This window comes from Ursus americanus, chromosome 8 (genome assembly GCF_024610735.1).
Source record: "Ursus americanus isolate L20-20 chromosome 8, mUrsAme1.1.p, whole genome shotgun sequence".
In the NCBI taxonomy this organism is placed as follows: Eukaryota; Metazoa; Chordata; class Mammalia; order Carnivora; family Ursidae; genus Ursus; species Ursus americanus.
The window spans coordinates 18537599-18609687 of record NC_142134.1 but is presented as its reverse complement, the minus strand read 5'-3'; the positions used below and the strand labels follow the sequence as shown (position 1 = coordinate 18609687).

Here is a 72089-nt window from a genome sequence, read left to right as displayed (position 1 = left end):
AGAAGCAATACCAGTAGAGGGTTATAAAGGATGGTAATTTTGTCTGATTCATTCATTCATTCATTCAACTCAACTCATACTAGACGTTGTTGTAGGTGATACACTTGCAAATAAATTTTAGACTACTTAAATTTTTTTCTCTCATTCTAAGATCTACAGGAAGCCTACATGATTTTACTTTGGATATTTTGTTGAGAAGAGAAATTACAAAGCTAAAAATGCTAACCACCTCTAATCACCGGGGTGACAAGATATCCCAGATTGACAGGGGCAAAACCAGGTTATATCATGTTACCACCAGAGGTTGACACTCACTTGTTAGGTTTGTGAATATGCACTAGACCACATAGAAATTTATGCCTTATAGTTTTGGCCAAGTTTGGCTCAAGATATCATTGAAGGTCATTACATTCTTTTTTTTTTTAAATTTTATTTATTTATTTGACAGAGAGAGACAGCCAGCGAGAGAGGGAACACAAGCAGGGGGAGTGGGAGAGGAAGAAGCAGGCTCTTAGCAGAGGAGCCTGATGTGGGGCTCGATCCCAGAATGCTGGGATCACGCCCTGAGCCAAAGGCAGACGCTTAACGACTGCGCCACACAGGCGCCCCGAAGGCCATTACATTCTAATTTAGAAATTTTCCTTGCCATATCGATAACTATTTCTTGGAAACTTAGAACGCCATCTACCTCCCAAGATGAGATGTAGCATGGTGTCAGGGAAAGAGTCTGGTCAGGAATCAGAAGATCTGGCTCCCCAAGAGCAGATTCCATGCTTAATATCTTACATATCTTAATATCACATACCAGGCAAGGGATTCAGCACCTCTACTTTTAAAAATCCTTACAGTAACCCAGCAATGTAGGTTTCGTTTTACCATTTTACTGATGGAGTTTACTAAGTGTGTAGTTTCTGAGTTTGAATCCTAGTTCTGTCATTTATTAACTTTGTGACTGGGAGGAAGTTTCCAATCTCTCTCTTAGTTCCTTAGTTAGACAACAGTATGATCTATCTTACAGGGTTTAGGAGAGGACTAGACAAATTAAGTGTGTGAAATGCCTAGAGTGGTGTCTGACACAGGGTAAGCACTCAGTTAATATGAGCTATTTTTTTTTTTTTAAAGATTTTGTTTATTTATTCATTCGACAGAGATAGAGACAGCCAGCGAGAGAGGGAACACAAGCAGGGGGAGTGGGAGAGGAAGAAGCAGGCTCATACCAGAAGAGCCTGACGTGGGGCTTGATCCCATAACGCCAGGATCACGCCCTGAGCCGAAGGCAGACGCTTAACCGCTGTGCCACCCAGGTGCCCCAATATGAGCTATTTTTATCCATGATCTGCTATTTTCAGGTGGTACTTCTTAGCTCTGTGACCTTGGGCAAATTATTAGCATTTCTGGGTCTATAGCATCATATTTAAAAAGCCTCATAGCACTGTTGGACGAGATTAATCAGTGTGAAATTGGACAGTGATTCATTATATAAATATATAGGATTAATTTTAAATTGTTCATATTACATAGTATATCATTTTTATTAATCCCAGTTTTCTTGAAAATTTTATCCAGACTTACCAGCAAAGGAGACAAGCACTCAAGGACTCACTCAATTATTTCTATTTTAAATCTTCCAAATTTCTTTATGCTAAGGTCTCCAAAAAAGTACTATTTCATTCAGTCTTATTTTTGACCTTTCATACATGTTATAGATTTTGGTCAAGGAGTAGGAAAGGCTTTATGAGTAGACAAGATACACAATAACTATTTTCTATAACAAACTCAAGTTCTGTAGTTCCTTGGGATGTATTATAATAACAATCCACATCTGACTCTGAGCATACTTTTAAAATAGCTCCCATTTCTTTTACAACAATCTCTTAAGGCATGTGGGGCATGGGTTGTCATCCTCATTTTACAGATAAGAAAAATGGGGCTCTTCAAGTTTAGGAACTGCCTAAGGTTTCATCTGGGAAATTAATGTCAGAATTGTTTTCTTATCTCATAATCCGTAACACCATATACATCATTGTTTAGGGTAAGAATGTCGATTTCTGGGCTCAGTGTATTGCTCTGATTTCCTTTTTGTCGTTGGAGAACGCAGTTAAGCAGCTGTACATGGCTGATCGTATGCTAGAACTCTATGCCTGCTGTAGGCCTACAGGATTTTATTTGGCTGTGCTTGGAGCAACCACTACCATGCTCCAAGATGGTTCTTCAGGTTAGTCTTCAGATGGTTAATAGGCTATATGTTGGCCTTTAATATCTCATGAGATAAAATATTCTGAGAGCATATTTGTCTTTTCTACCTAGGAGAGGGTACTTGAAAATAAAAACCTCAGTTCTGGAAATTCCCCTAGAATTCCAATACACCAATTATTCTGCAGGATACACACGTGTGTGCACAGCCCCCCCCCCCCCCCCCCCCCCGCCGAGGAATGCTGGAATTATAGCTTTCAGCCAAATAACGGGTTGTTGGATGAATTTGGAGTGTCTTCCTAGTGCCCCTGCCCCTTATTGTAGCAATAGTGCCATCAGGGAAAAGCATTCTTCTTCCAGAGGGAGGCTTCCTACTTTTTAATATGACTAATTGATAATCAAGATCTATTTCTTGCTTTTTAAAAAAGATTTTATTTATTTATTCGAAAGGAGAGAGGGAGAGCACGTGAGAGCTCGAGTGGGGGGAGGAGCAGAGGGAAAGGGAGAAGAAGACTCCCTGCTGAGCAGAGAGCCTGAAATGGGGCTCCATCCCAGGACCCCAAGATCATGACCTGAACTGAAGGCAGATATTTAACTGACTGAGTCCCAAGGGCTATTTCTATCTTGGGTTTTTACTGGTGATAAATGGAGAGTATCTTAAGTCTTATTTCTCTATAGTATACCTTCGAGTGCTCTTTGGAAACTTCCGTTGGGGTGATAGCTAAAATAATACTTGTAATACTGCAAAGCAGTTCCAATGCTAACCACCTAGACTTAGTGCAGACTCTAGAGGCTAAGGGCACAGTACCCAACAACACTGTACTTACTTCAGGTGGCAGCCGCAAGTTTGGGGGACCCCAGGCAACATGAACTTCTTACCAACTGGCTACAATTTGGGGGTTTCCATGGCCCCTTCAGGTTTGATAATTTACTTGAATGACTCCCGAACTCAGGAGAGTGCTATGCTAATGATTATGGTTTTATTATAAAGGATGCACCTAGGGTTGGGTCTGGGCAGTTTCCAAAGACAGAACTTTCATGTCCTTGACACATAGAATCAGGACACATTACTCTCTTGGCATATTAGTGTGTTCACTAATCAGGAAGTTCACCTAAGCTTTAGTGATCAGGTTTTTTTATTGGAGTGTCACTGATTGAATTATTGGCCATGAGGTTGAACTCAAACTCCAACCCTCCTTTTCTCTGTGGTTGGGCTGATTACCACTTAGCTCAATGCCCCAACTCTCTAGTCTCATACTTGGTCCTTCTGGCATGACCAGACCATGTCCTGAATCATTTCCTTAGCATAATCCTCAGGTGTGGTCCAAGGACCCACCATGAATAACAAAGACACTTGTATCACTTAGGAAATTCCAAGGGTTTAAGAGCTCTCTCCCAGAAATCTGGGACCAAGACAAATTCTTTATTATAACAATACGTCCTACAGGTCGAGAATTAGTAAATGCTTGATAAATGAAAGCATGGAGGAGTGAGTGAGGAAATGAATGAATTTGATGGGATTTCTGAGGGATTTGAACCAGGCCATCTAAGGTCTTTTCTAGGGTAATGAACTTGGGAAACTCTGAAAGTACTCCATTCCTTAAAGTGTTCTGAATCTACCAGTCAAATTCCACATGCCTATAGGGGACATACATCTTGGATTCAGGGTCTTAGTTGGCCCTTCAACTGGGTATGATAGTGATACAGGCTGACTGGGCCTGAGGACCCAGAAGGGGTTTCTACAAGACCAGCAGACAGGGTTCTTGGCTTTGCGTAGGATAGAAAGCAAGTTGAGAGGAAGTGAGAACAGAATTTATTAAAGACATGGGGAGAGTACTGATACAGAGAGCATCTGGGAGACTCGGGGAAAAAAAAAAGAAGAGTGAGGGGGTCTGGGGTTTTTATTGAGGATGGTGTTCTGGGGGTACATGTCCTCTTAGGCATTCAGGAACTGCTCCAAACAGGGACGAGTGCTCAGTTGGCCTCCATAAGTCACTTATGCTGTGGAGCCAGGGGTATTGGTGAGTCAGTGGTCTTGGAAAACGTTAATGAAAACTCCGTCTGGTCACTCCTTAGATGTTACCTGTTGCGCTAGGACACTCCAAGAAATCATCCACTCCTCGGCCTTTACAAGGAGGACATGCATTATCTTTCTATAAGGCTTGGGTAAGGCAGGAGTGTAGGTCTTACTTAGCAGGAATAGAAACAGGAAAAGGAACAACAAAAAGGGAGTTTTTCATGGAGTATCTTTAGTTTCCTTGTCTCAGTGGTGGTGATAGCATTCCTCCAGCATGTGGCATACCTTGCATGTGCCACACCACACCACAGGGTATTAATTAATTTAACAAATATTTAATGAATTCTTGCCATAGTCTAGGCACTGTTCTAGGTGCTGGGGTTGTAGTGGTGAGCAAAATAGACAAAAATCCCTGCCTTTTTGGGGCTTTCATTCTAGGGATGAGGGACAGACAATAAACACATAAAGCTGTGTTAATCAGGTGGTGATAAATGCTTTGGAAAAAAATAAATTGAATGCTCAGAACCTGTCTCTGCTCCTCTGCAGGCTGGGCAGGTGAGGGCTGGACAGGCATCCAACTATGGGGCAAAGTTTGTAATTTGTTGTTGCTGCTGCATGCCCTCTGGGTTAGAAAAAATCTGTCCCTGAATGTTTAGCAAGTCGGCTTGGCCTTTTGATTCTGCAGTGATTAAATGCCAGGCTATTGGGAATTAGTTTTATTCTAATTCAAGGTTAAATGTAGAAAAGACCTCCCTCTTCTCCATCTATCAGAATTCAACTATGGATCTTTTAAGGTTGTCAGCCCCTCTTTGAAGCCTCCTCTGACCTCCCACCACCCGATTGCATTTAATCCCTCCTTTTTCTTCTCGCATGGCACTTAATTTATAGCTCTGTTGTATCACATTTCATTCTGTCTTATATGGAATTACATGCTTATAGGCTCTGTTTTTCCAGTAAAATTTGTAATTTTTCTGAAGGAAAGGAGGTTCTCTTTCCCCTCCATTCTTCACTGTATTCATCTCTTTCCTCCATCTCAAGGAACTTTACAATGCTTGGTACATAGTAGTTGTTCAGTTAACTATTGATGGAAAGGAAGAAACCTTGAAGCATGCTTATCAGTGATCTATGATTTGCAAGTATGTGAGTTTCTTATCTAATTTCCATTGACTTCCTGAATGAATAGAGTTTTCACTAGTTTCCTTCGGACACTAGCTGTCACTGTTTCTCAGGGAAGCTGTTACTATTTTGGCTGTCTAGTTACATGCAACGCAGTGGGGCTATAACAGTAAACAAGATAGGCCAAGTCCTGCTTCCAGAATTCCACAAGAGAGAGAATTAAACAGGTCATTGTAATTTACACAGTTAATTAAAATGAGTTATGATTTTTATAATTCTTACACATGAAAATAGATAATGCTTACATTTTAGTGTATATTTATCGAATCTATTTCCAAAAAAATATATTCATAAAATTAAAATGAGATAATACTACAATACTGTCTTCTGATTTACTCTTTTTTAACCTAATATATTTTTTGAGTATTTCTTTACAGCTTTTAACATTATTTTACAATGTCATTTCAAATAGCCTCTAATTTTTTAAAAAAGATTTTATTTATTTATTTGAGATGGAGGACAGAGAAAGCACGAGGTAGGGGGCAGAGGGAGAGGGAGAAGCAGACTCCCCACTGAGCAGGGAGCCCTGACTCTGGGAGAGGGACGGGGAGAGGGGGGCGAGGCTCGATCCCAAGACCCTGAGATCATCATCTGAGCCAAAGGCCAAAGCTTAACTGACTGAGCCACCCAGGTGCCCCACCCCTAATTTTTTTTTTAAAACAATGCTTCAAACTTTCAAGCTGTGATACGTTGATTATTTACTGAGAAGAAATTACTGGAATTGGAATTTTTCTCTCAAAGCATCAGCCAAAATCTAAAGCTTTTGATGAGCATGACAGTTTTGCTTCCTCGCTCTGCCTGACAACTGCCAGTTTATACTTTTAGTAGCAGTGTATGGGAGGACTGGTATCAGTACTTTTTTCATTTAAAAAGGAATTAACCTTGTCTGTGTGTTTTTGTTTGTGAGTGTGTGATCATTTCTTGTGCATTGATCGCTGAGATTGGCTCCAAAGCAGATAATGAATGAAATTTGTGATCAGTGTTAGGGCAGAGAAGCATTTTGCCAAGATGGATGTCAGGACTATTGGATGGTTTCAGCCCTTAAACCATAAAGCGGGGGAATGACTAATAGGTCCTATTCTTTATATTTATGTTAATTGATTCTTTAGTTTGGCCATCATCTTGCTGTCACATGGAAAAAGAGCAGTTAAGAAATATCCTGGGCTAGAATGTCAGGAACACAAGGAGAAAGCTAGGGCAAACGGTGCCAGTGTCACTAATGAGATTGCAAAAGAGAAGCAGACCTCATACCCATGAGAAGAACTCCAGAGCGCAGCTAGTCAGTCAAGAAAAGCTTTTCCCCCGCCCGGGCAGGAAATCAAAGTGCTCTGGGTGGAGGCAACACTCCCCTGTGAGACACGGAGCGCCATCTTCTGGAGAACAGGAGAGATGCCACGGAGAGGTTTTGGCCCCTCTCTGACAGTATCGTTGTGGCCCTTGGCTTACGAAGTGCTATGAGATTGTTTCTTCATATTACTATTATGGCCTAGGCTCTAAAGAAATTCTACTTTCCTTTCTAACACGTGCCACATTATTTTCAGATACAATAGGAAGTCTCAAATAGGGAAAGACTTGTGAGTTTTCTGTGAAATGGAGGCGAATGCAAGATCAGGTGGGCTTCTGTTGCAGTCTTGCTTCTATTGCCACCGAATTCTGTGAGCTTGGGCAAGTCCCTTAACCTCTGTGGCTTCAGTCTCCTCATTTTAAAAGCACAGGTTTCGAGGAAAATGGCTTCAATGTTTCTTCTGGCTCTAAGTGTTCTCGGATGCTTTGTCCCCTAAACCAAAGCTTGTGCAGACGTGGAGGCTCATCTTATTCCCCCCCCTCAGATGTTTGGGGGGAGGTGTGACGGCAATCGTTTTTAGACTATCATCTCGCCTGTGAGATTTTCTTTGGAGTTATATTAGAAAGAGAGGATTTGGGGATCTGCAGCATCATTTACCACCCACAAATAACAATTTATTTTTTATATTTCTGTCTTAGTCTTTGTAGTTACCATCTAGGTCCGACTTCAGGTTCATAACAATAATGGAAGAGGGATCCTTTCCATCCCTCATTACTTTTTTTCCCCACTCTGCAATTAATTTTCCTAACTTCCTATCTCACCTCATAAAATGATGAACACTTTCCAATTTACTGAAACAGTTGTTCTGTAGAAGACCAACACACTCCAGTGACTCTCAGTATTGTTACATCTTCGTCAGCCCTGAAAGAAGAGTGCGCCTGTATGTGTGCGTGCGTGCATCCGTGCAGAGTTGAGAAACATGAGTTAGGCAGAGGAATGATTAGGTGGTTGGGCTTCAAAGAGAACATTTGTAGATTCTATCTGGAGCACATTTTATTAAAATTGCAACAAACTTTGTAAAATCAGATGTATGGTTCATTAAGGGAACATTACCTTACAATTATGATTAATTAGATTAAACTTATGAAAGTGTGTTATTTGTTCAAATCAAAAGGGTGGGGGAAGATGATGGATGATGAAAGAGTGTGATAAATGAAGAAAGCAGCTGAACTAAATTGAATGTGTATTCATCCGTTTTCACTTCATAACTAATGATAAATTGAGCATGTCACATTTAACAATACATGTCTGGGTTTAAACACACTGTTTCAGCTCCTGTTCGCTAATGCCTTGTGATAGGTAGTTGAGACCAAAGAATTGAAATTTTAACTCCTGGACTTTTGTCTGCTTACATCTTTCTTTGGAAAACACAATGGATACTTGGTAACTGGATGAAAAGAATTTATGGAATTTATTTTTTACATAATAAAAAATTGTACTTCTTCATGTATTTATGGTATTTAAAACTAAGAGATTTTATCTACTTTTCCAAAAATGGGTGTTTCCCGCCATTCACAGGCCTAAAAGGGTGGCAGAGGTGGAAAGCACCCCAAGTTGTAGGAATATCTTTCTCCTTTTGCTCTCCCTCAAATGTAAGCCATGTTTACCTTGGCAATCGATTGGAAGGAACACCCTTTAAAGCTCATTAGACGATCTGGGAAATTTGAAAGTAAGAGGTAAATATTAAACAGTTTACATCAGTTTCCTGAAATCCCAAGTTTTCCAATATTTTAAATCACATTGTAGTCTCTCAAATATCATCTGAGATTTACAAAGCTGGTCTTGGGGTCAGAAAGAAAGTATGTGGAAAATATTTCCAGTCAGACTGAAATTAGACAAGTTTGTCACACAGAGTCAGGAATGGTTTTATAAAAAGAATGTGCTTTTGTAAAAAAAGTTAAAGAGGTTTATGATTTAGGATCTGACACACAGGCAGTATTTAATTCTCACTGAAATCAGATTAAGACAATATGAAGTGAGTGATGGTTTCTGAAAAGGTCACCGAACTTTTTGTTTCATTTTGTTTTCAAAAAGGATTTTGCTAAGATGCGTTTTGAGTTGTGGTGAAGGTTTAAGACGGTTTTTACTTTATCTATTCTTCATCTATAACCCTACCTCAAAATCAACTTAAATATTCCTAGCTTACTATTTTCAGGAATGATTGAGGCTTTTAAGGGACTGAGTCTCTTTTAGATACTGTTCAGATTATCTCATGCCTGGGCTTGCATAGATGAGACTTTTGGACAAGAATTACCCTATTTCTCAGAGCAGGAAAGGTGTTCTGAAAGACATAAAGTGAGACTAACAGTGGCCAGTTAGGAGTTATGAAGGAAATGAATGGTGGTGTTGTCATAAGTGGTTATTCAGTGTTAGTTAGGGCTAGAAACAGGGTCTAGCTAGGACCAAGGTTCTCAAGGGGAAAGGGTAGTCTTGGTGGCAATTTTGCCCCCCTGGGAAACATTTGGTAATGTCTGGAGACACTTTTGGTTGTCACAACTTTAGGAGAGTGGTGAAAATAGCATCTAGTGGGTAAAGACCAGGTATACTGCTAAACAGCCCATCACAACACAGAATGATTCCAGTTATCTAGTTCAACATGTTTCTAGAGATAAGGTTGAACAACTCTGACCCAGGGTGGGGCATGAATTTAAAGAATTGACAAATTAGTGAAATTGGGGAGCCTGTGAAGTTGAGATTCAAGGTGAATTACAAGCTGACGTGTAAGTCAGTCTAAATTATAATCGTAAAGAAAGGCAACAAACACATAGCCAATACTATGCCAAGTAAACCCTAAATTCAATAACTTGACTATAACACTAATGATGTAAGTAGTGTAAATTGAGTTAGTCTTGGATCCCAGTGAAAGTGATTTAGTTCATGAACTACCAAAATAATTTCACTCTGTTTAAATCTTTTTCATAACATATTCCCTTAGGATTTGATTCATTAAATTACAGTGAGGTTTTTAGAAGGTGTTATAATCTCTCCTTTTGCATGGAGAGGAATTGGAAGGTTAGGCTTTGGTCTTATGGTTAAATTAGGAACAGAACCAGAATCAGGATTCAGCTTTCCAGAATGTGTTGCTTGATTTTCCAAGTTAAACCATCCACCTTTCTTTCCTAGGCCAGGACACTGCTCTCTCTCCTGTGAGGGGATGGTCTCTATTAATGGCAAATTGTCTTGGAAAAGAATATATCCTGAAGGCAAGGGAAGGTGGGAAAGCCTTGAGTCATGCTAAACTATTCAAAAGAGGAGCTTAGAGGAAGAAACTGTCACACTTGTCTGAGTTCTGACGTGAAAATACATTTTGGGGCCGAGACAATTCATCTGTCAGGCTTCCTGTTGGAAGAATATTTACTCAGCTGTGAGAAGAGAGCTTCAGTGAACATCCAAGATAATGAAAGTTTGATAATACTCAATATTCTGGAAATAACCTGAATCCAGTAAGTTTTTAGTGTCAGAACAGAAGATGATAAAGAACCTTGAGAAAACTTCCTGGGGAGCAGAAAGCAAGGGGATCCACAGCAGAGTTTTCTGGCTGGTAGGGAAGGGTCCTGTGTTTGTCGGGGGGAACAAAGAACATGCATTTCACGTTTTTTTTTTTTTGTTTGTTTGTTAGTTTCAACTCTTTTTTTAAAAAAAATTGTGATAAAATATATATAACACAAAGTTTACCATGTTAGCCTTTTTTTTTTTTTTTTTTTTTGAGAGAGTGTGCATATGCGCCAGCTTGGAGAGGGGAGGTGGTTGGGGTTGGGTTGGGCAGCTGGGAGGGGTAGGAAGAGGTAGAAGGAGAGAGAGAATCTTAAGCAGGCTCCATGGTCAGTACAGAGCCTGAAGAGGGGCTCTATCTCACCATCCTAAGATCATGACCTGAGCCCAGATCAAGAGTAGGACGATTAACCAACTGAGCCACCCTAGCGCCCCACCACTTAGCCATTTTTAAGTGTACAATTTAGTGGCATTAAGTATATTCGCAACATGTGTAACCATCACCAGTATCCATTTCCAAAACTTTTTGTTACCTGAAACAGAAGCTGTAAGTGTTAAGGAGTAACTCCCCATTTTCGCTCTCTTCTACCCCTGGTGATCTCTATTCTACTTTCAGTTGCTATGAATTTGCCTATTCTAGATGCCTTCTGTAAGTGGAATCATACAATACCTGTCCTTTTGTGTCTGGCTGCAGTTCATGCTTGCATTCTTAGAGCCTAGTAAGTGCCAGGCACAAGAAAGGCACTTGAAAAATAAATATGGAATAAATGGAAGTGTTAGTGGAGGATGGGAGTAGCATGACCCTTCAGGATTTGACACGATTTTTTTTTTTTAAAGATTTTATTAATTTATTTGAGAGAGAGAGAGCGTGAGCTGGGGAAAGGGCGGAGGCAGAGGGGGAGGGAGAAACAGACTCCCCACTCAGCAGGGAGCACGATTTAGGGGCTCGATCCCAGGACCCTGAGATCATGACCCGAGCCAAAGGCAGACACTTAACCGACTGAGCCACTTAGCCCCCCCTCACACAATTTTTTTCCTAGCAATAATAATGACATGGCCCTGTATTTGAATAGTGCTTAATGTTTCTTCAAAGAGCTTTGATATTTTATTTCATTTAACACTTGATGAGTATTGGAAAAAAAATGCCACTCTTTTAAGATTAAAGTAAAACATGTATTTACCATCATGTTAATACTTTGGTTTTTCTAGCCAGCTTGTGTTCAGAAACATTTTGATTTGCTACTCTTGGGAATAACCCATGTGACAGGCTGTTCTGGGGGTGTGAATGAAATGCATGCTTCATAATCATTTATTGATAAGGTTCAGGCCCACCTCTCTGGGAAGGAAATTGAAGCTCTAAGATATGAAGTGCATCCTTTCAAGATCCCATGGGAAATCATCAGTAGAGCCAGAATTAGAATTCACAGCCTTCAGGTCCCCAAGGCTCCATGCACGGAGCTGCCCAGCAAGCCTAGCTTCCCTTTCCCATACGTCTATTCCCAGTGATCTCTAATGGTGCCTACAAAGCATGAAGCAAGAGTAACCGTTCTTGCGTGAATTCTCCCCCCAGTGCAAACAGTGCAAATTGTTTTCTTTTGGGGTCAGAGCTTTGCCACCTGCCATTTCGGACTCGGTGGAAGGCTGAAATACATCATTTGAGGGGTTATACACTTTATCTCACCCGTTACTGACTAGTCCTGACGTCTCCGTGGGCCGAAAGCATCCTCTCCTGCCTGCTGGTGCCTCCGGGGTCCTTGTTCTCCCGCTAAGCACCAGGTGCCTTCAGGAGACTGGAGGGGACATTTTGCTCCACTTACGGATGCAGTCGAAAGGAAAGGTTAAGCAATTAAACTAATGCCCTCTTCATTGCCAACTTTATTTGTCCCTGTTTCTATGATCCTTTATTTTTTTTGTGTGCAGTCTATGTTTTGACATAGCCTCATTGCACTTCCCCTCTGATATTGTCTCATAAAACTCCCTGTCGGTAATATAATTGCCCGAACTAGCTTTCCAGGTTATGTGTTTCCCCCCCCTAAAGCACACCGGTAGAGAAAGCATTTAAGCTTGACACTGTGACTTTCCCCGGCTAAGTTCCGTCCTTTTATCGCAGAAAGGCTTTCAAGTATGCACTACAGTGCACTTACTTTTTTCTTAATATAACTTCCATCCCACCTTCCTCATCTGCTTGCCAAAAGAGGAAGATAGACTTGTCTGCTTCGAATAATCAAATGAGACTGTGATAGGAAAAATAGGTCAGGGAATAGTAAGTAGCTAATTTACTGGGGACAATACATTCATTCCAGCTTGGATCTTTTTAATCAACAGGCTAGAAAAAAAAAGTTTTAACAGCCATGGTGACATTTCAGTGAGAAGATTTGGGTCTTAGTAGGGACACTGATTTGCAATTAGAGCAGAGAGCAGGAGAAAGGATGGAAGTGTGAGTGGAGTAGTAGTGTTAGGGCAGGGCAAAGTTTCTTCTATTATATAGATATAACTCTTTACCATATGCTCTTAGAGTCTGGGTAATAGTGTAGGGATATCATGTTGGTTGACTGGCTTCTCTTACCTTACTTTAGGTCCCAAGAGGCAGCTCCTCTATATCTTCTGGGACTCATATAAGAGCATCCTGCATCAACTACACTCCCACAAAAATCCTGAAAATTCTAATATAGAATTCTATCTTTAATCCAGCCTCTTTTGATCCTCCCTGCTACTATTTTGTTTGGACTCTTACTGGGTCTCTTTATTTTATTTTATTTTTTATTTTTTTTAAAGATTTTATTTATTTATTTGACAGAGAGAGAGAGAGAGAGCACACGCCGGGGGAGTGGCAGAGGGAGAGGGAGAAGCAGACTCCCCACTGAGCAGGGAGCTCCATGCGGGGCTCGATCCCAGGTGGGATCATGACCCGAGTCAAAAACAGACATTTAACCAACTGAGCCATCCAGGTAACCCATTACTGGGTCTCTTTAAAGACCAGTGTTTCCCAAATCTGGCTTACCTTCAGAATCGGTTGGAGAGTAAAACACACACACACACACACACACACACACAGAGACTCGTTCCCCTCTTCCCCCCACCAAATACATATACAAAGTCCCCAAGTTTACCTTTGTTAATTTTGACTCATTTGGGTGGAGCTTAAGAATCCATATTTTAAAAACACTTTTCCGGGTCATTCTAATGGTCAGCCATATTTGGAAATGTCTTTCTTACACCATTTCAGCCATTTATTAATTGGACGTCCTGCCAAAGTATCTCTAGTCCAGCCGATCACCTTCCAGGGTTATTCTAAAAATGATCAAATCACAGTACTCCAATGCAGCTGTTTAAAAACCTGTTTTTCCTCTCTCCTGTTACAAGGATAAAATTCAAACTTCTTAGTTTAGTATGTTGGGACCTCTCCAGTACAATTCCTATCCATCTTTCCAGCTGTCTCTCCTTCATGCACTTTTAATCCGTCCGCACTGAACTTCTCACTGGGCCCCGGTACATCTGCACATTTGAATTTCAAGGCTTTACAAGTGGTGTTTCCTTTGCCTGGAGTATCCTGCGTTGCTCCTTCTACACCTTTCCCTCAAAGGGCACCTCCTGCATGAAGCCTTCCTTGATTGGGCCAGACACCATTAGTTGCTCCGTGATTCTGAAGCACCTTATGCATGCCACTAAAACAACATTTATCAGATTGTATGGTAATCTGTCTTTCCTAGATTGCAGGCTACTGTATGTCAAGGACTATTTTATACATCCTGTAGTTTCCAAACTCAGCACAGGTTTGGAATTATGTATGGAATGAATGAATGAAATGGTGCCTCTTTAATAGTGTGGTAATTAAGAACCTGGACCCTGGTCCCAGATTAATTGGGTTTGGTTCTTTACTATGCCACTTATTAGCTGGTGATGTTGACGCTTTGTGCCTCAATTTCCTCATATAGCACAGTATTAGCTATAATAATAATTATTATTATCATCATTATTGTCATTATTTTTAAATGAAGGAAGATGATTAAAGGGATACTGTTAGAGGCTTCTGGTGGGAAAAAAAGGATACAAGCTTTCCTTTGTGACCTTGGGCAAGGAAGTCACATGACTGCTCTATAAAATGGTGATTAAAAACCCTGTTTGCATCACAGGTATGTAGTAGAATCAGAAATAACAACAGTTACCACTTATTGAGGCTTCTCGTGTGCCTGGCTCTCGTCTCAGCACTTACGCATATTACTTCATTTAATTCTTGTAACACCCATATGAAGCAGATACACAGAGACACACACACACACTCACTTTTTGGGGAAGGTCAGCTTTTATTACATTTTAGGAAGAAATTGAGGAGGATTGTTTTGAACAAAAGTCTATTGGAGAAGAACAAGGGTTTGAGATAGTGGTGGTTTTCCATTGGCTGTGAGCAGTGCTGGGGCAGTGAGGCGTCTTCTTTCTTTTTTCTTAAAAACAGGAGATAAAATTCCTGTCTGAAAATTTCTTCCCTTGCCACAATAATTCTTATTTTCCTTCTTTCTGCTGCTTGTGCAGGCTGTGACAAGAGGAGGCGGATATCCTTATATCCATTGCCCTTTTATTGATGAGGAAATGGAGTCACACGCCCATGGTTGCAAAACTAGCAGGTGATAGGGTGAGGACTTGGACCCAGGACTGTCTAGCTCCAAAATTGTACACAGAGCTATTGTGCAAAACTGCCAATAGGATAGATAGCCGTGCATATGAAATAATGTATTAATTACATATTGCTCTTGCTTAATGCTTGGCTTGGATGTCATACATGGAGAGAGGGAGAGCTTTGATTTGGATGTGCTTTGGAGAGGAAGGAAAAGATGAGAGTATTTCAGGGGAGCATTAGAGGGCGGAGGTTCGGAGTGGAGTTGGGGTGACTGATGTGGTGGGGAGAAGGATGCGTGAAGGGCTAGAGCTAAATGTTGCGGCCGCATTTTGCGGGGGGTGGTGCCAGCACTAACCTTTTGCCTAGAAACTAGATTGGAAATAGAAGCTTTTATTCAAGATGCCTTGTCTTTAGGATGTGTGATGGAGGAGCACCTCTTGGCTCTGTCCTCCTATTGATCTGTCCTGAAAAGTCTGAAATAAAGGGGAAGAAGAGGATGAGCTGTCTTCAGTGACTTAGAACATGGGCATCTCAATGTTGTGTTGTTGCTTCTCGAGGCTTGGGAAGGCAGCCCTGTCTGTGGATCTGAGAACAACTTTTCACCATTTCACTTTCCAGAAATTCTTGCTTGATCTGACTTGAGAATTCCCTTCCCCCTTCTCACTCCTTCTTTATCCAGTGATGCCAACAGCTAGGGTTTGGAGACACAAATGATGTCTGCGCTTTAATCTCTAGGGATTGTGTAGGAGCCACCGATGGCCAGCACTTAGGCTGTGTCTGTGCGACACCAAAACCAACCATCAGTTCAGCACATTCCTTGGGCTGGGCTGGGCAACTGGTTGACTGACTAAATTGAACATCTTACACTGTTGCCTTGGTGTTGGTAGTAGAACAGAAAAGTATCTAATGGAAAGTATCTAATGGAAAAAATAAAAAGTATGGTGTAATAGGGAGCACCCCAGACTGGAAGTCAGGAGGCAATAGGATATGTGGCAGAGGGAACCTCTCTCTGGATCTCAACCCAGAAGTGAGATGCCTTGTATGCCTCGCATTTATAGTTCTGTTAAGTGGTTTTTAAGTCAGATGATTTATCAGCGCTTTCTTTCTTTTAAAAGAAGCAGCAGGATGTATTGAGGTTTTTTTCTGAATTTCTCATTATTTATGCGTTGGTACAGAGCCCTGAAAGTATTTTTGTTTTTTAAAAATATTCTTTTTTTTAAATTTTATTTTTTAAAACACTTTTAAAAATATTTTATTTATTTATTTATTTGAGAGGGAGAGAGAGCGAGAGTGTGAGCTGGAGGAGGGGCAGAGGCAGATGGAGAGAGAGACTCTTAAGCAGACTCTGAGCTGAGCATGGAGCTGATGTGGGGCTCAATCCCTGAGATCATGACCTGAGCCAAAACCAAGAGTCAGAGAATTAACTGACTGAGGCACCCAGGTGGCCCCCCCAAATATTCTTGTTTTAGAGTAGTTTTAGGTTTATAACAAAATTGGGAGGGAGGCACGGAGGTTTCCCATATCCTCCTACGCCCACATATGCACATCCTCTCCCATTAACAACATGCCCCACCTGAGTGGTACATTTGTTACAATTGATGAACCTACTTTGACACATCACAGTCACACAAAGTCCATCCTTTACCTTGGGGTCCACTTTTGGTGTTGCGTATTCTGTGAGTCTGGACATATGTGTAATCCATCACTGTAGTATTATGCTGGGTAATTTTATTGCCCTGAAAATCCTCTACTTGCCACCTATTCATTCCTTCCCCCCAACCCCTGCCAACCACCGATCTTTTCACTATCTCCACAGTTTTGCCTTTTCCAGAACTCATATAGCTGGAATCATACACACAGCCTTTCCAGACTGGCTTCCTGAATGTGTTTTCAAACAACACCTTACTCCAGACGCAGACAGCAACCAAGTTCCCCTTGCTTCTCACAGGGGCACTGGAAAGGAGAAGCCATCTCATTTTGATTATTCATGGTCTCCAACCCCAGTTGTGTTCCCGGCTGCTGAGAAATCCTTGTGGTTCCTCCAGGCTGCTCTCAACCACCCCTCACCCAGGTCCTTTAAACTCTCCCTCCTCTCCCTTCTGGGACAAATCTCTGCATGTTCTCTACATCTTATCTCTACCTCTGCTTTGGGGATACTTAGTTTATTGGTCTTCTCCTTTTTCTTTGAGGTTTTAACCTGTCTTTCTCCATTGGCTCCTTCCTATGAGTGTTTCAGCATGTTCTGATTTTTAAAAAGTGGGAGACTCCCTACTTAACCAATGCTCTAGCTGGGAGACACACTGCTACCCTCAGTTTCAGCGCAGATACCACTGCTGTCAGAAGGCATGCTCGGATCCTACAGACCTAGGTAAGGTGCTTCTCCCATGTGCTTCTTTATCATCCTGCTGTGCCTGTTCGTGAACGGCATCATACAACAGTGTAATTTATGTTGTCTGCTTTCCCCACTAGGCTGTGAGCTATATGAGCACAGGGGGCTTATCTTCACTTATTCTTTGTTATGTTCTCAGCACCCAGAAGAGTGTCTGCCATAGAGAGGAACTTTAAGAAGACTTGTGAATGAATTAACAAATGGACTGAAGGAAGAGGAAGAGATGCAGACTTTCCTTCTAATAATGCTAACGTGTTCTGCCTGGTCATATTCTGCTATCTTATACCCACCTCCACTCCCAAAGGAATTATATTTGCCTGCCCCCCTGATTGCTCTGACTGGGAAAAGGCATGGTGAGTACTTTAATCAAGTGACATCAGGTGGGAGAGGAAGGTACCATTAAGTTTTTTTTCAGAAGGAAAACATCCATTCCAGGTTGCAATTGTCCTTTTATAAAAATCAGTCATTTCTTTTAATACAAAATCCAAAGAGATGAGATTTAGATCCAATAACTATCCAGATGTCTGGTGCCTTATCCAAAGTATAAGTAGAATCAGGCCAGTTTCATAGGGAATTTTCTTTGCTAGAGTTTTCCTGGTGTTTTTCACTTCTGGTTCATTGGGAATCTTGACAGTAATTGTTTACCCCGAGCCATTTTATGCTGCTCGATAGAACCATGTAGAGCAATACTATACAGGAAGTGAGGGATTTTCAGTGTGAAAATCATACGAGAGATTTTATTTATGCCAACAAATTTATGGTGGCCCGTTACTTTGCACTTGTCATGGGATAAAGGATATTGAGAGAGAGCAAATTCTCATTGTGGCAATGTTAATAAGGACATAAGTGATAGAGTTCACTTTCATTTAACACTTGCAGTGTGCCAGGCACCGTTCAAAGCTTTTTACATGCGTTTACCCATCTAATCATACTGCATTTTGAGGTTGAAGTTATTGTTACACTGATTTTACAGATGCAGAATTGAGGCAGAAAAGAACTGAAACTACTCTCTCCATATCGCACAGGGAGTAAGGGGTATAGTCCAGATCTGGACCCTGGTTGTACAGGTCTAGAGCTCTGCTTAAAACCACTATATTCTACCTACTTTCCGTACGAACAGTGGCCAAAGACACATTACAAATTTATTATTAAGATGCCTCTCTCCCAAATAGAAATTAAAAAAAAATTGACCCTGGAGTTAAACTATAAGGAAAACAGTATATTTAAGTCATAAATGGCAAGCATAGCTTTCTAATAAGATGTGTCACATTAGGTTTCTCTTTTTCCAGGTTGGATGCATTTTGAGTTTTTGCTGTATTGCTATATTCTAGACAACTGAGCATCATCTCTGGGCAGTTTATTTCATTTATTATTTTTTATTAAGTTTTAAATTTTAATTCCAGTATGGTGAACATACAGTGTTGTATTAGTTTCAGGTGTACAATAAAGTGATTAAACAATTCTCTATATTTCTCAGTGCTCATCATGATAAGTGCACTCTTAATCCCCTTCACCTATTTCACCCATCCCCCACCCACCTCCCCTCTGGTAACCGTCTGTTCTCTATAGTTAAGAGTCCATTGCTTGGTTTGTTTCTCTCTCTCTTTTTTCCCCCCTTTGCTTGTTTTGTTTCTTAAATGCCACATATGAATGAGAGCATATGGTATTTGTCTTTCTCTGAGTGACTTATTTCACTTAGCATTATACTCTGTAGCTCCACCCATGTTGTTGCAAATGGGTAGATTTCATTCCTTTTTATGGCTGAATAATATTCCATTATATATATGCCACATCTTCTTTATCTATTCATCTATTGATGGACACTTGTGCTTCTTCCATAATTTGGCTATTGTAAATAATGCTACCATAAAGGATGCATAGATCCTTTGAATTAGTGTTTTTGTATTTTGGGGGTAAATACCTAGTTGTGCGATGACTGAATCATAGGGTTGTTCTATTTTTAACTTTAAAAAAAAATTATTTATTTATTTAGTAGTAATCTCTTCACCCAACATGGGGCTTGAACTCATGACTCTGGGATCAAGAATTGCATGCTCTTCTAACTGAGCCAGCCAGGCACCTCAACTATTTTTAACTTTTTGAGGAAACTCCATACTGTTTTCCACAGTGGCTGCACCAGTTTGCATTTCCACAACAGTGTATGAGAGTTCCTTTTTCTCTATATCTTCGTGAACACTTGTTTCTTGTGTTTTTGATTTTAGCCATTCTGACAGGTGTGAGGTGATATCTCATTGTAGTTTTGATTTGCATTTTTCTGGTGATGAGTAATGTTGAGCATCTTTTCATCTGTTTGTTGGCTATCTATATGTCTCCTTTGGAGAAATGTCATTCATGTCTTCTGAGCAGTTTATTTTTTAAATGTTTAATTTGAAATAATTGAAGATCCACAAGAAATTGCAAAGAAATGTACAAGGAAGTCTTGTGCACCCTTCATCAAGCGTCTTAATGTTAACATCTTACATAAGACAACATAGTACGATATCAAAACTAGGAAATTGACATTGGTATAATCCACAAAGCTTATTCCAATTGCACCTCTAGTTTTTACAAGCACTCGTGTGTGTATGTGTGTGTTACTCTATGCAGTGTTATCATAGGTATAACTTCATGTAACCACCACCATAATCATGTAGTTTGCCATCACCATAGGGTCCCTTCTGCTGTTTCTTTATAGCCATCCCCCCATCCCTAACTCCTGGAAATTACTAATTTGTTCTTCATTTTGTAATTATAAGAATGGAATCATACAATATGTAATACTTGCCTTTATTCCTTCTGCACAGTATCCTGGAGTTTCGTCCAAGTTATCGTGTGTACGATAGTCTGTTTCTTTTTATTGTTGAGTGTATTCTCTAGTACGTATATTCCTGTTTGTTTAACCAGTTACCTGCTGAAGGACATCTCTGTGGTTTCCAGCTTTTGGCTATTATGACTAAAGCTGCTGTAAGCATTTGTGTACAGGATTTTGTGTGGACACAAGTTTTCTTTTCTTTGGGATAAATCGTAACAAGTGCAATTGCTGGGTCGTATGGCTATTGCATGTTTAGGTTTTTGAAAAATGGCCAAAGTGTCTTCCAGAGTGGCTGTACCATTTTATAGTCTCACCAGTAACATATGAGTGATCAGTTTCTCTACATTCTTGACAGCATGTGGTGATGTCACTATTTTTAGTTTTAGACATTCTGGCAGTTGCGTGGTGACGTCTTATTGTGGTTTTAATTTGCATTCCCCTGATTGCTTATGATGTTGAACACCTTTTCGTGTGCTTATTTGCCATCTGTATATCTTGTTTATCAAAATGTATCTTCATGTCTTTTGCCCATTTTCTTATTTGAACTGTTAGAATTTTTTACTGTTCAATTTTGTGAGTTCTTTATATATTTTACATACCTGTCCTTTACCAAATATGTGGTTTGCAAACGTTTTCTTCCAGTCTGAGGCTTGACTTTCCATCTTCTTCACATAGACTTTGACAAAGCAAAGTTTTATATTTTGATGAGGTCAAATTCATCCATGTTTCCTTTTATGGATCATGATTTTGGTCTTATATTGTTGGATTTGATTTACTAATATTTTGTTAGGATTTTGGTGTCCAAGTTCATGACAAATATTGGTTTATATATATATTTTTTCTACTGTTTTTATCTAGCTTTGGTGTCAGGGTAATGCTGGTCTCATAAAATGAGTTGGGAAGTATTCTTTTTTTCTTATTTTCCTAAAAGAGATTGTATTAAATTGGTGTTAATTCTTTAAACATTTGTCTAGTCCTAGGTCCCCAAAATTTTCTATGTATTTTTTCTGGGAGTTTTATATTTTATATGTCAGGGTATGACCTATTTAAATTACTTTTTGTTTACGGTGTGAGGTTTAGGTCAAGTTTCTCTTCTTTCTTCCCCCCTCCCTCCCTCCCTCCCTCCTTCCTTCTTTCCTTCCCTCCCTCCTTCCTTCCTCCCTCTTTTCCTCCTTTCTTTCTTTCTTTCTTTCTTTCTTTCTTTCTTTCTTTCTTTCTTTCTTTCTTTCTTTCTTTCTTTCTTTCCTTCCTTCCTTCCTTCCTTCCTTCCTTCCTTCCTTCCTTCCTTTCTCTTTCATGGGTATTCACCTGGTCGAGTACTATTTATTGAAAAGTTCATCTCTCCTTCATTGCACTGCTTTTGCTCCTTTGTTAAAAAAATAATTGGGCGTATTCGCATGGGTTTTTTCTGGGTTCATGATTCTGTTTCGTTGATCTTTGTGTTTATTCCTCCATCAATACTATATAGTCTTGACTATTGTAGTCATATAGTAAGCCGTAATATTGGGAAAAATGATCACTCCCAATTTATTTTCCTTTTTAAAAATTGTCTATTATGGGAGCTTTCTCTTTCCATATAAATTTTAGCATAAGCCCCCTGATGTCAACAAAATGCTTGCTGAGATTTTTGTAGGAATTGCATTACACTTATAGATCAATTGAAAGAGGATTGACATCTTTAGTACATTGAGTCTTCCAATCCGTGAACACAGTTCATCTTTTCAAGTATTTAGATCTTATTTGATTTCTTTCATCAGCAGTTTATGATTTTCATTTTACAGATTCTGTACATGTTTTGTTAAATTTACATGTAAGTATTTCATTTTCTTTGGAGCAATTGTAAATGGTGTCGAGTTTCCACTTATTTGTTGTCAGTATATAGAAATGGAATTAATTTCTCTGTGTTGATCTTGTGTCCTGTGACCTCACCAAACACATTTATTGGTTCTAGGAGTTATTTCTGTAGATTTGTTGGGATTTTCTACATAGGCAATTATGTCATTTGCAAATAGAGACAGTTTTATTTCTTTTTTCCCAATCGTATACCTTTTCTTTCTTTTTCTTGCTTTATTGCAGTGACTAGAACATCCAGCACTACTTTAAATATGAATATTTTAAATTGAATATTTTGGTGAGAGTGGATATCCTTGTCTTGTTCCCAGTCTTTGAGGAAAAGCATTTAGTCTTTTGCTATTAAGTATGATATTGGCTGTGGGTTTTTTGGAGATGCTCTTTCGGAGCAAAGGTCATGGGGTAAGAGTTGGTTCCCTGAACCTAGCTTCAGGTATGGCTTATGTTGGAGGCAAGACACGTGATTCAATCTTTTTCAAATAGAAAAAGTTTCTTTCTATTCCTAGTGTGCCTATTTTAAAAAAATGATGTATGAGTGTTGAATTTTGTTAAATGCTTTTTCTGTCAATAGATATGATCATATGATTTTTCCTCTTTAGCCTGTTGATATGGTAGATTACACGGATTGATTTTTGGATATTGAACCAGACTGCATACCTGGAATAAATGCCACTTGGTCATAGTGTATTATTTCCTTGATATATTATTGGATTTAATTTACTAAGATTTTGTTAGGATTTTGGTGTTCAAGTTCATGACAAATATTGGTTTATATCTTTCTTTTTGGACTTTTTTTTTTAAATCTGGTTTTGGTATCAGGGTAATACTGGTTTCATAAAAGGAGTTGGGAGGTATTCTGTCCTTTTCATGTTCCTAAAGGAGATTTTGTTAAATTGGTGTTGATTCTTTAAACATTTGGCAAAATTCTAAGAGAAAACATTGTGACTTAGAGATTTCCCTTTCAGGAGATTTTAAATTTTGAATCCAAGTTCTTTTTAGTGATTATAGGGCTATTCTGGTTGCCTATTTCATATTGGCTGATTTTTGGTAGTTTGTGCGATTTGAGGCATTGGTCCATTTCTTTCAAGTTGTCAAATTTGTGAGAATAAAGTTGTTCATAGTACTTTAATAATGTTTAGAGTACTTTTAATGGCATCCTTTTAATGGCTATACAATCTGCTATAATACTCTGTTTCACTTCTGTTTGTTCTCTTTTCATTGAATATTCTTGACAGCTGACATCATCTTTGGGCACTTTTTTTTTTTTTTTTAAGATTTTATTTATTTATTTGACAGAGAGAGAGATAGCCAGAGAGAGAGGGAACACAAGTAGGGGGAGCAGGAGAGGAAGAAGCAGGCTCCCAGTGGAGCAGGGAGCCCAATGTGGGGCTCGATCCTAGGACTCTGGGATCACGCCCTGAGCCGCAGGCAGAAGCTTAACGACTGAGCCACCCAAGCGCCCCCCCCCGACTTTCTTTTTTTTTTTCTTGCTTTGTATATGTGTATGTGTGTTTTTTTTTTTTAATTTTTTTCTCTCCACATAGGCCTTAGTTCGAAGTGGAAACTTGTTATTTTAAATGGGGGTAAAAGATAGATGCTGGGATTAAAATAAGAGAGGTAGGTTGGGAATCTTTGTTGCTGACCTCTCTCCTGCTTCCACCTTCCCTTACAGAATCCAATTTGAAAATCATTGCCACAGGTTGTGCATTAAATTGTGTTTGTACCGTACGATTCAGGCTAAGAGACACTGTATTGCTGGAACGAACTATGCTCAGCAAGATTAGAGAACTTTCCATGAAACACTACCAGACTTCAGAATTGTGTTGTATCCCAGAATTATTACTACGAACAGTTATCACTGTGTTTTATAAAGGGAAGAAGAAAGTATAGACGATCCATACTGACTCCATTAGTTACTATATTACCTAGAGACCATCTGCAGCAATCTTGCCCCTTGCAAGTATAATTGGATAAGGGCTCCAGTCAATTCCTTCTTCTGTGAAAGTTCAGAGCTCGTCCCTGATATTTGCTCATATGTAGGCTTCATACTTTTGTGGTTTGTAACTTGCACCAAAAAGTTATGCTTTACCCCCCCTCCCCTAAATTTTCTTGTTAAGAAAAGTTGTTCAAAATTTGGAAACAAGGCCGACTGGGCAGCATGTCCTTTCAATGTCCTATTAGAGTATTTTTTACCGTCCATCTCAGTAATTTATTGGTCATCTAGGCAGACTTTTCCTTAAAGGGTCAGATAGTAAATATTTTAGACTTTAGGGCCATTACAATTTCTATCACAACTATTCAAGTTGGCGGTTGTAGCTTGGAAGCAGCCACAGGAAATATTTAAACTGATGGGTGTAGTAGCTGTGTTCTAAAAACCAGGTGGCTAGCCTCCAGGCCACAGTTTTGTCATCCTCCCTGAAGGGGAATATATCTTTTTTGGCTTACTATTTGCTGTGATTCAGAGCCAGACTATGAAATTAATGTTAGCTTCTGAATTTTTTTTTCTAGTAGAAATATAAATGATTTCTACCCTAGGGTTATGCTTTTTTCACCCTGTAGAACGCTAACTAGTTTTGTACTGAAACTAACAGTCTTATTCTGATATTCTCTTCCATCTGGCTGTAGATACCCAGTTCTTCTGATGCTCCCTGAACTAGCTTTCCATCCTGCTTTGTCCTCTCATTGATAAACTGAATAAGTCATTAATATGTGTTTTACGTGAATTGAAAAAAACTTTTTGAAAATAATACTTTTACAGTCTGAGCACAAAGTTCATTCTATTTTGGTGGTTTTCCCTCCCCTCCCTTAGAAGACGACATTCAACAGAGATCTAGTAAGTTTCGTCAGCATTAACTAAATATTTGAAGAGATGTTATGAGATGGGGAATCACTGCTGTATGCATGGTCTCTTAGCATCTGCCCGGTTTCCCTCCCTCCCTCTTCCTTCTCTCTTTTTCATTTCCTTCTTCCTGGAATACTGACCTTTTCTCTCCAGTCCAGATATAAATTCTTTCTTTTCTACAGAGTAGCTTAGTTGAATGAGGGCCTTTAAACTAACGTGATCTTTCCTCTTTATAGAGCTGTGAGCTCGTAATTTTTTTCTCCTGCTATATAAGGAAATTGCTATTTGAAATAAACTCTTGATTAGTTTATATGTTTTTCATTCAACTCTTTCCTAATAGAGGTGTTTCAATGAACAGGTATTTGGGAGCAGAACATGGGTTTTTTTCCTGCAAATTTAATTATTCTAGCAGTGGTTGAAACAGCTTTTCTCTGTTATTTTTTTCTCTTCTAAAATTTTCTTCAGTTTATTTCTATATCAGTTATACAATGACCCACTCAGCCTCTTTCCTTTTCAGTCATCTCACCTATATGATCTGCATTCAATATGTCATCTAACGAGAAGGAGTAGTTACCATTTCTGGAATTCTACTCACTCTGCACATGCGTGAGTGTTCATAAGCATTGAAACTCTGTGCCAGTGAAGATGTTTCTTCAGATACCAGGTGTGTTTTCCCCCCAAACTTCCAATGACAGTTCTTAAAAAATATATATATATATTATTCCGGGAATAAGTCATTTCTAAAATGGTATTTTTATGCCCTATGATGCTTGAAAATCCTTAGTCATGCCTGCTTGCGTGAATACCCACTGTCTAATGAGAACTTCAATATGGTTATACTCTATATTAAGGAGAAGATCTTAATAAGAACAAGCTCTTAGTCCATACATTTAATTTGGTTCAGCTGTAGTTTCTGGGGTCCCTACTATGTGTGAAGCATAGCGTTAGAAATTGGAGTCAAACCTGAAGCAAGGCGGCAGTGTTGGTAGCCAGAAGATATTTATCAAAGGTTCTGGATGTTGGTTTGCTTCATGAGAGTACTCTAGTTTGATCATTATAGGGTAGCTTTGTTGTCTTCAATTAAGCTTGTGTTTCTCGGATATTCTTTTCAATGCTTTTGATGGTAGAAGGGATAAAAAAAAGACATGGGATCCAGACTGTAGTCACCTCGTCTACATTATATGAAATAGAGACTTCCCAATACTCTGTGAGGAGCTCAGCACTTGCTCACGATTTCAGCAAATTCCTGTAAGTTTACATTGCCAAACTCACTTTTGACTATCTTCCTGGCCTCTCTGAACGTTCAGTTTCATGAACATCACATCTTCTATAGCTTTTTTCTGCCAATAACAAATATGGAACCTGGCCCCTTTTCATGGACTTTTCTTCAGATAACTCTCATGGGGAATTTGTGTTTATAGTAGAATGTATTAAAGGTTCTCAAATGTTGGAGGGGGTTTATAACTCAGAGGCACAAACAGCCTAAAGCTAAGTACTAATATCCTATTTTTTAAAGTCCTTTAGATATCCTGGTTAATCAGCTTCTTAGATAGGCTCCAGCCACCTGCCAGTTTGCCCAGCTTCCTCATCCCTCTCCCTTCCTCCTCCCTTCTCCCCTCCTCTTGCTCTGTAGCCTTCTCAAATCTGCCTAATTTTCTCTGGCCAAGAGGATCATTTCACTTTCCCTAGCCAATCTTTAATTTCAAGGTCTTACTTTTTACATGTTAGTAGGCTCTTAAAATATTTCCTTATACAAAGACAAGTTTTTTTCCTCCCAAAGAAGAACCCTGGTGACAAACATTAAAATAATAGTGTTTCTCTTCGTTTTACATAAATTTTGATAAATTGTAACCTTGTTTTCATTTTTTCCTTCTTCTTGGACCCCTATTTCGTTTTCCTTGGAATTTCCAAGGTTGTACCCTCTGGTACTTAGAATGCCAGGTGTAAGCCAGTAGAGCATGGTGGAAACCATGAGTGAGAACAAGCAGAGCCTATGAATATTTTTAGTACTTCATTGGGAAAACATACACTGCTCTGTATGATTTTTGGTATAGGTTACCATGTAAATCACTGGCAAGCAAAACAATAATTCCAGACCAAAATTTTAATCTAAGGAGGATGATTATTTGAATTTTTATATGTTATTGTAGCTCTGAACAAAAGATTCCAAGATTGTGAATCAAAGCATAGCAATACAAGCTACCCCACCTCACCTTTCCCTTCCAAAAAAGGATTAACTTAAGCTCTTGCCACCCTATATGAAATCCTGCTTCCTTATTTACAAGAACAAGAACATGATGAGATTAATGGCTTTTCACAAAGTAGGATTTATTTTACTACAAGAAGTTAATTTGTAGGAAACGAAAGTTTTAACATATGCAAGAATGTTTATACAGTTATTAATTTTTTAAAAAGATTGATACCAGGATCAGTTTTACCTATTACATTTTAATTTAATCATTATTCCCCCTCTTCAACAGATGTACATAAAAATCTGAAAAAACAGGTAGTGACAAGCCTTAGAATTTAATTTAGGGTGAGTTTGCTGGTGATACATTCCCTCAGTTTTGTTTGTCTGAAAATATCTTTATTATTTATTTATTTATTTTAAAAAACAGCTTTATCGAGAGATAGCTGACATACAATAAACGGGAAATATTTGAATTGTGCAGTTTGATAAATTTTGTCATTTGTATACAGGTGTGAAACTATCACAATAAAAATAGTGGACACATTCAAAGACCCCCCCCAACTTTCCTCCTGCCCCTTAGTGATCCCTCTCTCTCCCTGCACTGCCCCAACCACTGATCATCTTTTTGTTACTATACATTCATTTGCATGAAAATGTCTTTCATTTTTAAAGGTCGTTTTTGCTGTGCGTAGAACTCTAGATTTTGAGTTATTTCCCTTCAGAAGTTTGAAAGTACTCTCCATGGCCTCTGGGTTTCCATTGAGAGGTCATCTCTCAGTCTAGTTATAGCTCTGTAATGTTTTTTTTTCCTTTTTCTTTTCAACTTTATTGAAGTGTAATTGACAAACATTGTGTATATTTAAGGTGTATTACTTGATGTTTATATATATATAGAGATAGATAGATACTATATCTATCTATATATAAAAGATTTTATCTGTTTATTTGAGAGAGACATCACAAGCTGGGGGGAAGGGCAGAGGAAGAAGGAGAAGCAGACTCCCCACTGAGCAGGGAGCCCAAAGTGGGCTCTATCCCAGGACCCTGGGATCATGACCTGAGCCGAAGGCAGATGCTTAACCCACTGAGCCACCCAGCTGCCCCAATATGTATACATTTTTAAATGATCACCACAAACAAATTCATCACTTTATATTGTTGACAATTTTGTGTGTGTGTCATGAGAACACTTAAGATTTACTTACTCTCACCAAATTTCAAGTATACAACATAAAGTTGTTAAATATAGTCACCATGCTGTACATTAGATCTCTAGAACTTATTCATCTTGCATAACTGAAACTTTATAGCCTTTGATTAAAATTTTCCCATAGCCCCCATTCCCCCACCCCCTGGAAACCACCACTTTTCTCTATGCTTCCATGAATTTGACTCTTTTAGATTCTGTATGTAAGTGAGATCAGACAGTGTTTATCTTTCTCTGTCTGGCTTTTACTTAGTGTAGTACCCTCAAGGTCCATCCATATTGTTGCAAATGAAAGCATTTCTTTCTTTTTTTAAGGCTGAATAATACCCCATTGTGTGAAAAAAATATATATAATGTTACAATGAACATGGGAGTGCAGATATCTGCGTAATACTGATTTCATTTTTTTTGGGGGGGGTCTATACCCAGAAGTGGGATTGTTGGATCACAGGGAGTTCTATTTTTAATTTTTTGAGGAACCTCCAAACTCTTTTCCATAATGACTGTATGAATTTATGTTCCTAACAACAATGTACAAGGATTCTTTTTTCTCCATATCCTCACCAACATTTATTGTCATTTGTCTTTATAACAATAGCCATTCTAACAGGTATGAAGTGATAGCTCATAGTTTTGATTTGCATTTCCTTAATGATTCATGATGTTGAGCAACTTTTCATTTATCTGTTGGCCTTTTATATGTCTTCTTTTGAGAAATGTCTCTTTTAGATCTTTTGCCCATTTTTTTAAAAGATTTTATTTATTTTATTTTATTTTTTAAAGATTTTATTTATTTATTTGACAGAGACAGCCAGCGAGAGAGGGAACACAAGCAGGGAGAGTGGGAGAGGAAGAAGCAGGCTCCTAGCGGAGGAGCCTGATGTGGGACTCGATCCCAGAACACTGGGATCACGCCCTAAGCCGAAGGCAGACGCTTAACGACTGTGCCACAGGCGCCCCAAAATATTTTGATTTATTTGAGAGAGAGTGTGAGCACAAGAGCGGGGAGGGGCAGAGAGAGAGAGAGAAGCAGACTCCTCGCGGAGCAGGGAGCCCGATGTGGGACTCGATCCTAGGACCCTGGGATCATGACCTGAGCCAAAAGCAGACGCTTTACTGAGCCACCCAGGTGCCCTGATCTTGTGCCCATTTTAAAATTGAATTATTTATTTGCTGTTGAGTTGGTTGAGTTCCTTATATATTTTGAATATTAATCCCTTATTAGATGTAAGGTTTGCAAAATATTTTCTTTCATTTCATAGGTTGCCTTTTCACTGTTGATTTTTGCCTTTGTTGTGAAGAAGCTTTTTAGTTTGATGCAATCCCATTTGTCTATTTTGCTTTTATGGCTTGCACTTTTGGGGTCATATCCAAAAAGAAAACAAAAACAAAAAAACTAACAACCAAAAAACAAAAAAAAACCTTACCCAGGCCAGTCTCAAGAAGCTTTTTCCTTATGTTATCTTTTAGTAGTTTTACTGTCTCAAGTCTTACATTTGTCTTCAGTGTATTTTAAGTTGATTGTTGTATATATTCTGGGATAAGGATTCAATTTTATACTTCTGTGTGTGGATATTTAGATTTCCCAACGCCATTTATTGAAGAGACTATCCTTTCCTCATTGTGTGTTTTTGGCATTCTTATTGAAGATCAAAGATTTATCTCTGGGCATGGATTTGTTTTTGGACTTTCCATTCCATTCTGTTGGTTTATGCTGTGGTCTGAATGTTTGTGTCCCTCCCCCAGCCCTACCCTCCCAATTTATATGTTGAAATACTGACCCCCAAAGATAATATTAGGAAGTAGCTGTTTTGGAAGGTGCTAAAGTCATGATGGTGGAGCTTCCTGAACAAATTAGTGCTTTATGAAAGAGGTTCCAAAAATAGATTCCTATCTTGTCAACCATGTGGAGACACAGTGATAAGGCACTGGCTGTGAACAAGGAAGAGGGCCTCCTCCAAAAAGTGACCATGCTAGTGCCTTGATCTTGGACTTCCCAACCTTCAGAATTGTGGGCAGTAAATTTCTGTTGTTTATAAGCCACCCAGTCTGTGGTACTTTGGTGTAGCAGCCTGAATGAATTAAGACACTTACAGGTCTGTTTTTATGCTAAAACCATACTGTTTGGACTGCTGTAGTTTCGTAATATTTTGAAATTAGGAAGTGTGATGCCTCTAGTTTTGTTCTTCTTGCTCAAGATTGCTTTGGTTATTTGGAATCATTTGCATTTGGGATTTTAAAAAATTCTGTAAAGAATGCCATTGAGTTTGAATTGCATTTAATCTGTAGATCACTTTGGGTAGTATGGACATCTTAACAACATTAATTCTTCCAAATCAAGAACATGGGTGTCTTTCCATTTATCTGTCTCTTCTTTAATTTCCTTCATCAATGTTTTACTATTTTCAGTGTATAAGTTTTTCTACTTTTTATAATATATTTATATTTTTTAAATATCTTAGTGAACAAGGCAAATACTCCTGTAACTAAGAACAAGTTCAAGAAATAGAACTTTATCAGCCACCTCAGAGACAAGGCTGTTGTGTGCTCACTTCAGCAGCACATATACTAAAATTGGAATGACACAGAGAAGATTAGCATGGCCCCTGCACAAGGATGGCAAACAAATTTGTGAAGTGTTCCATTAAAAAAAAAAAAAAGAAAAAGAAAAAGAAAGAAAGAAAAGAAAAAGGAAAAAAAAAAAAAAAAAAGAAACAAGCTGACATATTCATTAGGTCCAGTAGGCAAAGTGCCTGGACCCACAATTGTTGTAGAGGCCAAGAAAATATTTTAATTTTTTAAAAAATAATTTGATTTATTTTAGGGGCTCATGAGAATGCTTTAATTTTTTTTAAGAAAAAAAGAAATGTTTTAATACACAGTATTAATATATGAATGTATTTACCTTTATACCAACACAGTCATAAATCATAACTTATTAAAGTTTTTATGGTGATAGAAAACTAGGAAGGCAAAGTACCTCAGGCCTGATAACATCATATTGTGGTCCTGGTTACAAACATCCTAATCACAACTATCTCCTTACCCTCAAAATTAATCAGTATCCTAATTTTTATTATAATCACGCATTTATTTATTTATTTATTTGTTTGTTTGTTTGTTTGTTTATTTATTTATTTATTTGGAGAGAGAGGGAGAGAGAGAGGCAGAGGGAGAATCCCAAGCAGGCTACAAGTCCCCAGCACAGAACCTGACTCAGGGCTTGATCTCATGATCCTGAGATCATGACCTGAGTGGAAATCAAGAGTTGGACGTTCAGCCACCCAGTCACCCCTCATTGAATTTCTTTACAGTTTTATCACCCCAGTGTGCATCCCTCAATATCTTGCATATAAAGATCTTTTACGAATTTAATTTCTTTCCTCTATAGGTTATTCTTTCATCTCTTCTTTATTTGTTGAAAAATTGAGTCTTGCAACCTGCAATTTTCCACTTGCTGGCTCTTTCTAATTGCATACTTAAGGGGCAGTTCAGTTTTCTTCTGTGCTCTGTGTTTTCTGTAAATGGTCAGCTGGATCCAGAGGTTTGATCATATTCCAGTTTAATCCCTCAGGCAATATTACATAGGTAGTGTGGTGTTCCTTTAGGAAGCACCTCATGTCAGGTTGTCTTTCTTTTTGTAATGTTAGAAGCTATTAGTACTCAATTCTACCAATTCTTATGTTAATATTTCTCTGGTTATTTTGATTTTCTGAAGCTCACTTTCCATAGATTCCTCCGGAAGGATTCATGGGCGTACTATTCTCTGAGTTCCTAATGTTAACATTTTGTCTGTGCCATTCATACTTGAAAATCAATTTTTTTTTGTTATAAAATTCTTAGTTCACATTTTCTTTCCATAGGTGTTGTGATGGTTAATTTTGTGTGTCAACTTGGCTGGGCCATGATGCCCAGATATATTGTCAAACATTATTCTGGATGTTTCTGTGTGGGTGTTTTTTGATTAAATTAACATTCATATCAGTGGACTTAGAATAAAGCAGATTGCTCTCTATAATGTAGATGGACCTCACCCAATCAGCTGAGGACCTGAATAAGACAAAAGACTGATCTTTTCCAAGCAAGAGGAAATTCTGCAGCATTTGAACTGCAATGTTGGGTCTTCTCTAGTCTGTAGCCTGCTGGTCTACCCTGCAGAGTTTGGCCTTGCCAACCTCCATAGTTGCACGAACCAATTCCTTAAAAGAAATTCTTTCTCTCTATATATACACATCTAGAGAACTCTGACTAATACAAGTGTCTTAAATATGTTACTCACATTTATTTTTGGAATGAAGCTTGATGTTGAAATGTCTGATGAAAATGTTATTTTTTCTCCCCCGGGTGTCATTTTCAACTTTTTTTGGATCCCCAAAAGGAATTTCTTTTCTTTAATAAGTTTAGAGCTTAAGTTTGTACATGTTTTGATAGATTTATACCTAAGTATTTAATTTTTTTGGATCTATTGTAAGTGGTATTCAGTTTTAGTTTTATTTTCCATTTGTAAATTGCTAATATATAGAAATATGATTAATTTTTGTTTGTTGACCTTGTATGCTATAACTTTACTAAACTTTTTAGTTGCAGGGGGTGTTCTGGGGGGCAGACAATCATGGTGTTTGTGAATAAGGACAGTTTTATTTCTTCTTTTTAAATCTAAATTTTTAAAATTTTTCCCTTTTTCACTAGCTAAAACTTCTCTAGTATTATGTTGAATAGAAGTGATGAGATTGGACATTATTACCTTGCTCCCAATCTTAGGGGAAAGCATTCAGTCTTTCAACATTAAATATGATGTTAACTGTAGTTTTTTGTGTTTTTATTTTGTTCTTTTTTGGGTAGATGCTCCTTTTCAAGTTGAGGATCAGGTTTTTCTATATCCTAATTTGCTGTAATTTTTATCATAAATGGATGTTGAGATTTGTCAAATGCTTTTTATGCATTAATTGATATGATCATACATCTTTCTTTAGAGTGTTAATATGGTGAATTACAATGATTGATTTTCAAATATTGAACCATCTGTGCATCCCTTTGATAAACTCCAAAGGGTTTTGGAGGAATCTTGTTCTGTTTTCTTTTGTACCTTCTTTGTTTTGTTTAGTTTTGGTATTAAGGGTTTTAATTTACTTTTATTTTATTAGAAAATATAGCATAGTAATTGTGTCAGTTACTCATTAAAAAATCTACAATGGATTTCCATTGCCTAGTAGAGTAAGTCTATAATAACTTTGATAGTATTCTATTTTACATCAAGTTTTTTAATGTATATGCCTTATTTTGTAAACTCTCCTGTTCCTATCTCTTGCTGTACCCTTTCGCCTGCTCCAATTTCCAGGCTGATGGTGTCATTGATATGCTGCTTGCAGTTCTCCAAGCATGCCAGACTGTGACAGTCTTTTAGTTTCTTCACTAACCATTCTCTTAATACCAGGAATATCCTATTCCAAGTCTGTATGTCTAATAACTTCTAATTTTATCTCGGTGGAGCTTTCTTAAAACTCCAAATATTGTTGCCTACCTCTCCTTCATGCCTCTATTCTACTAGATATCAGTGCCTATTGTAGCGCTTATTTATTTATAGCTCCCTCCCCCACTGGTTAGTGAGTACTCTGAAGGCAGGGATTTGTCTTTAATTTCCAAGTACTTAACAAAGTCTGGTGCACAGTGGTGTCCAATATGAATTTGCTGATTGGATGAATGAATAAATGTCTTATAACTACCAGTGTCCTCCAAGCTCACTGAGAGAATATATTATGCTTTTATATTCCTCACTGAGAAACTTTGCAAATAACATATATATTTTTGTTACTAACAGTTTTAATCTTTGGTGATTCCAATATTACATTATGGTCTCTATCTTGAACATTTTCAATATATAATTTTTCAATATATATGTATATTTTAGCATATACTTATGAATGTAAGTTTAAGAGAGTAAATTTAATTTATGATGATTTTAGAACTCTGGTTTCTAGACTGAGATCCTTGAACTCTAATGGGTTCAAATGTAATAATGGGTATCAGTGAATTATTTTCCCTATTTAAACAAATGTAATAGACCTTTTTATTAACATTAACGAGGTTGTCGAAATTAATTAAAATAGTAGATTCTTTGCTTTTGACCATAATTTTGTTATATGATAAATCAGAAACTCAGAATAACAGCTATGATCACTGACTAAATAAATAATATTTAATAATTACAACTTGGAACACAGAATTTTTCAAAATATGGTATGCATGGGAAGTCCATATAAGAGGTTATTATTAGTGGAAAAATTATTTTTATGGAGAAATTTTTGTTACATTTTATATTCCTATGATTGTTTTTTCCTTCTTTGTTTTGAAAGTTTAGTATTGGAAAATGTCTCAATAATTGAGGGTGATGCTGAGTTGGGTTTCCAGTGAATTGCTTGAGATTATATGCTTAAATTGCCCAGGAGAATAGACCAAGTTTACCAATTAAGTTTCTTGAAAACATACAACTTTTCCTGTAACTTTATGGTGAGTTGATATGTTTTCTGTGAATTGCTTTGACTTTCTGGTGAGCTCTAATGCATGCATTTCATCCTTCAGCAGCTCAAATTACAAAGATGAGTCAATGGTATTTCCTCCCAAGAAATTTCTGCCTTGACTCTGAAAAAGACCAAAGGGATGCATATTCTGGTTGTTTCTCAGAAGCTTATTTAAATTAGTACTCTAGTTTTGTTTTAGGCAGATCTGAAAAAAATCATGTGTGCCGTTTTATGTAAATCTGAATTAGCAAATAATTTTTAAAAAGATCATTTCGATACAGCTAACCAGAGTATGCAGACTATAAATACTAGAAATTTTAAAAATATAGGCTTTAAAAAAAGTAATGATTTTTATGCAAAAGGCTTATGACTAAAGACCAAGCAATCTCTGCCACTAAAAGCCAATTTCCTTCCCTGAACATTCCATTGACTGCACTGTCACATAGGGTCATCATGAATGGTGCATCCTAGAAGTTGAATATTGCAGAACCTGCAAAATTGTATGTGACAACCCTGCTCTACTCTCTTTGGACGTCTAGTCTCCTGAAGACTTCTTGCCCATTTTCTAGGTTATTTTTCATTTCTTTAATATTTGTGAAAACTTTGAGTTATTTAAATTTTGTAATTGTTTATAATCTCAATAAATAAAATTCTACTTTATATGAACATGTTGAGCACAAATAAAGGAAGGACTCTTTTCCTTTAGGAAATATTCTCTCCCATCTGCCTTCAAGGTTACAGCCATTGCTGCCATATATTAGTACAATATAATTCTACCCCCTGACTCAGGAGATTAGTATAGAAGCTGGAATCTGGCCCAAATGGGCCAATGAAAACATTCTCTTTGGGTGGCTGACAATTCTAGTAGCCTTGTTTTCTACTATATTGACAAGAAAAGTAGAAAAAAATGAGTCTAGAGAGAGGGCAAGTGATACATACAGAAAATACAAATCAAATCACAGGTTAGAGATGGAAAAACACAAGTGAGAGTGTTCTGAATCTCTGGTTCGAGGTGCTTCTTGACGCTTGGTGCATTTCTCATCTTTGGAGTTCTGTGGGACATTTCAGAAAGCTTATAGTAAATTACCATTTCTACTTATTTGAGAGGATTTCTGCAGTACTGTGCTTCGATTCAGGCATGAGGGGCCACTTCCAAAGGTGTCATGCTTTAGAAGGCTTTCCTCCATCAATATCCCCCACAATGGGGCAAAGAGTCTGCAGAGTCAATGAATGGGGTATGCCCATGAAGAGCCATGTTTTGCCTTCTATACCAGGGACGAGGGATCAAGGGATTTCTGCCCAAAAAGTCCCAAACCTACTGCCAGGACCTCTGTTGACTTTTTCCCGATCCATTGTACCTCTCCTTCCCAGGGGTAGCTACGCATAGCTCTTTATGGTGGAATGTGAACTGAATTTGGACTTGTAATTTGGGGTACTTCACTTGTGTGTGTAACAAGTTCCTTAAGGTGTAGAATAGAGCCTGAGGCAAGAAAAAAGGGGGGCATGCCACTAGCCTGTGTCCAGGGTCTGGGCCTACTGTATCCATGTACTGAATTCCTAAAAATCTGGGAATCTGGTCTTCCGGGACCTTATAAAGGTATGTTTATCAATATAGAAGGATAGGACACATTTTATTTAGCAATTAGTTAGCTTGGTCAGAAGTTTTAAATACTTAGATATGTTGTATGTGGGCTTTCATTTGTACTTACCCCAAGCTCTGCAGTTGTTAGAGGTGGGCCTCACCAAACAAGCCAATATAATGAAAATCTAGTCTTACGGTAGTTAAATTAAGGTTAATGATTTACAGTACAAAAGAATTTCTAATAAGATTCTTTTAATAGCACAGGCTAGTGAAAAGATCACTGATTGGTATTAGTTATCTATTGCTGCATAACAAATTACCCTAAATTGGCAGCTTAAAATAGCAAACATTTATTATTTCACAGTTTCTGTGAGTCAGGAACCCAGGAGTAGCTTAACTTAATACTCCTAGTTGAGAGACTTTTTTTTTTTTTTTAAGATTTATTTATTTATTTATTTGAGAGGGAGAGGGAGCGTGTGAGCAGGGGGAGGGACAGAGGAAGAGGGAGAGAATCTGAAACAGACTCCCCACTGTGCATGTAGTCCTTCATGGGACTCGATCCCAGGTCCCTGAGATCATGACCTGAGCCAATATCAAAAGTCAGACACTTAACCTCCTTAGCCACCCAGAGGATCCTAGTTGAGAGACTCCTAAGATTGCAGTCAAGATGTTGGCTGGGGCTACAGTTTTGTTGGGGTCCATTGGGGTTGGAAGATCTACTTCCAAGCTTACTTATGTGTTGTTGAAAGGCCTTGCCATTGGTTCCTTGCCACATAAGCTTCTCAATAGGTTGTCTGGGTGACCTCATGAGATGACACCTGGTTTCCCCCAGAGTGGATGGTGAGAGAGAGAGAGAGGTGCAATTTTTTTCATAACCTAATCTCAGAAGTGATATACCATCATATCTGCTATATTTTATTGGAAATGCAGACCAACTCTGGTACAACGTAAGAGGACTACAAAAGGGTATGAATGCCAGAGATGGAGATCCTTTGGAATCATGCTGAGGGCCAGTTTCTCCAGAACTCCTTGCTCGATCTCTCCAGCCCACTAGCCTTTTGGTTCTTGAACCTAGCCAATTCTGTCTCACCTTTGTATTCATGGCCTCTCCATGGTAGGCTTTTCTGATTGATCTTCCTTGGCTGAACTTCTGTCTTAGATTTCAGCTTAAATTCCATTACTCTAGAGAAGACTTCACTTGATCACTCAATATTTAATAGTCACTTAGTCATTCTCTGTTCTATCACATTGTTTTAATTCTAGGTGCCTGACACATAAATATATGTTGAATGAAGGTGTCTTGGTAATTCTATGACCTTGGGGAAAAGATAAGCTTTCTAAACCCCAGTAGCTTTGTCTGTGATTAATGATCTTCTACACCCACCTACTACATAGGCTTTTGTGAGAACCAAATAAGCAAGAATTTTCTATAACAATTGATGACATTATTATTGTTGGTTAACTCCCCCAACCCCTTTTCCCCTGGAACAGAGGGATTGCCCAGGAATGTATTTTCCCATTTTACTTTTCAGGTTGTCTTTATCTACCTGCATTGTAGAACTGCATTGTTCATTTTTTCATTTATACATTCACTAGCCTCATTTACTGCCCTGTAAATGTCTCAGGACTTATTTTGAATTAAAGTTATGATTTCACGTGTGAAAAGTATTCAGTTGGGAGCAAGTTTAGTAAGGTTTATTCAAATGTAAAACGACATTGTGCTTTTGGATCATAACTAATCGTAGCATCCCATTGAACATGGGAGGTAGTATGTGCTTTTTAGAAGCTAGTTATGCACAAAAGGACAAATACCCAAGAATCAAAGCAAACTTTTAATAATGCCCAATTGGAGTTCTGGTCATGTTTGAGCCATTCAGAGTCTAATCAGTAAAACCCCCTTGAGTCAATAATTGCCTTCTCCTCGAATCATTGCAGGTATCTATTATGCTGCACATTATCCACATAGAAATGAACATATGGTTATTGAACACATAACAAAACAGACTGTGTTGGAGAATGTTTCCTTTAGGATGCCTTAAAACATTCTTGAGCAGAATATTATGGAGGCTGCTTACTATCCCTTCTGTTCCTGGGGTTATAGGAGGGAAGTTGTGAGTCCTTTGTATTAAGAACAGTAGATGAGCACACTGTAAGCAGTTGAAAATCTCAGAATGTATTGATTTATTTGGAGAACACCGTAATTATCTTCCATGATGAAAACACAACAATAGATGGAGTTTCTTAAAAGTTGGGAAAATATTTATTCTCTCTATTGTTGCATTTCACGGCACTCAGATGTTGGGGAGAGGCTTTCTTCAGAGTGGACCAAACCCTGACCTGCGGTTTGTTGCTATCTTTATGTAACAACAACAGAAAAGACATTTGATACATTCAGAAAAAGGAAGGGGAAAAAAGAGTTTGAAAAAGAGAAGCAGAACAAAACCTGTATTAACTTGAACCTGGCTAATTTCTGCTCTGAATTAACCGATTTTAGATTCAACTTGCGAAGAAACAGAGAAATCAAAAGCATATATAAGAAGTCACCTTATTTGAATCAAATAATTTAAATAATTATAACATCGTATATTTTAACAATTGCGTTCAAAGAGACAAGAATTTTTAGGTTAGCCACAATGCCCATTTTTAAAACATTCTGTAAAACTGGGGTATAAATATAACAAATAATCGTATTTATATGTATTTTTTTTAAAGATTTTATTTATTCATTTGACAGAGAGACAGCCAGTGAGAGAGGGAACACAAGCAGGGGGAGCGGGAGAGGAAGAAGCAGGCTCCCAGTGGAGGAGCCTGATACAGGGCTCGATCCCAGAACACTGGGATCATGCCCTGAGCCGAAGGCAGATGCTTAACGACTGAGCCACCCAGGTGCCCCAATATAAACACATTCATGAGTGCACATACATCTCTGTGTACATGTATAAAATGATATTAAATAGGAGTTTCAACCAAGACAGATAGATATCAGATATTAAAGTGACTAGTGAAAACAAACCACTTAATTGGAAACTATTAAAGAACTTTATTTAAAAAAATAAAGTGAGTGGTGAGACCTATAGGACTTAGAAAATAGGCTGAAAATCAGATGGATGATTCTAAAACCCCTCATACCTTGAGGACATAAAAAATCCAGGGGAGTAGAGATTGAAAGTAGGTTTATGAATATGACATTTGGGTAGAATTGTAGATGTGCTGTGTTCCCCTCCCCTTCCCGTAGAATGGGGTATGTGGGGTACCTGCCCGGCACCTTGAACTTGGTGAGAAAGGTTTCAGTGGGGCCACTTGGAAAGTATGATATGTGTACCCTGTAATTGTTCATGGTAGACTGGTGTCTGAACTCCAACTGAGAAATGGAAAGAGTAGGAGATAACTGGGAGTAGACCCAAAGGGAAAGGGGCTGCTTTGGCTGCTCTCAGTTCTGGAGTGGGTGGGTAGAAGGTCTAGGTGTGCTTCTGGTGAACTACAGGTGGGCTGTGCATGAGAGGGACAGAGAAACACACACACACAGATCAAACCCTGGTGTGGTTTGTTCTTAGACCCTGCCCAAGAGCAACACTTGTGGAATCATCAGAGCAGCAGAGAGAAACCGCAGGTACAGCTGGATTCCTGGGGCTGAGAAAGAAGTCATGACCGGCAGGAAGAGAGATGAATTCACCAACATAAGGCAACTGTAGATGAGACCATCGCAACAGTGTAGGTGGAAGGGGGACCAGCTTCAGGTTTCTGAAGGTCTGAGAAGCCCAAAGTCAGCTTATGACAATAAGTAATTAAGAGAGATTCTCCCTTCTTCTAACACAATGACCTTGAGGGATGAGAAAGTGCAGTTTCTGAGTAGGAGTAGAAATGCTAGGTGGTGAAAGAGAGAAGAAATCAGTTACACCCTCTTCCCCAAATACAGGTGTCCTGTCTGGCTCTCGTCTGAGCAGCATCCACGTATCTGCATGAGAGAAGCTTGAACTTGAGGTGGAGGAGAAGTTTTGATGATTACCATGCTTCGACACATGAAATATGGATTTGAGCCTTTTTTGTAAAGCCTAAAAATGACCATGGGAGTGGCTGCTACCTAAGAGAGACTGGAAAATTCATAGGGCGGGCCTGAGTTTTCATTTAGGGGTTGAGGAAGATACACTGGTTGCATATATCTGTAAAGGTGTAGAAAAACAGCTGGAAGGATAAGCGTTTGTTTGTGGGAGTTACCTCTTGAAGGTAGAATTGGAGATACACGGAATGAGGTAGCTTCATTTTTACTATGGGTGTTTCCTCTCCAAAATGGCAGAGTTTGAATTAATCTTATTTTTTTATATTTGCATTTTCAAAACCGAACACATTTTAAGTTCTTATGCATGTATATTTATTCAAATCAACGAACATTGTACACACATCAAATAAATAAGTGTGTGTGACTTCAGAACTAAAGGGGTTGTATTCCCAGTATGTGTATGTGACTACTGAAAGCCTCATTTGTTAAAAAATAATAGTAATAATTGGTGTGAGCAGTGCTGCTGTTTCCAAAATCGTGTCTCGTATTAGTGACCTCTGTTCAGGCTCTCCTCCTGCCTTGTGTGTTGGCATCTCTGGTTTGTACCAGAAGGAAACACTGTGTCTGGTTTCACTATGAAATTCATGGAGCTCTCTGCTTGAAATAATATAAAAGACCTTTATTATTCAACCTGTGCGTTCATCTGTGCAACCACATCTCCTTAGGGAAATGCTTGAAAATGGGATTTTCGTGGCCTTCTCTCCCATTTGACTTTTCTTCCCCCCACCCTCCCTTTTCCCATCCCTGTCCAGGTATCTGTTAGTTATCTCTTTCAATAACACTGTTCTGGCTGCATTGAAAGTGCCTTTTAATGTAGGAGATGGACTTCAGGCCGAACACCAGGTCACTTTCTGAGTAACATTTTATGGGATTGATTAAACTTTAGCACCATAACTGTTGACTTTACAGGGCAGAAAAGACACTCCGAGTGTTCCACTCTAGACAATTTGTGCCTCACAAGTTTGAAAAATCAAATAGAGATAAGGGTTTAATGTGTTTGAAAAAAGAGGTTGTCCTCTACTTTTGAGTCTTCTATATTTAAAAGACCTCAATATTAAAAATGAAATAATATCTTTTACACTAATGAAGTTAAGTTACAGTAAATAACAGTATATAAAAGAAGGTGGACTTTTTAGCCGTAGGGATGACACTGAAGATTTAAGTTGGCCTCTTCATTGCTCCAAACCCAGCTGCTTAATTTTACCTCTTTTGCTGCTGGACAATGAAGGTATGTTTGATTCACTGTTGGTGGAGTTTTCAAGGATATGAGATGAGGCATGGCTATTTTTTTTTATTAGAGAAACATATTTTTGGGGGCTAAAATGCAGTGGAATCAGGAACGTAAAGCATAAAGAAATTTTTTTTTCATCTGTTTGGAATTTGGAAATCCAAATCCTTGACTATCTGCACACAAAGGTATATTGCTAGGGGCGCAGTGATGTGGTTCATAACAAGCAGAAACATTTTACAGAAACAAACAAACAAAAGAAACCAGATAGGAAAAAAAAAGAATTCTTACGAATTCATTGGGTTGGCTTTGTACTGGGTCAGCTTAGCTAGGTTGGAACTATGTCTCCTAGAATTCCCCTCCCTCTATGGTTCTGGGTTAGAGTTGACCAGGAGAAAGATATGGGAGGGAGAGTTGGCAGGCCCAAGTGGGGCAGCAGCCACTGCACTTGGAAAGTCACCTACACTGCTACTGATCTTCTGGAAGGGGCTGTAAAGACCGCTTGTCTGTAGGCCGTGTTCCTCCGTGCGGGCCATGGAGCTCTACCAGCTCTGACTGCATCAGCAACTTCAGCTTCTCTGAACCAAGGCCAGGCATGTGCACGACTGAAAGGTTGGAGGCACCAGCTTTTTCTGCAAGTCACCTTCACTGTTGGCGTTTCACATGGTGGGAATCAGGTATAGGTTCCAGTTTGTTCTTGTTTTCCCCCAGTTTGCATCTAGCTTTTCTTCTTGACTGCCTACTGACCTATAGTGACTTCAGACTCCTGACCAGATACAGAGCTTACAGCCTTCCAGAAGATTCTTTGTCTTATAGAATGAATGTTGTTCATCTTGAATCATGTCTTGTCTGAAAAAAATGTTGCCGTCTCAATTAATTTAATTTTCAGCTCCTATTTTTTATTTTTTTGAATTTCACCTTTCCCAGTAGACTTTAAGAGACTATAGCATAAAAAACCTGGTGAATGATTTTTTTCTGATATATACTATCTGATTAAACTTTGCAATAAGAGTAGAACAATCTGAACGAGGTATATTAAATGATTTGCAAATTGCAATGTGCTGCACTTTTCAGTTACACGCCTAAGTAAAATAAATCAACTTCTGTCTTATCAGCACTGGGGAATTTTTCATGTGTGACCATTGTATTTTAAAGTCAGCAATATACACACTGTCTTTTTAAATAAAGATGATATTACTAACTTCAGTAAGGCTTATGCCTGAATTGCTGGGATAGAGCTATTGTGTTTTTTGGTTTTGTTTTGTTTTGTTTTTGCTTAAAGCATAGTTCCCAGCATAGAAGGAAACATTTACTAACTGATAGCTATTATGATTGCAATGATATAACTTAAAAACTCTAAAATTTGTTTCAATTGATTACACAATAAAAAAAACCTCCTTATTATATTTTTGTGTTTGGGAGTATAACCTACCCGGCAAAGGAAGATAGAGTAGTGAGATTGTTATTGGGCAGATAATTTTTGTAGCAAGTACTGCATTCATTTATATGAAGGAATGAGGGATGTGTGTATGTTTGTGCATATGCACACACACGTAAATACTCATCTGTTCCTTTAATTTGTAGATTCAGTCATTGTACAGTTTACTTTGTATTTTGTGTCTTTCAAATGCAAGTTGAAGTTCTAACCTTCTCAGGTTGCTTTCACACACATACTAGTGATAGGAAAATATGTGGTAGTCTCAAGGCATAATGTGAAAGTAGATGTCCTACCAACAGTAAGCTGCTGATATTTTTGTTTGTTTAGCAAACTTTATGTACACTTGTGTATATACACAAATGCACAAATACACACACACATGCATGCAATTGCATAAAGTGTGAAAAAAGGTATATATTTAGTATATATGGTCTGCAGTTCACAGATCAGTATCAACCAGAGTATCTTATAGCCTTATCCCATCCTGTGATCTTCCTATGAAGCTTACTATGGTTTCCATAAGAGAGTGGCATAGATCTAGCAATGCCAAGTCCTCTCCTTTCTGTGCTTGTCTGTGATTCTACATACTCAAGGACTCAATGACTGCATCCCTTATTCTTCCTTTCCATTTCTTTACATTCTAGTCCCCCTTCCCTTGTTTCAGGATTTCTATCAAGCTACTACAGCCGTAGATGAGTGAAAAATTAGTTGTCTCTTCCCAAATGGCTGGAGACCCCTGGTATAAATTCATACAGATGTAAATATATATGCTGATTTTCTGAAGCGAACCCCTCTTACTCCACGGCACTTGCAAATTTCCCAAATACTGTTATGATAATACTAGGTGATTTATTTTACATAAGGATGCATCTGAAGGGTGCAGCACATTGTGATTTGCAAACCATTTAACTTGCTAAGATCAGATTGTTCTGCTTTATCTGCAAAGTTCACCCACAAGAATTTAATATAAAGGCTTTTATTCTTGTTGTTTCATGTATTGTACTTTCCTGAGATCTGGTGGATGAGTTTGAAATGGGTGCGTGGGGGAGGAGAGAAAGAAATTAGCCACTCTGCATCGTCTCTGGAAAAGCAACCCCTAACCCTCCATTTCCCACAAGACTGTTGAGAGTGTTCAAGGACTCCTAGGAGAATGACAGCACAGACTTGTAGGGATACATTATTACTCAGATATAAGGTGAATGGGCATGGGCCCAGGAAACAATGAATCAGAGTATTATCTGTCTAGCTCATATTATTACCTTGAAACTCATACAGAGAATAAGTAAGTGACTGAGTGCCAGCACCCTTGTTAAGGGTAAAGAAGAGATTCCACTAGTTCACCTCTCTCCTTCTGCAGACAGTCATTGCCTGATGGTATTGTACCAGGGAGTCGTGGAACCAAGACTGATGTCCTGCTAAGTTACTAACTTGTGTGATTTGGGGCAAATTACTTTAACTTTTTGGATCCCTCATGTGTAAAATGAGTAGAGGAATCAACATGATTTCTAAGGTCCATGCACCTCTCAGATTTTATGACTGTCTTATGTATCTCCCTTTACTTTCCTTCGCCTCCCTCCTGAACTATGATTTCCCTTCCCTTACATCCTTTCGTGATAGCCTTTGATTTATTTGTTTTTATATGTGCACACCTTACTCTGTGCACTCATTTTCTTCTACTTATGTATTTTCTTTCTACCTCTACATTTAATTAAATATTTACTGAACTCCTACAATGTACCAAGGACTGGGATGAAAATACTGAAGAAGACAGTGAAGGACGAATCTCATCAAGGAAGATGTAATAAAGACAAAAAAAAAAGATTAAAATATTTTATTATGTAGTATGATATTCTAGGAATGGGGAATTCCATGGTATCACGGAATCAAATAGTTGAAGGGACCGGGCATTTGCTCTTGGAGATTAGGAAAGAGATCTGGAGATGTAGCATTTAAGTGGAAGCTTGAAAGTTAAGTAGGAGATAATTAAACAGATGGGAGATAGAAGGTGAATAGATAAGGTGTGGTGGTTGATAAGATACAGGGGGTGGTAAGAAAGAAAGTAAAGAAAATATTCCAGTTGTTCACTAGATTGTGGCTAGTGGCTGAGTTTGGGAAAGAGAGGAGAGGAAAAGGCAGTGAGTAGGTTGAAAGTCTTGGTAGATGCTGATTCAGTTAGAAAGCCCCTGAAAATGATAACAATATTTTATATTTGGGTGATGCTTTTCAGAGCAGAACACTTCCATACACATCTTCTCATTTAAGCCTCATAACAAACTAGAAGGTAGACATTATTATTCCTATTATTTAGATGTTAAGAAAAATTTTCAAAATTTGAAAGTAGGCAAAAAGATGGTCACCTGTCCTTTCCGTGTCACAGTGCCTATAGGATTATCTAATTCTCCCAGGGTTAGGTATCTTTGCTTGACTTAGTTTACTGTGACTAGGATGTTTTTAAACACTTGAAGGGTAGATGTTAACTGGTAGAAAACCAATAGACATGCAATGATTCTTAGCTGCAAGAGTAAGAATTTGTCTGATATAAAGGTTTTATTGTTCTGTAAGACACTAACTATTTGTGTATCTTATTCCATTTTGGTATCTAATTTAGCAATTTTATACCAGCAAACTTAACAAGTGTCTCTTTTATCACCCTTTGAAATAACTTTACCATACTGCTGGTTTCGTCATTAATGAGTTAAATAAATTTTTGACAGGTATTCATTATATATTTGTATGAGAGTAATATTTCTAGCTTTTTGAAAGTGTTCCTTTGAAAGAGATGAAGCAAAAAAAAAAAAGGTCTTGAGAGATTAAGTGATTTGCTCAAAGTCATGTTGTTAGACATGGAGCAGGAACTTGAACTTAGATTTTATGGTCCTAAATCTGGCATATTTTGTGATACATATGACACCAAAGGGAAGTTCTGAACAGTTCCCCATTGCTGCTATGCTTTTGTTGTTATTTATTTATTTATTTATTTTAATTTTATCTTTTTTGGCGGGAGAAGGTACAGAGGGAGAGAGAGAATCTTTTTTTTTTTTTTAAAGATTTTATTTATTTATTCATTTGACAGAGATAGAGACAGCCAGCGAGAGAGGGAACACAAGCAGGGGGAGTGGGAGAGGAAGAAGCAGGCTCATAGCCGAAGAGCCTGATGTGGGGCTCGATCCCATAACGCCGGGATCACGCCCTGAGGCGAAGGCAGATGCTTAACCGCTGTGCCACCCAGGTGCCCCGAGAGAGAGAGAGAGAGAGAGAGAGAGAGAGAGAGAGAATCTTAAGCAGGCTCCACACCAGTGCAGAGCCTGAGTCGGGGCTTGATCTCATGACCCTGAGATCATGACCTGAGCCAAAATCAAGAGTCGGATGCTTAACCAACTGAGCCACCCAGGTGCCCCTGCTATGTTTTTGTTTTAATTTAGAATAGGTATACTTACAGAAAAGCAGCAAGCAGAAAAGCAGATTTCAATTCTTTAGATTTTTAAGTTCACTGACATTTTTTAAGTTCTCTGTGACTGCATCCTTTTATTAGTTTCTCAAGCATCATAGATATCATGATTTTAGATATCAACACACCAAAATGAGTTATTAGCCTCGATTTTCCTGGAAACAGAGGCACTTTAGGGATGAGGAAAAAAATCCTGACAGTGTTTGTAGTCCTGGTATCCTTGGTTTCATTGCAAAAGGATTGTGTAGGTTATCAGTCCAAACTTCTACCCCACTTTGGAGTATTCCTGTGATGGTTAATTTTGTTTCAACTTGCCTGGGCTGCAAGATGACTAGACATTTGGTCAAACATTCTTCCAGGTGTTTCTGTAAGGGCTTTGGGAGATGAAATTAATATTTAAATCAGTTGACTGTGTAAAGCAGATTGCCTTCCCAATGTGGGTGGGTCTTGTCCATTCACTTGAGGCCTGAATAGAACAAAAAGGCTGACTCTGTCCCAGGTAAGAGAGAATTCCATCTACCTGTCTTTTACCTGGGATAACAGCTCTTTGTGCCTTTGGACACAAACTGCAAGCTTGGCTCTTCCTAACTCTTGGGCCTGCTGGCCTTAAACTAGAACTCTACCATCAACTCTCTTGGGGTTCCAGCTTGCCAACTCACCCTGTAAGTCTTGGGACTTGTCAGCCTCCATAATCGCATGAGTCACTTCTTTAAAATAAATCTGTCTCTCTCTTTCTCTCTCCTATTATTCCTATTTCTCTGGAGAACCCTGAATAATATACCTTCTTGCAAAATTTCCAAAGATGTTAATCTCAGTGTCACATATCTGGAGTGCTCCAACTGTAAATTGGTTCTTCTTGATATTGAACCATGGTCTCCCTATAACTTTTATCACTGGTTCTAGATCTGTATAATTTCATATGTGAAGATGGCTTGTGCATGCACCAAAGTCTCCATTGTAGGCAGAATATTTGCAGGTTCTTAATGTGATTTTGACCCCTCTTATTATTACCTATTGCCTGCTGTCAATGTTTTCCTTAATATGTGGCACCCAGAAATAAGTACCATGTTCAGGAGGTTGTCCATCCACTCTAGAATAACAGCCTTAAAAATTGTAATAATAATGTGCAGCATGTATTGAGAGGTTACTGCATATCAAGTTCTGCCTATCCACTCATTTAATTTTTATACAACCCAGAGGATTATAGTTTCTTTTTCATGTACAAGGAAACTCAGATCAGAAGGATTATATTACTTATTTATTAGAGTATAAAAAATAAAACTTGAAATACGGTCTAGCGTTAAAATCTGTTCTTTTAAGAGTAGTACTAGTATTTCCTTGCTTGGATATCACACTTTTGATTAAAACTTAAAATGAACGTTGGACTGCTGGTTCAAGATGGAAGATTGCACACACTCATTTATTCTCTCTCCTTCTATAGCTCCCATTAAAACAAGAGAATAAGAAGGGTATAAACTCTACAATAACAGAGAGGGTAGGACGTGCAATGAAGAATAGAATGGAGTAGGATAGGCAACTTTTAATCATAAGTTCTTATGTTCTATTTAATATAACCATGTGCTTTTATTCCTTTGATAAAAATACCACAAATAAAGTAAGCTTTTTCATAATTAGGTCAAAGGGTTGACTCATATTGAGTTTTAGTCAACTCTAATCCTTATGCTTTTTATTTATTTATTTTAATTTTTAATTATGATAAAGAATACATAACATTAAATTTACCATCTTTTTAAAAAAGGATTTTATTTATTTATTTGACACAGAGAGAGAATGAGAGAGTACAGGCAGGGGGAGTGGCAGAGGGAGAGGGAGAAGCAGGCTGCACGGAGCCCAACATGGGGCTCCATCCCGGGGCCCTGGGATCATGACCTGAGCTGAAGGCAGATGCTTAACTAACTGAGCCACCCAGGCACTCCTTAAATTTACCATCTTAGCCATTTTTTTTTCTAATAATAATTTTTTATTATATTAGTCACCATACAGTACATCCCTAGTTTTTGATGTAAAGTTCCATGATTCATTACTTGCATATAACACCCAGTACATCATGCAATATGTGCCCTCCTTAATACCCATCACCAGCCTATCCCATCCCCCCCGCAAGCCCTCAGTTTGTTTTCCAGAGTCCATAGTCTCTCATGGTTCATTCCCCCTTCTGTTTACCCCCCCTTTCTTCTTCCCTTTCTTCTCCTACCAATCTTCCTCCTTCTTATGTTCCATAAATGAGTGAAACCATATGATAATTGTCTTTCTCTGCTTGACTTATTTTGCTTAGCATTATCTCCTCCAGTCCCATCCATGTTGCAGCAAATGTTGAGAAATTGTTCTTTTTGATGGCTGAGTAATATTCCAGTGTATATATGGACCACATCTTCTTAATCCAGTCATCTGTTGAAGGGCATCTCGGCTCCTTCCACGATTTAGCTATTGTGGACAATGTTGCTATGAACAAACGTGTGGAGGTCCCTTAAAAAGTTAAAAATTGAGCTACCCTATGATCCAGCAATTGCACTACTGGGTATTTACCACTAAGGTACAGACGTAGTGAAGAGAAGGGCCATATGCACCCATTTTAGCCATTTTTTAGCTCAATTCAGTTGTGTTAAGTACATTCACAGTTTTGTACAACAGAGCTCTAGAACATTTTCATCTTGCAGAACTCAAACTCCATAGCCATTGAACACCATCTCCCCATTTCTCCCTCCCCCTGTCCCTGGTAACCACCATTCTACTTCCTATTTCTAGGAGTTTGACTACTTTAGATAACTCATATGAATGAAATCATACAGTGTTTATCTTTTTGTGACTGGCTTATTTCCTTTAACAGAGTGTCCTCAAGATGCATTAATTCTTATATTTTTTGTGTAAAATTTTTCTATTGGGTCAGAATTTCCCTAGGTTTTGGTTATTTATACAGATAAATTTCATTAGAAAAATATTTTCCCTCTGATGTCAGAAGCAATCTAGGTTCTTTGTAGAACATTTGAAAATTAGGGAAAGTATAAAGAAGAATAAAAATATTGATTCATAATTCTACCACTCAGAGGCAATAACCATTGTCATTATGGTACATATTTCCTTTTATTGTTAAACAATTTTTTTGAACATAGTGAGATCTTACTGTATAGGCAAATGTATATTCTTTTCCCTTCTAATGTTGTAGTATATTGTGTTAGTTTGCTAAGGCTGCCATGACAAAATATCAGACTGGGTGACTTAAATAATAGAAATTTATTTTTTCACAGTCTGGAGGCTGGAAGTCCCAGATCAAGCAGCAGAATTATTTCCTACTGAGGCCTCTCTCCATGGCTCTTTAGGACTGCCCTCTTGCTGCCTCTTTACGTGGTCATTCCCCTGTCCACCAGGACACATTGCTGGTGTCCCTTTTTCGTGTATCTTTTTTTTTTTTTTTTAAAGATTTTATTTATTTATTTGACAGAGAGAGAGACAGCCAGAGAGAGAGGGAACACAAGGAGGGGGAGTGGGAGAGGAAGAAGCAGTCTCCCAGCAGAGGAGCCTGATGTGGGGCTCGAACCCAGGACTCCGGGATCACGCCCTGAGCCAAAGGCAGACGCTTAAGGACTGAGCCACCCAGGCGCCCCACCTTTTTTGTGTGTCTTAATTGCTCCTTTAAAAAAACCACACCAGCCAGATTGGATTAGGGTCCAATCTAATGGCCTTATTTTAACTTAATTCTGTCTTTATATGCCCATCTCCAAATACAATCACATTCTGAGGTGTTGGGGGTGACAGCTTCAACATATAAATTTTGGAAAAGACATTTTTCATCTGTATCACATATTTACCTATATATTTAGAATCTCATTGTAATTACCATTCTATTGTGTGTTGATATTCTTCTTTTATTAAATATTTGTTATATTAAATTATTAGATAATAAATATTTTCATGCTTTCAAACTTTAAAAAATTAGTCCCCTTAATTTGGATTGTTTTTTTAGGATTTACTCCTAAAGTAGAATTATAGGATCAGGGACGCCTGGATGGCTCAGTTGGTTAATCGTCTGCCTTTGGCTCAGGTCATGATCCCTGGGTCCTGGGATCAAGTCCTGCATTGGGCTCCTTGCTCAGCTGGGAGCCTGCTTCTCCCTCTGTCTGTTGCTTCCCCTACTTGTGCTCTCTCTCTCTCTGACAAATAAATAAAATCTTAAAAAAAAAAAAAGAATTACAGGATCAAAGAGCAAAAACATAGTCCAGGCTCCTCATTTATATTACCAACTTTCTTTTCAGAAATGCTGCACCAATTTGTACTTTCACCTTTAAAAGTACCCATTTCACTGTGCTTTCATAAATATTAGATTTTCTTGTTTTAAAAATAATTACTACATTATCAGGCAAAAGTGGTATGGCATTTTTATTTTATTTTTTGATTGTTAGTGAAGTTTCTTTTTCAAATATTTGTTCTTCAATAATGTTTTTTCTTTTTTCTTATAAATTGCCTATTAGTATCATTTGCTCATTTACTATGATCTTAAATTTTCTTTCTCAGTTTGTTGGTGAAATTTTTATGTTTCAAGGACTTTGACCTATTTTCTGTAATATTTGCTACAAATATTTTTCTTAGTTTTTTGTTTGCTTTTTTTCCCATTTAGATTCTAATTTATTTTAAAAAGACATAAAACATGTTTAATGGTATTTTCAATTTCAACTATTCTTTTCCTTTATGCTTTTTTCTATTTCTTTTATTTTTAGAAAGTCTTTCTTCATAAAGAAATTAGAAAAATAACTACATTTCTCTACTTCTTATGATCTGATCTGCTGAACTATTGAATCTTCCTGGAATTTCTTTATGGGCATAATGTGAATTGCTCTAGACTTATTTTCTGAAACAATTGACAAACTCTCAGCAGCACCATATTTTTAAGAAGCTGGTTTTTGTTCCTGATTAATGAAGTAGTCTTCATCACATATCATAGCTTTATTGTTTTCAGTTGATCTAATAATTCTCAAGTCTGTACCATATGGTTTATTTATTATAGCTTTAATATTTGTTTTAATACTTGATGAGACTACTACCCTTCATGGTGCTCATTTTTTGAATGGGCTTTTCCTCCTTCATTCTTCCAAATTAATTTGTTTTTTTTTTAAGTCCAGAAAATCTGATTAAGTTAATTAGAATGTTATTAATTTCAGGAATGTCTTACATCTTTTTACTTATTCAAGCACTTAAAAAACTCTTGGTCAAATTTTACTAGAGTTTTCGTATGAGTCTTGCCATTTCTTTTTATTTCTTTTGTAGGTATTTTATTTTTATATCCCTTATGATTATGCATGAAATTTAAAAATATTTATATTTTAAAGTGATTTTTCTAGACATAGAGAAAAACATTCAATTTTTGTAACTTCATCTTGTTTTACCACTTTTATTAATTTTCAGAACAAATTCTCATAGTTTGACTCTGTTGGACTTTTGGAGGGATCTAATCCTATAGCACGGATGACAATTTTTTCTTTCTCTTTGTACTTTTCTGCTCCTTAATAATGCATTGTTAAATTGGCTAGAACTAAGTAGAACTTTGTTGAATATTAAATGACAATTGTGTCACTCCTGCATTTAATGGGACCTCTTTTATTAGTTCACTGTTTGGCTTAAGGATGGATTGTGGGCTGCAACCGATTGAACGTGGATGTCAGGCTTTACATTTATTTTTAATACATTGTATCTTATTATTTCTGACCCATGAGCTAGTTCTCAACTTACTTATAGGTGGTGAGGCAGGCAGCCTAGTGCAGTGTTAGCTTGTAGCTCTGGGCTACTTGTAGCTCAAGAGATAGGTCTTTTAAGAAGATACTATTTTTTAAAAAACATTTTATTGATTTATTTGTGAGAGAGAGAGAGGGCAAGAGAGTGTGCACTAGTTGGGGACGGAGGAGAGAGCATCTCAAGCAGACTCCCTGCTGAGTGCCAAAGTAGAAGTGGGGCTCAAGGGGCGCCTGGGTGGCTCAGTCGTCAAGCGTCTGCCTTCGGCTTGGGTCATGATCCCAGCGTTTTGGGATGGCACCCCGCATCGGGCTCCCTGCTCAGCGGGAAGCCTCTCCCTCTCCCATTCCTCCTGCTTGTGTTCCCTCTCTCGCTGCCTCTCTCTGTCAAATAAATAAATAAAATCTTAAAAAAAAAAAAAAAGAAGTGGGGCTCAACCTCAGGACCCTGGGATCGTGCCCTGAGCTGAAAGCAAGAGTTGGAGGCTCAGTTGACTGAGCCACCCAGGCACCCGTCACGAAAATACTGTTAAGCACACAGATTCCAGTACCTGCACTCTGGCGTACTAGCTTCCTTCCCATACTCAACCAACACTGCTCCACAGCTATGAAATCTGCTCATTCTGCTTCATTCAGCTCACATTTCTCTTTTGAATGCAAAGATCTGAGACGTTTTAGTAAATGCTCTGATGAAATCAAGATAGAATAAACCTCTGGCACCCTCATGACTACCAGTCTAGTAATCCCAGAGGAAAAGAGGCTAGTCCAGTTTATCCACATGAACCCAATTTTCATTTTCCAGTGCTCACAAACCACCTAAAATTATCCTGAGGTTCAATGCAGAATGTTTTGTGAATCCACTTTCCATTTCTTTTGAAAATATAGACATTTGCTACCATTGGGTCTTTGGGAATCTTTCTTTTTTTCAGGATTTTGACTGTGATGGTGGGACCACTGCTGTGATCTGTTCAATACTCTGAAATGTTATTATTTTGGGTCCTGAAACTTGAATTTGCTTAAAACTGCTAGCCATGCCCTTGGTGTCCTCTACCTTTCTTGGGCTTTCATTTCTCTTAAACCACATTGGCGCTTTTCTTTCCAGAGTGAAGGTCATGCTCCAAATAGAGACGATGGAAACAAAATAGGCATTGACTAATTCTGACTCCACACAGCAAGTTGGCCATGATGCTTTCTTTGTTCTTGTGATAATAAGCACAGCTTAAAAGAGTATTTTGCTTACAGAATTTTTCTCTGTCTTTAATCCATCCTGGATTTTAGCTTTCAAAACAATATTCCTATAGCTTTATGTGTTTAGAAAACATCCTTCTAGATTATGTGTCCTCTTTTTATTTTCCTTTTTTGTACATGAAGTTATAAACCTGTGTTTATTAGTGTATACTCCTTATTTAGCTAACTTTTCTTTTTCACCAGAATAATTTTGTATTGTATGGTCAGCTTTTGATTGAAAGCCCTGCATCCTTCCAGACCATTTTCCCTCGTCAAGTTTCTGTTTAAATATATTCAGGAAGGGCTGAAGAGACACTTTACAGAAAAATCATGTGATCAGAACTGAACATAAATAGTCAGATATCTATCTAGTTATATAAAGTTGTTTATGTATATGTTTATATATACAGTTGTATATAATGTATTTTAAATTTATACATACATATAAATTTATGTTATATATAAATGTATGTCAATTCAAATATTTGCATATAAAACTTAAAGCTTATATTAAACAAGTTTTTCTCTCTGTCTCTCAACCTTAAGCTTAACTAAGCATAAGTTTATTGAAAAGATTTAAAGTTTCTTTTATTGAAGGGCACTAAGTGCTTCCAAAATTTCCAAAAATATTAGTATTTTTAAATTAGAAAACAAACAAAAAAGGATTAGCTTTAAAATATTGGAAAGCCTTGCTATACCGTGAACATACGCTGGGGATCTGTGTTCTGAACACTACCTGTCAGGCAAGGAGTCACTCCTTTGTTGAAGGTATTCTGCTGTGACCATCAGCACATCTCATCGTGTGGTTTGAGACTCACTGACACAGCAACTTGAACTTTTCCTTTGACCTTTGTGAAATTCAACTTTTGGCTTGCAGTGAAATCTGTGTTTCATTGACTGTGAAATTAGGAGAATCTCCAATGAGTAAAAAATGATTAGCTTTCACTTTTGGATGAAAACATGCCAAGGACAAACATTGATTTTAAGAGATCCTTTATAGAGCATTGCACCTTATAAAACCTCACGAAGGGGCAGCACCATTGATATTTCAGTGCTGTAGCACTGGAGCCAGAATCTCACCTTCCAGTTCATTACCTCTCAGCTGCTTTCTTTCTGTCCTTTTTTAGCTGGCTTTCCAAGTCAATTTGTTTATGACCTTGAAGAGTAGTGTTCTTAGGTATGATGACACAATTGCCAGATGATATTTACTAATGCTTTAAATAGTGGGTATTTGAATAGCCTCTATTTCTCCGAACTGCATTTAAATTGACACCTTCATTCTCCCCAACTGAACAATTATATTTTCTGTAAAGACGGAGCACTTTGTTTATTGTTTTATGATATCACTCATCACCTGTATTTCAGTGGTTTCCATGTTTCCCTCTGGATGGTAAGCTGTTGAATGGCAGGATGTCTCCTTTACAAGTCTGTGCGCTTCTAGCTGTATAGCACAGGACCTGCAACACAGTCCCGAACTAAATACCGACTGCAAAGACTCATTATTTGAAATTCTTAAGGCATAAGTATTAAAGGGTGGTTCAGTGGAATGCAGTGGGTGTGAGTGTGGATATAACATATTATTTATTTATTTTTAAAGATTTTATTTATTTATGTGACAGAGAGACAGCCAGCGAGAGAGGGAACACAGCAGGGGAGTGGGAGAGGAAGAAGCAGGCTCCCAGCGGAGGAGCCCGATGTGGGACTCGATCCTGGAACGCCAGGATCACGCCCTGAGCCGAAGGCAGACGCTCAACGACTATATTTTATTTGCAAATTGGTGGATTCGGAGACATGCACTGTGTATGAAGACTGTGTAAACCAGGTGATCCCGGGCACTCCTTCCTTCTCTTGCTCTATTTTCTTATATTCAAATAGCCACATACCCAGGTCTAAAACCCGTAATTTCCTATAGATAGAGCTCCAAAGTACCAGGAAGCCCTTCCACTTTTGAGAGCAAGCCCTGAGCTTGGTGTAAGGCTGAGGGAGGTTCAAAAGCAAATACCCAGTTTTCTCCCTAGGTAAAATTTTACTTCTTCAGACAAAGTGAAACAACTGTTTCAAAGACACGAATGCCCGCCACATTGGAAGAGGCAACTATTGCTTCGGTATCCTTTCCTTTGAAGCCAGGGAATTAGGTTGCTTCTGTGAAATAACATTCCCTCTTTGGTTGTTCCATTTGATTCAGGGATTTTTGATTAAGCATTCAGGGGTTACAAATAAATAAGAACCAGCCGTCCCGTAATCGGGATGTCATGACTATCTAGTAGCACATTTAATACTCGGCTTCTCTGTGTCACATAACCTTTCCCTGCTATCTTCCTCTGTGATATTACTCCCCCTGTCCCCCTCCAGAAGAAGGCAGTAATGTCATTGCAAGCTTCAGAAGTTAGCATTAAAATGAATACTTTTTAATTTCTTTAGATGAGATGGGGCTCAGGGCTCTGGGACAATGCTGATGGATGATGTTTTAATGCAGCTGAAATGTTATTTTTACTGAACCAGGGAAAACTATAAATTTTGCTTCATTGCCACTGATGGCTCTATGCATAAAACTATGGTGGGCGCCCCTCGGCCGTGAATAATCACTTCGGCACGGCAGATGTTACTTTGCGGGGAAGGCAATTCTTATGCCGAAGAATTGTGGAAAGATTAATTGTCTACAGCTGTTTCATGGCCCACAGCAATCTTGATACATTTATGATAAGTTTAAGAGCTCACTAGAGGCAGCTCCTATTCCCTGTTGTGGGAAGGGGGGCAGGGGAAGAAGCCAGAGGCTTTATTTTGACACCTGGATTCATAGAATCTGTCAGCTCCATTACAGCCTTCATAGAAATCAGGCCGCTAGCAGTTCTGAAATGATTGTGAGTGAGGTAAGATGCAGGAATTATCCATACGTAGATAAAGAAAAGGAGACTGAGAAGAATTATTCAAATTTGTGCAAATGAATTGCTTCCATTTTTCCTCCCTCTGCCAAGTGGAAATTGAACGTGACCCGCTCTGACCTTTCTCTATTAAGTGCTGCAAATTGCAGTAAATGCACAGTTCTGAGTGCCCTAATGAGACAGAGCCCCGGCAATGCCTCATTAATAAGGGGAGTTTGACCTTGCTGGTCAGCCCTTCATTCGATATTGAAAAGAAATAAGAAAAAAGAAGAGATGACCCACTGTAAATTTTGAACAATACATTTGATTTAGTTTGCATACACTCCCAGCCAGACAGTTGTTCTCAACATTTTTCCCTTTCCCGTTTCCCTTCAGCCACAAGCTAGAAAGAGTGGTACTTACGTTTTAGGTGCCAGGGGAATGTGGCAACAGAGATGTCCCAGCAGCACGCTTCACTCCGGGTAGAAAGGACATTCATCTCCTCCCCATCTTGTTGCTTGCAAATTAGGTCCATAAGTTTTTGTCTTACTTTTTTTTTTCTCTTCTGCTCTTTTTTCTCCCTCCCTTCCTTCCTTTTTCCTTTGAAATGAAGGGATTTTTCCATTTTGAAGTGTGCATGTGTGTTCAAAAGAGGGATTGGCCCTCTGATTTTTATTGTAGTTTTATGCAGACCCAGGTGGAGATACTTTCTCCTTTTCTGATGTAAGGGAATCTAGGGCAAGAGGTGGAGTCGTGATGCTTGTTTTTGGAGAATTACTAAACCTTATCAAGCACAGAGGGTAGTGGATAGATGTGGAACTGGGCCTCGGGACTTTTTTTTTTTTTTTTTTTAAACATTTTATTTCTTTATTTGACAGAGACAGCCAGCGAGAGAGGGAACACAAGCAGGGGGAGTGGGAGAGGAAGAACCAGGCTTCCAGTGGAAGAGCCTGACATGGGGCTCGATCCCAGAACTCTGGGATCACGCCCTGAGCCGAAGGCAGACGCTTAACGACTGCGCCACCCAGGCGCCCCTGGGCCTCGGGACTTCTTAAACTGGGACTTCTTAAATGTCTCACTAGTTACGGACTTAACTTTTGGCTTCCTTTAAATTACTGCTAATAACACCTCTTAAGTCTATTCAGAAAATTTCCTACAAAGCATCCCAATGAGCAAGGCAGGCAGTAATTCATAAATTTATTTAAGTAGTAACTCCTAATGCATAGAGATGTGTTGAAACTTTAAAGAGGTAATTTCAAGATGCATGGATGTACCACCTTGTGGAATCTTAACATTTGAGGGGATCCTAGAAGTTATCTTCTCCAAACTTCTTGCAAGGAAAGAATCTGTTCTTGTAATATCCTGATATTGAAGGTAAGGTAATTACTGTAGATCCCCCCACCTTATCCACGGTTTTGCTTTCCACGATTTCAGTTACCCGTGGTCAGCTGTGATCTGGAAGCAGGTGATTCTCCTGACAAATTGTCAGAAGGCCAAGAGTTGCTTAACGCCACGTCACAATGCCTATGTCATTCCCCTCACTTCATCTCATCACGTGGGTATTTACCATCTCACGTCAGCACAAGACGGAAAAGAAGGGTGAGTACTGTATGATAAGGTATTTTGAGAGAGACCACACTGACATAATATTATTACAGTATATTGTTATAATTGTTCTATTTTATTATTGTTGTTAATCTCTTGCTGTGCCTAATTTATCAATTAAATTTTGTCATAGGTGTGTATGTAAAGGAAAAAACATACCATATATAGGGTTTGGTACTTTCCATAGGTTCAGGCATCCCCTGGGGGTCTTGGAACAGAAGTCCTGTGGATAAAGAGGGGACTACCATACCTCAGAATCAGACAATTTCATTACTGGCAGGTCTGACTTGTGCGAAGTTCTTTCATATATATTACTAAAGGAAAATATTGTTATTGTGTACCGATCATATTACAAGGTCCAGTCTGAATGGAGCATTGGAAACCATCAAAATGAGATGGTTAGTCTGTGGGAGAACTGTTTTACCAAACTGTTTTGGGGTTATGCTTTCGACTTGTCTGGGAGATCTGCAGCCTGAGAGTCACTGTTTAAATTATTTGGAAATATTGTTGAAGATCTCCCCTACAAAATGTTCTTTTCCTAAGGACCCACAGGAAACTTCTTTTCTGATTTTTAGAACCAGGAAAATCTGGGCTTGTTCTCAGGAGCTGCTTTGTCCACAATAGCTAAATCGTGGAAGGAGCCGAGATGCCCTGCAACAGATGACTGGATTAAGAAGTTGTGGTCCATATATACAATGGAATATTACTCAGCAATCAGAAAGAATGAGTTCTCAACATTTGCTACAACATGGACGGCACTGGAGGAGATAATGCTTAGTGAAATAAGTCATGCTTTGATTTTATCTTAATGAATGAGTGACTTAAACTTGTTCATGTTGTCCCGTGTTTCTTTGGCTCTTGGGATACTCAGAACCAAATTTGTAGCAAATTTACTGCAAATATGCAGAATCTTATGGCATACATTAAAAAAATATTCTTTGCATAGGTGCTCTTTTACCAAATTAAAAAATATAAAGAGTATAGAATGAAAAGTTAGTCTGTTTTGTCCCATTCCCCAGTCAACAAGTTCTTCTTTTAGAAGCAACCACCATCGAAGTTTCTGAATGTTCTCTTCTTTTATAACATAAGCCAAGATGGTATAGGTTATGCTCTGTGCTAAAGATGATGAAGAACCATTGAATGGTTTAAAGAAGGAAGTCAAATAGATCAGTTCCACATTGGGTAGAGCTTATTGCCATTGATGAAATTGTGGGTTGTAGTAGTTATCTCACCACGGCTTAAATTTACATTTTCTGGATGATGAATGAGGTTGAGGGTCTTCTCACGTTTTTGATTATTTGGATATCCTTTTTTTTTTTTTTTTAAAGTGTCCCTTAAGACTTTTTTCCATTGGGCTATTGGCACTTTTATTATGTAGTGTGTCTCTAAGTATTTTATATACAAGACCTTGGTCAGTCATGTATTGCAATTTACAAATAACTATCAGCAGTAGAATATTTACTTAAATGGCAGTATATTCATGCCATGGAATAGTATATAGTAAGGAAAATAAACTTTAACCTGTGTGGCAACATGGGTCAATCCAGACATGAAAGAGTATGTATTGCATGGCTCCATTTATATGAAGTCCCCAAATAAGTAAAACTTATCCCTAGCATTAGAAGTTAAGGCAGTGATTACTTTTAGAGATAGGGTGGTCAAAAATTAGGAGGAGGCACAAGAAGGATTCTGAAATGCTGCTTATTTTTAATTTCTTTTTTTTTTTTTAAGATTTTATTTATTCATTTGACAGAGAGAGAGACAGCCAGCCTGAGAGGGAACACAAGCAGGGGGAGTGGGAGAGGAAGAAGCAGGCTCCCAGCAGAGGAGCCTGACGTGGGGCTCGATCCCAGAACGCCAGGATCATGCCCTGAGCTGAAGGCAGATGCTTAACGACCGAGCCACCCAGGTGCCCCTTATTTTTAATTTCTTGACCTGGTTAGAGGCTACACAGATATATTCATTTTTGATAATTAGCTGAGCTCCAAACTTTTGTGCACTTCCTGTATGAAATAATATTTCTGTAAAAAGTAAAAAAAAAAATGGTATTTGGCTGTAAATTTGACAGAAGATATTCAGTGATGAATTTACCAACACTGGATTATAATCTGTTTCTAATGAACAATACAAGTTAATAGAATATACAAATTTCCCTGTTTAAAAACAAAATGGTATTTAGAATGAGAGTTGAGGGTGCTGAGAAATTGGATGTGAATACAATCTAGCATTTTCTAAGAGAAGTAGCCTTCCATCCTGAATGGAAAGTCTTCCCTGAAACAATATACTGTATGCCCCCTCAGAGTTAACATAAGGCTTGGATACAGTCAGAATGTAGTGAATGGTAAGACCTAGCTGGGGCTGAATGCCAGCTGGCTGTCTCTGGTCCGACTGGGCATAAATCCCTATAGATAAACCCAGAAAAACAAGCAGCTTTGAAAAGGCAAAATATTCAGTATTTCAAGATGCAAAGATATTGTGTGTGTGTGTGCCTTTTTTTTTTTCCCCCTCATGGGATGAATCAGAAAACAGTTCCTTAAATAGGTTTTGCATAATTAAAGAAATCTCTCTGCCTAAAGGAAACCAACCAAATCAGAGAGTAGAGTCTGGAGCAAATTCCCTGATTTTTGATTCACTCTAAGGATTATATTGTCATTTGATTCTAATTACACAAATTCTTTCTTTCTTTCTTTCTTTCTTTCTTTCTTTCTTTCTTTCTTTCTTTCTTTCTTTCTTTCTTCCTTCCTTCCTTCCTTCCTTCCTTCCTTCCTTCCTTCCTTCCTTCCTTCCTTCCTTCCTTCTTTGTTAATAGTGTGGCCTCTGCACTCAGACTGCGTGGGTTTACATTTGGATTCAGCTTCTCATAAACTGTATGAGTGGGCACATTATTTAATCTCTCTGCAAAGTGGGTATAGAAATGTATGCATCCCATAGGGCTAATTTGAGGATTGAATGAGAACATGTGTGCTGGATGCTTGTAACAGTGGATGCCACGTAGTAATACCTTGATTAGTATTAGCTATTGTTATTAATAGTATTAATATTGATCACGGTGTGATCCCTCTGACTGGATCTAGGAGAGGGTCTCAGACTGCAGCACTTCTTTAATGTGTAAACAGGGCTTGTCAGTTGACCCTTGTGTCAGGGCTCCAGGTTTCTCCAGGCTCTGGAAACACTTTTCCCTCCTCTTGCCTATTAGACTTGAGAGATGTAATGGAGTTGATTGTCATTATCTGGGAGCCTTCACCATCCTTTGTGAATTCTTTTAGCTCTCTTCACAACTTCAAAAACTCTCTTTAAGCCAAATCTTAGGAACATGCCACCTGTTTTGTACCAAGACCCTTACTAATACATTTAAAATACTCGAAAAACTAATAGGAAAGAGGCATAGTTTAGTTTTATTTTTTAACTGAATTAAATTAAAATTAAAAAATTTTCAGGGCAGCCATAGAATATTCTCATGTACAAGCATGAAACTATTATAGATTAAAATGTACCATCTGGTTAATCCCAATTTTACATTCTGTGGTAATGTTACAGTTACTATCAAGAAGAAACATTTCTCCTCCAAGTAAATTGGTAAATATTGCCTAACAAGATCCTCCATTTATAGAAAATGGTTTGGCCAAAATTCTAACTAGATATTGAGATTCTTGCTTACACCTGCACTGGACCAGGATCAGTCATTTATTTGTTATTGCCTGCCTGTGGTAACTTTTAGGGACCTAATGACTTTATGTTAGCTATATGGGAGCTGGTAGTCAGTGTTTTTTCACACTCAGACCATTGATTATTTTTTCAAGAAAGAGTGTTGGTATCACAGGATGAGAAAGTGAGGAGATAGACCCTTTGCCTTTCCTGTGGTTGTATATTTTTAAAAACAATCTTTTTAAAAAAGATTTTATTTATTTATTTGAGAGAGACAGAGAAAGAGAGAGAGAGTGTGAGCGCATGAGTAGGGGGTAGGGTGGGGAGGGGCAGAGAGAGAAGCAGACTCCCTACTGAACCAGGGAGCCGGATGTGGGACTCAATCCCAGGACCCTGGGATCATGACCTGAGCTGAAGGCAGGTGCTTAACCGACTGAACCACCCAGGCACCTCTGTGGATATTTTTTTTAGCTTAGTATTTTGAGCAGGTCTTTGCCCAAACTTGCATCTTGTTGCTCTCAGCTCTTGTGACATTCTCTTCCATCTCTCTGACTGCTTCTTCCCTCTAGGTTAGGTCCAGGGCCAGGATACACTTGGCAATACTGTGAGCTCCTCTGTGGAAGATGTGGGGACAAAATCTAACTAGAAATTAGATTCTCACACTTCCCGCATCTCTCTGTGCCAACTCCCAGCCCCAGCAGCCCTCTTTGGATTCTCTTCTATCTGCCCAGTCCTACTGGCTGCCCCTGGCAGCCCTCCTTGGTTTCTATTCTATCTGCCCAGTCCTACTGGCTCTGAGCTCCCAGTGCTAGAAGTCCTGAAAACAGAGTACCACTGCCTAGTGGGCTGGCTTTTTAAAATTTTAATTTCTTTATTTTTTGTTTTATTTATAAGGGTCACATTTATTTATTTATTTTTTCAGGAGGTTTCCTTTTTTAAATTTAAATTCAATTAATTAACATATAGTGTATTATTAGTTTCAGAGGTAGAGTTCAGTTGTTCATCAGTTGCATATAACACCCAGTGCTTATTACATCACATGCCCTCCTTAATGTCCATCACCCAGCTACCCAATCTCCCCACCCCCTTCCCTCCAGCAACCCTCAGTTTGTTTCCTATGCTTAAAAGTCTCTTATGGTTTGTCCCCCTCTCTGATTTCATTTTGGTTTTTTTCTCCCAGGTTTGTTTCTTTTACTAACCAGAATCATGATGTATGTATTGTTCTTTGATGTGCTTGTTGGAGATATTCTCAGCCTAGCACACTCCTTTCATCCATTATATATTCCACATAGATAGTGTCACTGTTTGGGTTGCTTCATTCTGCTGTTATAATTATGCCCACTTTTATGTACAAACTGAGCACAGGGGCTGGAATTTGAGGGGAAGAGTGTCAGTTTGAGTCCTTGTCAATCTGAGGTGAAGGCATGTAGACTTGGCGTTGAGCAGGAGGCAGGCTGTGCATGCTGACTTGGGCAGGAGGGCGGCTGCACTGTGAATTCGGGACCCACAGGCCGATGGCATCGTGTGTGATAGGGACATGGCTGGTTTTGCTTTTAACTTTTGTTTTTCTGGGAAACTCTATCTCTCCTTCTATTCTAAATGAAAGCCTTGCTGGATAGAGTATTCTTGGCTGTAGATTTTTTCCTTTTAGCAGTTGGAATTTATCATGCCACTTTCTTCTGGCCTGCAAAGTTTCTACTTAAAAACCTACTGATAGCCATATGGGGTTTCCCTTGTATGTTACTGCATTCCTTTCTCTTGCTGCTTTTAAGATTCTCTCTTTCTCGCTACTTTTGGCCATCTTATTTACTTTGTGTCCTGGTGCAGACCTCTTTGGGTTGGTTTTGTTGGGGGCTCTCTGTGCCTCCTGGATCTGGATTTCTCTTCCCTTCCCCAGACTCAGGAAGTTTTTGGCTATTATTTCTTCAGACAAATCTGCCCCCTTTTCTCCTTCTCCTTCTGGGATCCCTATCATACAACTGTTATGCTTGACAGTGTCACTGAGTTCCCTGGGTCTATTCTCATTTGCATATTTTTCCCCCTCTCATCTGCTCAGCTTGATTACTTTCCATTACTCTGTGCCTAGGTGGCTGATCCATTCTTCTACTTCCTCTTGTTTATTATTTATTCCAGGTAGTCTATTTTTATTTCCATTTAGTGAGTCCAGTAGCTCTAATTGGTTCTTTTTCACATCTCCTATCTCTTGGTGGAGGGTATCATGGAGGTCCTGCATTGCTTTCTTAATTTTAGTGAGTATCTTTATGAGCATTACTTTAAATTCTCTATTAGGCATATTACTTATCTCCATTTTGTTTAGGTTTCTTGCTCTAATTTTGTTCTGTGCTTTCATTTGGGACATATTCCTCTGTCTCCTCATTTTTTCTATTATTGTGTCTGTTTCTATGTGTTAGGAAAATCAGCTATGTCTCTCACACTTGAAAGTAGTGGCTTTAATGAAGAGGTCCTGCAGTGCAATGTCTCCTTTTCACCAGAAAATGGTGCTTCAGGGGTGTCTTCTATGTGTGTGGCTACAGGGGTGTCCTACCATTGTGGCAGAGCTGTGTTGGCCTTCAGTCCAGCCTGTGATGGCTCTCTGCCTGTTGTGGGCAGAGTCTGGTCTCTGTGTTGTTAGTGGGCCCATCTGGGGCTGCCTTGGGCTTGAATTGAGTCAGACCAGGTGTTTGCCAGAGATGAAGTAGCACTGAACTGCACGGCACTCTCCCTGTGTTGTCCCCTGAAAAGCTTTTGTTTGTGGGTGGGGCCTGCAGTCAGACCAGCTGCCTGCCCCCAGCCCACTGCTGGGGTCACAGTCAGACTGGTGTGTGTTTATACTTCCCCTCTCCCTGGGGCAGGATTCACTTTGGAGTGATGCTGACCCTTGTCTGGGCTGCATGCACACTGCCAGGCTTGTGGCACTGCTTTGATGGGATCTTGCCAAGAGCAATTGGGGGGGTGGATCTGCTTCTCTGTGGCCTCTTGTCTACATCGGGCTGCAAAGAGTCTGTTCTGCCAGCTTTCTGGTTGCTTTCTGGGTTATTTATGCCAATGTGGGTGTTCTGTAGGTGGCCACGTGGCAAGAGGTTAGCCCAGGGTCCTCCTTCTCCGCCATCTTCCCAGCAGCCTTTCTAAGGGTCACATTTTAAAAAATTACAGACTTGGCATATTTTTATTAACTAGCCCAGATGGTGCTTTAATTAGCCCAGGAAATTAAATCTTATTAGAAGCAAGGTGATCACACAGGGTAGAAGTAGATGAGGCATGTCTTGCAATAGTTTCTCCCAGAAACCATGTCTCTTATAGAAGGAAGATTGCTGCCTGAGATACTGCTTGCTCAGATCTCATTTGATATGAAAAATTCAATTCTTGCTATGCTACTGATCTTTTATCACAGAAGAACTTCATAAGTTATCTATATTAAACTTAAAGAATATTTATGAACATACTGGTCTCTCCTAGTTGTTGACCCATCCGGAATCAACAAAGCTGCTTCCTCATTTGACATCAGGGTAGGGAGAAAGCAGTGTCAAATTCCCTAAATAGCATCTGTGTTTCCACTTCTGGTGTCTTGGAGAGCTATTTCCTCCAAGAGCTCTAGTTCAGTGGGATGTTACTAGGCATTTACCTGTAAAAAGGGGTCTTTGGGGAAGTATGTAAAGCTGCTTGAGCCATAATATGCTAAGTTGCCTTGTGAAGTAGTTACATTAGACAGGTAGAAATAAATTTTCTAATTTATTGGCTCCTTTTGTGTGTGTGTGTGTGTGTGTGTGTGTGTGTGTGGTCCCAGTATGACTTCAGGAATTCTGACTTAAAGACCCTGGATATGGATGTTTCACCTCATGTTTTGTGATGTGGTTTGAAGTTGTTGGGTTCAGAGCCGATGGCCAAGAAAGAATTCTTGAGACATCTTTAGTGCAAAAAGGTAGTTTTATTAAAGAACAGGGACAGGACCTGTGAGCAGAAAGAGCTGCATTGGGGTCATGAGGAGTGGCTGTTGATATACTTTCAAGTTGGGTGGGGGTTAGATATAGCCTGTCTCTAAGGAATTTTGGAAGCAAAGTTTCCAGGACCTAAAGGGGGCCAGCTGTTGTTAGGAAAATGTCATTTATTACTATCTTGTAAAAACTCAGTCATGAGACCCTTCAGATGTATATGGGTGGGTCATATGTTTGGAGGATGACTGCTAATGATATTTTGAGGGGTAGAGATAAATGAAGTTTCCAAAGGAATTTTTATGTTAAAGTAGACTTATAGGATCCTGGGGGGTCGGGATAATGTTGAGCTAAGATTGCCTTTTGCCCTTAGCAAAGCATTAACACCAAGGCAGCTGAGTTCCTAGAGGAATGTCACTCTGCCTGTTTCAAGGACTTGTTAGTGGGTTGTAAGTAGTAAGGAAATTTAATTTTTCTTTTTGCCTTTGTTTCCCACATCATTTTGGAAGTCCCTTTATAATGCAGTGATGCTGTGTTGGAAGAAGTTATTGTACCATACCTGGGATTCACTTTGTCACTGTCTTGGGCAACAGATTCTTGGCATATTCCTTTTCACATGAGTTCCTGAAGCTACAGATATGATCACCTAATGGAGGATGTTATCAGAGACTAGGCCAATGTACACCCACCATTCCTCTCTCATCCCACTCTCTCTTATCTTCTAAAGTTTCCCCTCATTGCCACTGGTCATCCAATAGTTCAGCGGCTTTCACACTTGAGTGGGCATCAAAATCACTTGCTGAGCTCCACTTCCAAAATTTCTGATTCAATAGGTTTGGAAAGGAGCCAAGTTTTTGCATCTCTAATGAGTTTCTAGATGGTGCTGCTGCTGCTGCTCTCAGGGTCACACTTTGGGGACCACTGCACACTGAAACATGTTGCCAAGTAAGTAGCAGAAGGTAAAGAATATGGACTTTGGAGACATATGGAACTAGATCTGAATCTTGACTTCTCTATTTAAGCTGCATGATATATAGCAAGTTTTATAAAAAATCTGTAACTCTGTTTCCTCACCTGAGATAGTATTACTCTACAAAATGTTGTTGGAAGGACTAAAGCAGACAAGACAGATGAATGCCTGTCTCAAAGTTGGGCACATGGTAAGCACTCAACTCATGTTTGGAGTGTACAGGGAGTCACTTGTAGTCCACATGGCATAGATGGATATTGTTGTAAATCAACATGTAAACTTACAGTTCTCACTTTTCCCCAAACTGTAATTTGGGAATATTAAGGTGAAGAGACTACTTGATATGTAGCTGCTTCAGATAAAGTTTGACAGTAATGTCAATAGGCCAGTTTATTGTTAAGCCAAAGACTAACACATGTTGTTTTTTCTAGTGTAAAATTTAAATTATAAATAAGGAAAAAAACCACTCTTGATATGTGGAGCCTATATGCTAATAGTGTTAAGGATACAGAAATTTGCCACCCCAAAATACGCTGAGGCATATGGACTATTTTGAGTGAAAAGATATTGAGAACTAGAGGATACAGTGAAAGCTCTAAAAACAGGACATCTGGGGCACCTGGGTGGCTCAGTCATTAAGCATCTGCCTTTGGCTCGGGGCGTGATCCCAGGGTCCTGTGATCGAGCCCCACATCAGGCTCCTATGCTGGGTGCCTGCTTCTTCCTCTCCCACTCCCCCTGCTTGTGTTCCCTCTCTTACTGGCTGTCTCTCTCTGTCAAATAAATAAATAAAATCTTAAAAAAAAATAAATAAAAAATAAAAACAGGACACCTGTTTTCTTTTTGTAAAGGAAATGTCCATTTGTAGAGTTGTCTCCCTCTTCAGTACCAGGAAGAGGACTCATATAAACTCTTATGATGGAGAAGGCACAGACTTGAATCTGCATAGCAAACTTTATCAAATGACCCTTGTTATCATAATTTTCCTGGTCATCTTGCACTATCTACAAGCCCAAAACCTGTTTTCCTTTGGTTAGCCTAAGATGGCATATAAGCTCTAATTCTTTTTAAATTTAATTAATTAGTAATTAATAATAATAATTATTATTATTTTAATATAGAGCTCAATGCAGGACTTGAACTCATGACCCTGAGGTCAAGACCTGAGCTGAGATCAAGAGTCAGACACTTAACTGACTGAGCCAGCCAGGTACCCCATAAGCTCCAATTCTAATCACTCCTTTGAGTTACTCATTGCTGGTGCTCCCATGTGTACATGCATAATGCACATGTTAATAAACCTCTGTTTGTTGTTCTCTTGTTAACCTGTCACTGGCCAGTCTAATTTATAGGGCCTCAGCTGGGAAACCTCAGATGAGTAGAGGAAAAGATTTTTTTTTCTCTATACCTAATTAATTCTATGTATTTAAAAAATCTTCTCAGCTTTGATGATTTTATGTATTTGTTTAAAAATTTTAATTGTGGTAAAATACACATAACATAAAATTTGCTATCTTAACCATTTTTAAGTATACATTTCAGTGGCATTAAGTATATTCACATTGTTGTATTACTATCGCCACCATCCATCCACAGAATACTTTAAGTCTTGCAAAACTGAAGCTGTACCAACTAAACAGTAATTCCTCATCCCACTCCTACACCACCCCCAGCACTGAAAACCATCATTCTACTTTGTCTCTGTGAGTTCTTTTTTATTTCTTACATCATTTCCTTTCTTCTGGGTTGAGTGAATTGCCTTCTCCTGAGACTTCTCCTCATCTAAACTGGCACAGCTTGGTCTTCCCATCTCAATAGATTTGTTCATTGATTCCTGCATTCATTTATTCATTCAGAAGGGATTCATTGTTTCCCTACTATGTGCCACGCCCTGTAGGTTCCTAGAGGACTGGGACAAAGCACTGTATGTTACTGTGGGCTAACCGTGTGTCAGACTTATAGTAACTGTCTCATACGGAATTGTCTGTTAATCTGTTGGTGTGCAGAAATATGCATATATTTGAATCTGGCATGTGTCATTTGTAAAGGCTTGGGAAACATTAAAAATATTGTGTAAATTTTTCTTCAATAATCAAATGATAAACTGCATGCTGGTAATGAATGTGGGATGTCTAAAGCAAGACATTTTAATGTTTCAGTTCAGATCTTTTACATGCATCATTGCTTTTAGTCTTCTATAGTTTCTTTTGCATTTTGGACTTGTACTTATTTTGGCTTCTGTGCATAGTATATGTAAATAGTGTTTTAAATTTTATTTAGTTAACAAAAAGATATACTAAAAATGAATGACAAAGATGGAGGAATTTGTCTCTAAAAGAAGTAAAGAACTGAGATATTGTTAGGAAAATTCAGATAAAAATTCTGGGTATTTTGAGTTTCTTTTTTGGCCATAGTGGAGATTGAATTTACCTTCTTAACTGAAATAACCAAAAACTAATATAAAAAGATATGAAACAAAATGGTTCTGAAGACATTGGATATTAAGCAATGAAACAACTTATTTCTAAAAAAGTAAACAAATAAGGTGAATCTTACCGTTGTTTCAACTTTTTGCCTGGAGCATTTTCCCAGGGAGGCAGATCCAGACATAGTGTACCACTCACAACGGGTTGAGGAAAAGGATCTCGGAGTCTGGGGAGATAGAATTTCAGAAAACTACTAGAGAGGAGAGAGCTGCACAGAGAGAACCCCTGGGAAACTGCAGGGGGTCCCAATTGAGTATGCAGCTGATTACCGATTATTGCATAGCATAAAAAACTTCCCAAGGGTGAGGAAAGAACCACCCCAAAGAGTTAGAGGGAATAAATCTTAGAACTCACACAGGACTGGAATAGTACCTGGTCTCAAGAGCCAAAGCAGAAAACCTCATAATTCATTGGTCCGTGGGTATAGTACTAAGAAGGGTTTTGCCTCAGTGGTGGGAAAAAATTAGACCTAGAGCAAATGTTATTCTGATCCAGTAATAAGAAAAATTATTAATCAAGTAAAACTGAACCAGAAATGTCTAGATGATAGAATTAGTAGAAAAGGGTTTTAAAGCAGTTATTGTGATGGTATTCTCTGTGTTTAAGAAGCTAATGAGAAGATTGAGCCTATTAGGTAGACACAAGGAAAATAAAGAAAAAATCCAAGTCAAAGGAAACAAATGCCTAAGATGAAACAGACACTGGATGGGATTGATACCAGATTGGATACTATAAAAGAAAAGAGTAGTGAATTTGGATACAGAGTAATATAAACTTTCCAAATGAAACACAGAAAGAAAAAAAGACAAAAAAAATTAAAAGAACACCAGTGAGATCTACAACAATTTCATGCAGTTAAATATACATGAAATGGGAGTCCCCAAAGGAGAGGGGAACAGGACAAATACTTGAAAAAAAAATTGTCAAAAATTTTCTAAATGTGATGAAAATCATTAGCTCACAAATCCAACAAACTCAGTAAACTTCAAGCACAAAAAAACATGAAGAAAATGACATCAGAGGCTATCATAAGCAAATTCTGTAAAACCAGTGAAAAAGAACAAATCTTAAAAGCAGCCAGAGAAACATAGTGCACACAGAAACAAAGATAAGCATGACAGATTTCTTGTTAGACACAATGCAAGCTAGAAGATAGTGAAACAACATTTTCAAAGTAATGAAAGAAAAAAAAAAAAGCCGAACTGTCAACCTAGAATTTTATACTTGGTGAAAATATATAGGTAATCCTTGCTTTGCACAGTAGGGTGAGACTGTAAAAAAAGACCATGCAAAATGAAATTGTGCAAAGCAATCTTAATCAATGGGAAAAATTACCATTGTTCCATGACCTTTAAGAATTTTGCCAAAATAGGATTTCCAGAGAAGATGGGGGTATAGAGGCATCCTAAGCTTACCTCATCCCATGGATACAACTAGATAACATGCACATCAGTGTAAACAACCCAGAAAATGACCCAAAGATTGGCAGAACAGACTTTCCACAGTTAATGTAGAAAAGACGCCACATTGAAGAGGGCAGAGATGCAGTGGGGAGCTAAATGGACCCACATGACTGTCTGAGGGAGGGAGGGATGCTGTGGGCTCAGAGATGGGAGAGAAACAGACCCTCACATCAGGCATCCCAGGAACAGGGACCCCCTCACAGGGAAGATGAATCCCTATAACATTTGGCTTTAAAAACCAGAGGGTCGTAATTTCATAAGTTCTTATAATCAGCAGGGCTTAACACCTGGAACTTTAAGAATCAGAGGTTTGGCTCTGGGAGAGCCAGGAGGGTGAGAAGAAACTGAGCCCCTGCCCTTAAAGAGACAGCACAGCAAACAGCCCCACAGAGATATAGCATAGAAACAACAGTTTGAAAAACGCCTGCGGTATACAACAGAGAGACTTGTTTAGTAATCTCAGAGTATGCACTGGAGGGGCAGGGATTGTTAGAGATTTCTCCAGGAACAAAGGAGCGGTGGGCACCATTTCCCCTCCCATCTCTCAGCCTATACACAAGGACATCTGCAGGAACTGATGTGGCACAAACCCTCTCTACTTAGCTTGCTAACAACATGCCTGCCACTGTGGATCTTCCCCCTCCAACCTGGCTGGTCTGGGCAGGAGTTCTGGGAGGTTGCAAGTCCCCTCCTGCAGCAGATGTGTATAAACCTTGCTAACACTGCATGCCCTGAGCATGGAGCCTCTTTGGGATTCTTTTATGTGTAAAAATCAGTCAAGAGATTCCCAAAATAAAAGGATGTAAAGTATGACATCATACATCTAAAACATGGTGGGGGGGTGGAGGAGAAAGAATGGGTTAGGCGACCATCAACTTAATATAGACTGCTATATGCAGAAGATGTTATATACAAACCTAATGGTAACCACAAATCAAAAACCAGTAATAGATATGCAAAAAATAAAGAGAAAGGAATCCAAGTATATCACTAAAGAAACCCACCAAACCGTGAAAGAAAACAATAGAAGAAAGGAACAGAGAACTACAAGAACAACAATAAAACAAATAATACAATGACAGTAAGTACATTACTATCAATAATTACTTTGAATGTAAATGGACTAAACACTCCAGTCAAAAGACATAGGGTGAATGATGGATAAAAAAGCAAGGGTCACCTATATGGTACCTACAAGAGACTCATTTCAGACCTAAAGACACATACAGATTGAAAGTAAAGGGATGGAAAAGCATTTATTGTATAAATGGAAGTGAAAAGAAAGCTGGGGTAGCAATACTTATATCGGACAAAATAGACTTTAAACAATGACTGTAATAAGAGACAAAGAAAGGCACTATATAATCGTACAAGGAAGAATCCAACCAGAAGACACAACAATTGTAAATATTTATGCACCCAACACAGGAGCACCCAAATATGTAAAATATGTAATAACAAACATAAAGGAATGAATTGATAGCAATACAATAATAGTAGGGGACTTTAAAACCCCACTTACATCAATGGATATATCCTCCAAACAGATAAAAATCCAAATAAACAAGGAAACAATGGCTTTCAATGGGTCCAATTACGTTGGATCAGAGGAATCATCTAATAGATATATTCAGAATGTTCACCTAGAACAGCAGGATGCACATTCTTTTCAAGTGTACATGGAACATTCTCCAGAATAAATCACATATTAGGCCACAAAACAAGTCTCAACAAATTCAAGAAGATTGAAGTCGAACCATG

General features: G+C 38.5%; 1 long non-coding RNA gene and 1 other non-coding gene across 2 annotated transcripts; both read left to right on the top strand.

Moving 5' to 3' along the window:
* Positions 1 to 17371: 17371 nt before the first annotated feature.
* On the top strand, positions 17372 to 58769 carry LOC148109527 (uncharacterized). Its single transcript, XR_015725396.1, has 4 exons — positions 17372 to 17580; positions 54989 to 55191; positions 57665 to 57829; positions 58411 to 58769. It is a non-coding gene; the product is annotated as an uncharacterized LOC148109527 (long non-coding RNA).
* Positions 30675 to 30781, top strand: LOC123789779 (U6 spliceosomal RNA). The gene has a single exon (XR_006778907.1). It is a non-coding gene; the product is annotated as a U6 spliceosomal RNA (small nuclear RNA).
* Positions 58770 to 72089: the final 13320 nt, after the last annotated feature.